The sequence below is a fragment of the Fukomys damarensis genome, unplaced genomic scaffold (assembly GCF_012274545.1).
Source record: "Fukomys damarensis isolate Sample0158 unplaced genomic scaffold, DMR_v1.0_HiC HiC_scaffold_25, whole genome shotgun sequence".
Taxonomy (NCBI): Eukaryota; Metazoa; Chordata; class Mammalia; order Rodentia; family Bathyergidae; genus Fukomys; species Fukomys damarensis.
The window spans coordinates 4,904,333-4,960,796 of NW_022900937.1; the positions used below are offsets into that span (position 1 = coordinate 4,904,333).

A 56,464-nucleotide genomic window follows, 5' to 3' on the forward strand; every position below is an offset into this window, starting at 1 on the left:
TTTTTTTTTTTTGGTACCGGGGATCGAACTCGGGTCCTAGGAACCACTGAGCTAAATCCCCGGCCCACTCAGCATTATTTTTGTATCTTTTCTATAAAATGTAAAATTGTTTCAAAATTAAAAAATTAAGGATATTTAAAAAAAATGAAATCTTTAATGAATTGTACAGTCAGTCCAGAGCTAGAATACTTGTATTTGAACACCAAATGTGCTATAAAACTCTAGCTATAAAACTTTGGACACGTTATTTTACCTTTCTCTCCCTCAATTTTCTCATATTTAAAATAGGGATAATAATAATACTTGCCTCATAGAATCATTTTAGGGATTAAATTACTAAGTATGAGTAAATGCTTAGAAGACTACCTGTAATACAGCATGTACTACCCAAGTGGGACTTGTTAGCATTTTCATTATTCAACTTAGAAGGACATCTTCAAATAATTCTATATATTGCCATTCTCAAATATAAAGCCAATCTTATATGTAGATTATTATACAGAGACAAGAACTATGTTTTATAAGCAGTCCTCTACTTTTATCAGCAATTCCTACTCACAAATATTGGCAGTTAAAAATGAGAATGTTGAATACTACTTATATGTTTTATGGAATTAATTTACCAATTTATAATTCAAAACCCAAATTAATTTTAGAATGATGTTTTGAGAATGCCAATGAATAATATCAGAAAGTATAGGTTTTTCAAGTATAGGAAAGTCTGACCTGCACACAATTTTATGCCCCCACCCACAATGCCTATTAGATAATAAGCATCAAAAAAAAATCTTTATAACATGTGAGAAAAAAATCAATACATGGTTTAGTAGTAAGCATTGTCTTACCACTAACAAATCTGTATAGAACCAAGATCAGATGACTGCTCAAGATCTTACTAGACTAGAACAAAAATTACTGTTGCATTTGTAATCAAGAAGTGATTTATGTTTTATTTAATTCTGTTACATTAGAAGAGACAGGCTGCATCTTGTTTTTCAGAAAAAATTTACTGCTTGTGATTCTAATTTGTATGGGAGATGGTTAAAAAGACAATAATACATGCATAATAATTACATGTTAAATCCCAAGAACCGAAGAATGTGCCAAAATTAAAACGTGCCCAACATAGCTACAATACCATTTAACCATTTCAATGACTGGAGGATGTAGAATTCTCTTCCTATATGACCCTTTGTTTATATGCTCACATTCCTTTCAAAGTTTAATTCTTGCTTTAAATTGATGAAATATCAATAACAATGCTTTTTGGATACTTTCCCCTTTCTCTATAATGTTAAACAAATATAACTTAATCACCTCTCGGCCTTTTGGCTAAGTTCAAGTGTACACATATAACTTATAAAGTTATAATCCTAAAGAGATTTTTGAAAGAAATACCTTTGTGTGTGCTAACTGTGAAAAACAACTGATAATTGAGATTAATGCACTGATATTCATATAACTTGGACAAATTAGGCAAGAGTACATTACACACTTTCCTTAATAGAAAATGTGATTCCAGGAAATTTTATGGAATATAATGAGTCAAAAGCATCAAGAATCTACTCCCCCCACAAAAAAAAGAATCTACTTCCCCACCTAGTGGGGAATTGTGCCAGCAGAATCTACGTGATGTAACTGATTCTGAATTATGGAGTCTTTTGAAAGCTTGTGTCTTCCAAAGGAAGGTTAAACAGTAAATTATGATGATGGTCAACTTTAGCTTTTAGCTCAGCAGCAGCTACATCCCCCACCTCCAACCTGTGGCAAGCAACTTTGGATGTGCAATGGCAAAAGCCTCCATGAAGCTTGTGGGTACAGATAGAGTTCTCTACCAGACAAAATGGCCCCAATGGTCCTACATTCTAAAATGGCTCCCATCCATAAAATTGTTCCTGCCCACCAGAAATGAGCCACTTTGGGAAAGTAAAACCTAACACCTCTGGAGAAGCAAAACCTAACTTGTTGCTCCACCCTGCTACCTGCATGATCCACCCCCTCCAATCACCTGCCATCCCGTGGCTAGCTCCTAAGTACAACTGTAAGGACCAAGTTTTCAGGTCAAGGTGGGCTCTCTCTGTGCCCCTTGCCCAGAAAAGAGCTGCAAAAATTCCATTCTGTATAATTCCATTCTGTATATGTCTCCCTGTGTTTCTGTTCCTCTTTTTTAGGGCAGCTCTCTGTCTTAGGCCACCTCCACCCTGTGTTTCTGTTCCTCTTTTTATGATCTAAAAGTCTAAAAATGAATCTCTCCTGCTTATCCCTGCTTAGGATAATCAATAGGAACTGATCTTGGCATTAGTCAGCTTAAGATAATCACGTTTTGTTAAGAATAAAAACTGATTAATCAAATGTTCTTTAGAAAGAGGAACTGATTCTGTAAACGTAGGTACTAGTAATTTTCCGCAAGTGCTCTTCCATACCCCTCAAATATCCAAGAATAAGCAAAAGACAAAAATAGTACCTATAAAAGGGAGAGCCTTCCCAACCCTATATAATCCTGCTTCAAAGATGGGTCTGGACTCTCAGTCTGAGCCGCTGTAACAGTGACACCCGAGGGTCCAGGCTCGAGCTTGCAATAAACTCCTCTTGTAATTGCATCAGACCTGACTCCTTGGTGGTCTCTGGGGATTTTGCGACTTGGGCACAGCACAATCAATCCCCAACCCTCAAGATGCTCTCCTGCCACACAGCCCTGTATAAACCCGTCCAGTTGGTCTCTCTCCTTCTATCAGCCCAGCAGCTCCTTCCCCAAATAAAGCCCTTCCTTAGGTGCTCCTGATTGGGCTGGTTTTCTGTCAGACACCAGGCTGAGCAATAAGACCCTGATATCCAAATGTAGGACTCTATTTAGATTGCTGCTTCTGCTCATTGAAAGGCAGATACAGAGGCCAACGCCTGCAGCACCAGTCCCCTCTCCCTTTGTTGCAGGACAGCCCCGCACTTGGAAGTGACTTCCAGGACTCTGAGAACCAGCGCCCTTCCCCGTCTACTTCATTTTTTCTTTTTCTTTTTCTTTTTCACGGAGCCAAACACTGAAGACTAGGATATTCTAAAAGAAATACATATATGAAACTTGAAAATCATTAGTTATGCACAGGAAAAAATGAAGACTGAGAAAAAACTTAACCCCCCGCCACAAAAAGACTCAATCTAAAAATGAGGAGTCGAACACATCTCAGAAGAAGTACAGTTGACCAATAAATACATGGGAAAAAAGAAGGTTCAATACTCTGGCCTATAGAGAGCAGCAAATTAAAACAACACTGAGATTTCATTTTACTCGAGAAAAAAAAAATGGCTGTTATTAAGAACTCAAAAAACAACAAATGCTGGAGAGGTTGTGGGAGAAAAGGAAGCTTTCTACATTGCTGGTAGGAATGTAAACTACTGCAGCCACTATTGAAATCATATGGAGATTCCTCAAAACACTAAAAGTGGAAATTTAACTCAACCCAGCAATACCTTTTCTCGTTATCTTCCCAAAAGAGTTAGGCGTGTAACTCATAATAGTTAAATCTCAAATACATTCTAAGTGGCCATAAATAGATGAATGAAAAAGAATATATATGAATAACATATATGTAGGAAAATAGATGCATTTTGGGACCATACTTCTAAGTGAAATAAGCCAGACCAAAAAGGTTAACTATTGCATAGCTCTTATATGAGAAACTGTTGAGGCTTGTATGTAGATTTCCCCCGAAAGCCTCAAGTACTCACAATTGGGACTTTTCTGGAGTGGCTGGATCTAGGGTGTGTGATACCAGGATTAAGAGTTTGTGGGCCAGGGATTTGACTCATTGGTTCTGCCACCTTCCTTGCAAGCACAAGGACCTGATTTCAATCCCCGGTACCAAAGGGGAAAAAAAAAATGGATAACCAAATTGGTTTAGCATAGTTCCAGGTGTAGATAACAGAATCCATACCCATATCCTGGGTATGGATGACACCACCCAAAATTCTTATAGCCTGAATATGATAAAGGGGAAAGAGAGACTTATTGCTGCTGACTCACTGTCTGCTACTTCTTGAGTGCTCTGCCATGGACTGTTTCTCCTCTGCTAGGCCCCTCTGCCATGCCATCCTGCCTTGGAGCCAACCACAGACTGAAACCTCTAAAAACTGTGAGCTGAAATCAACATTTCCTCCTTTAACTTGCGGGTATCAAGTGTTCTGTTGCAACAGTGAAAACGTAACCAAGAGAGAAACCCAAATTATAAATAATTTAAATAGAAAAATTTTTAAAAGATAGGAAATGGGGAGGTAGACATTGTGGAAACAGAAAGGGGTGTGTAGGTAGGGAAATGAAAGGATGAAGAGTTTGAGAAGGGGAAGAATAAATGATTAAGATAAATACAGCAACTCTCAAAGATTAATATAATTATTATGTACTGCGAACACATACCAGTAAAAAAGAAACTAAATAAATATAAAATCCCTATAAAGCAAAGCAAAAATTTTAAAAAAGAATGAAAAAGAAAAGGTTTTGTGATGGTCTTAAGTTTTACACACCAGGCTAATCCTTGATACAGAGAGCTTACAATAATCAAAAATAAACAAAAAAAAAAAAAGACAATGCCAATTTCTGGAGAAGAAGAAAATCTTATCTCCAGAGATGTTGTTAGATACAAATGTTTTCAAAAAAGTGCAGAGTACACAAAGAGAAATATGATTCATTCCAACAGAAAAAAAACAAGCCAATGGATGATCCTTGGAAAAGAACATAACAAATGTAAGGCTACAAGATCCATCCCAATGACGAATATAATTGTACTGTATATCTAAAAAGTACCAATAAACTCAATGATAAAAAAGAACAAATGACAGATAAAACTTTAAAACAGCTATCTAAAAAGTGCTCATTGAACTAAAGGAAGACATAAAGAAAATAAAGTAAATGATATATGAGCAAAGCAAAATATCTATAAAAGACACAAATTCCAAAACGAACAATCCCCCCCCAAAAAATTATAGAGCTGAAAAGTAAAATAACTAAAATGAAAATTTTGCTAAAGTTGTTCAAGGGCAAATTTGAGTATGCATAAGAGAAAAATCGTAAGCTTGACATTAGGACAATAGAAATTATCAAGTCTAAGAAACTGAAAGAAAAAAGATTTACTGAAAGTTTTTTAAAAAGTCTAATAGACCTCATGCACCAACACACTCATCAGGGAGTTTCAGAATGAAAACAGAGGAAGAGAGGTGCACAGGCATTTGCTGAAGAGATAATGGCCCAAAACTAAAATTTGATGAAAGATGTAGATACAAAGAAGAGCAGTGAATTCCAGGTAGGATTAATGAAAAGAAACCTACAGTGAGACATATTATGATCAGACTCACAAGACAGAAAAAGACAAAGACAAAAGAATTTTGGAATCAGCCCAAAGAGAAATGACTAATCACATATAGGAGATCCTCACTAATATTAGCAACAGATTTCCCATCAGAAATTTTGGACATCAAAGATAATAGGCTGATATATTCAAAGTGTTAAAAGAAAGAAAACTTTCACCCAATAACCCTAAGTCAAGTAAAACTGTCCTTCAAAAGTGAAATAGGAATTGAGTCATTTCCAGATAAACAAAAGCTGAGCGGCCCCTGACCTGCACATCTGCCCTTCGACAAGCCCTAAAGGCAGGCCTGCAAGTTGATTTAAAGGACAGTAGACAGGAATTGGAAACTGTGAAAAGCGAGGACCTCAGTAAAGGTAAACTCAAGGAAACTGCAAAATCTAGCTTTGTGTAACAAAAGTCTATAACTGTATTTTGGTGTTCTATATGACTAAGAAACTAATAATTTTTAAATCGTTAGCCTAAAGCTCAATAATATTATAACTTTGGTTTATAACTCCAAATTTTGTTTTCTACATAGTGTAAGAGACTAAAGCATAAAAGTGTTTTATTTATGATTTGGTATGTGTAATGTCCTCTGTTATAATTTGGGGACACCCAAAACTGAAAGTTGTAAATAAGCAGAGTGCTTGCATGCCATTGAAGGTAAGCTGGTATAAATTCAAGTTAGTCTATTACAGCATCAGGACGTTGAGGGAAATACCCAAGGTAACCACAAAGAAGTTAGTTACATACATAAAAGGAACGGAAAAGAAATTAAACATTTGACTACCAAAAAAAAAAGATCATCTAAATATAAAAGAAGACCATAAAGCAGGGTCCTAAAGAGATATTTGTATCCCTACCAGTGTATGTCATGGTTTAGATCTAAAATCATCCCCAAAGTGTGTTTAGGAGGTGGTTGGGTCGTGGGAGTGTTGCAGCTGCCTGGGAGGTGTTGGGAGGTGGGGTCTGATTGGCAGAAGCTTCCTGGTTCTTCCTTCTACACTCTGCCTCCTGGCAGCCTTGAACTGAGCAGCTTTCCTTCACTGAGGGTTTCTATTGTATGTTTCATCCTGTGGAATATGGGCTAAAACTTCTAAAATGTGAGCCAAAATAAACATCTCCTCCTATAAGTTGCAGGTGTCCCAGAAACAAGGAAAATGACTAAGACACCATGTTAATTATAACATTATTCAAAATAACTTAAAAAAGCAAGCAACACAAGTTTCTGTCAACAGATGAATGAATGCACATAGCACCATCTGTAGACGCGGTGAAATATTATACAGCTTTAAAAAAGGAAATTTGTCATTTCCTATAGCATGGATGATCCTTGCTAAGGGTATTATGCTAAGGGAAGTAAGCCAATCACAAAAAGAAAAATACTGCATGGTTCTACTGATATAGTGAACCTAAAGTATTCAGAATCATAGAACAAGAAAGTAAGACGGTGGTTGCCAAGGCATGGAGGGGGTGGGGAATGGGGTGGTAGTAATTAGTATAAAGTTTCAGTTTTGTTAGAAGTTTCTGAGATGGATGGAATATTGGCTGCACAATGAGAATACACATTCACTAAATTTTACACCTAAAAATGGTTAAGATGGTAAACTTTTTATAATATAATGATTTATTATTTTTAGAACAAACATAAATGCAAATTTTACCACAATAAAAAAACTAATGGAAAAAACCCTCAAGGCTTGTGAGCATCAATAATCCTTCTGTGAGGCTTTCTATGATTAATTAGCCTTTGCCTTTAAGCATAAATAAAACTCAAACCACAATAAAGCAGGCATCATGTTAGTTTTCATTTGAGGGTGTGGTAAAATGGAATCTAAACAGTGATCTAAAATAACAGAATTAGATTACATTTGAGGTTAAAAGTCACTTTTATACTATGCACAATATAAATTAGCAATGTCATTATTTTTATTCCCTTCAGACAAAGCACAAGAAAAAAATAAGCAAGCACATACAAGTGATTTGGGTGTATGTGTGTTGTTTGAGAAAGTACAGTTTGTTTTAAATCTGAGCCCAATCAAAGAAAAAGAAAATAAGAACACCCTCTGAACCATAGCAAAGCCTAAAACTATACATCTATTTTTTCCTCCCCATTCCCCCATCTGGTTCCATAGACTCACTGTGCAAAAGTAAGAAACTAAAAGTGAAGACACCAACAGAAAAATGCTTTTATACTGCATCAGCATATGTATTGCTTTTGAATATCACTCAACTAAGTAATTTCTAACAAAATCAAAATAGGATTATGGCTAAAAATAAAACTCTTTGGGGGACGGTGATTGAAATAGAGGCTAGAGCAAGTCTCCATCTTCCATGCATAGGTCCCATTCCATTTCCAGACACTGGACAGAAATGAGCGTCACCAAGAGCCCTTTTCTTTGGCACGGAGAACTTAGCAACCACACAGAAATCTAACACATTCTCTCTGTGTGACATCATGGTATTATGAAATTCTTAGGTTTTGGCTTCTTAAATTTCTGACTAGAATTTTTTCATGTCAACTGTCAGTTTATCAGAGCTGCATTGAGGACAGAAGGTATGACAGCTCCCAAAGAAGACAAGAGTAATATCAAAAATCGAATATGGATGTGAAGTAATCAAGCCCATGGCAGTGCATTTCCAGGGAAAATTTCATTACTCAAGTCAAAATGTTATCTAATGGGCTAGCATGGGTTTAGCACATAACAGAATTTAGGTGCATTCTGGGGTGCATCTGGCACTGAACTCCAACTCTTTAACTCACGTAGATACGATCATTTTGTTCACTCATCAAGATCCATTCATTGAGTGCCTGCCTTCAAGTTCAGGGTTGAGAGAAAGCTGGACAGGAAAACCAGCCGTGATGGCAGAGAGTAGCATGTGCTTTCAGAGGCCTTTGCATACTTGTCTTAGCTACAGTAAGGTCACAAGGGTCAAGGAAGCTATTCCCAGCCAGAGCTACTGGGTGGACAATTGGGATTTAGGGAAGAGAAAAGAGGAAGGAAGGTCTTCAGGTGGTGGCGGAAGCATGGACAGATCTAAGGGCTACTAGGAGATAAAATAGTACTTATGGGTCAGATGTCAGAGATTAGAGAAAGGATGAGTAGACAAAGAGAAAAAACAGTCTCAGCGGCGCAGCTGGAGGTCCCACAGATCTGTCTCTTGCTTCAACAGGGTTTGGACGGAACAGATCCAGGGACTCCCTTTTTTTCATCCTCCATCCACCTTCCAGTTACAGATTTCACGATCATCACCTCGCTGGTCTCCCGCTTCCTGAACCGGCCAACACCGTTCTTTTGTGGGTAGCTCCTTATTGCTGACCAGCCACGACTTCTCAGATTCATCAGGATTATTCCTCCAATGTGGAGGCGGCCATCCACTGCCTGGTGAACGTTCACCTGCGGGCCTTCTACACCGACCTCCCTCTGGGCCACTATTCTGACCCTGATGATGTGGCTCTGGCGGGTGTGGGCCATTTCTTCCGAGAGCTGGCCAAAGAGAAACGCGAGGGCGCTGAGCATCTCCAGAAGATGCAGAACCAGCGGGGAGGCCGAGTGCTCTTCAAGACGTGCAGAAACTTCCGAAGATGAATGGGGTGAAGCCCTGGACGCCGTGGAAGCTGCCCTGGCCCCGGGGAAGGACTTGAGCCAAGCTCTTCTGGATCTTCAGGCCCTGGGCTCTGCCAGAACAGACCCCATCTCTGTGATTTCCTGGAGAACCACTTTCTAGATGAGCAGGTGAAGCTCAGGGAGAAGACAGGCAACCACCTCGCTCAGCTCCGCAGGCTGCGGGCCCCAGGCTGGGCTGGGCGAGCACCTCTTGGAAAGACTCACCCAGAGACCCATGGCCTCTGAGGGGCTCCTGCTCACCCCGCATCAGGGCTTCGGCCTGACCCTCTCGCTCCAGCCCCGAGGCGGCTCTTTCACCTCTGGAGCCCCCTCCCAAGTCTTGGACCAAAAGAAAATAAAGCCTTTGCAGGAAAAAAAAAAAAAGTCTCATTGTTCACACATGTGTATCTCTGTTAGCATTTATTGGCCAAATATTAGGTTGGCCTCAGGGAGAATAGAAATATGAAAAATATATGTTCCCTGCTCATAAACTCTTCAAGTTTAGACTGAGTGTGGACACTGAGGAGGGAGTGCAGCAGGCTCTCTCAAAGCAAGCACAATGGGACCCTGCGTGGCAAAATTCTTAGGATAAGTAGTTGGGGTACAAAGGCGCTGGAGCCAGTTCCATCTGGATGTAAAGTTAGGATTAAGAAAAGTGTGTGTTCAAGGTGCCAGCCACTCCCTCCCCACGCCTTTGAGGGAGTACAGCACACTTCCCTGCTAAGCCAGGTCCTTTTCTCAAACAAGTCTCCAGGCACGCACGTCCAGCAGCTGGTCTATAACTCCGTGTACCCTCTAGCTGAAAAGCTTGGCCTTTGAAGGTAAAGGAAGAGAAAGTGATAAAGGTCAGATAACACTAGGGAGAACCCCTGAGAGCGGCTAAAACTGGATCTCCCCACACACATGCACTCCTCCCCTCCCTCCTGCCCGCACCTCTCTCCTTAACCCTAACTCCAGGAAGAAGCAGAGATAGAAAAGGCCTTCAATGGGCAGTGACAGCCTTGGCCAATGCCAACTTCTTGTACAATTTGTTCTCCAGAGGAGAACTAGTGTTGGCTCCATGGCCCACATATATTTTCCATCCTACAGTAAAGACAGAGAGAGAGAGAGAGAGAGAGAGAGAGAGAGAGAGAGAGAGAGATTGACTTAATAAACTAGAGAAAGAGGCCCCAGGAAAAGCTCCTAAGCAGGGATAAAGGCAAAAGTAAATTGCAGTTCTTGTTATGAATGGCAGTGGGACCGGTGGGACCCTATGAGGAAGGAAGCCAGCCTCCCTTGTTCCTCAGTATAAAACAGTCTCAGTATTGCACTGGAAAGAGAATGGAATGCTCATCAATTATATTAAAAGTAGACTGAATTATTAAAATGCAGCAATGTTTGCCAAAAGCAGATGAAAAACAGAAATTCAAAACAAGGTGAGGTCATTTGCGAAAGCCCTGCCTTGCCACAAACTCCCCGCAGCTGACAGTTCTCCTGCGTGAGCGCGGTGCTGATGGGACGTGGGCGGGAAAGAGGAGCAGGGGAAGGGGCACAACCCCCAAGAAATGGCTCGTAGGTCTCCTCCTTTTCAACTTTTTCCAAGACAGAGAGCAGAGCGACATCTCCCTTCCCCCTTCTGTTTAACAGGCATCTGCATCAGCGGAGACTCAGGGAAACGCCAGTCGCATCCTTGTGGGAAGCACGGTTTCGATCATGCACCTATTTTATATTCATGCTCATTAATCTTGGACTCTGAGATTTATTACAGCTCAAACCAGCCAAACTCTGGTAATTTCTGAGCCTGAACTTGGATGAATCGCTCTTCCTATACTATTGGAATTTTAATTGTGAACCTTGAAATAACCTTAGAAATATCTGGTCATTGGCTTTTAATTTCCCAGTGGGGGAAAGTCAAATCCAGAAAAGTCAGGTGCTTTTCTGTAGTGTGGGGAACATGTTAGTAGCAACTCCAGGACCAGAATCTAATATTTCTGGCATCTGTTACAGCATAAAAATGAAGAAAGAAGCATTCTGATCTGGAATAAGTAATTCAAGAACAAAATTTAGAATGCTGGTTCTTGGGTATTCTAACAGCACTTCGTCATTGTACTGTCTTAATAAGATCTAGTAAATGGTGATGTCATAAAAATAGCGAGAATGGCAAGAATGCCCAAACTTTTATTGCGATTTGAATGATTTTATAAAGTTTTTTTGAAAACTCCTCTTAAAACTATTGCCACAGTACAAATTTACTTTACTCAAAATACATACTGGGAGGTGAGGGGGAAATCAAAATCCCACCTATTCTGGGGAAATAAAGAAAAACTTGAAGAGACTGGCAAAACTTGCAAAGGAGAGATTAAATTAAAAGAAAATTGGCTCTTGTTGCTTTAATCATCGATAGGATGGAAATTTTTTTGACAATCACTGTCAATTGGCATGTAAGCCACTATTCAATCATCCAAATTTGAAGCAGAAAGCACCGTTTTCTTCTTCAGTGGGCTCAGATATTAAGATCTTACAAATTATGGGGATGTTGACTATAATTAGTTACTCTTACAATTTCTTTTCTTCTTTTCTCCATAATGAGTTCTTACAATCAGGGCACACACAATACGGTTTCCAAAAGATATGCGGGGGTGGGGGTGGGCCCAGAAAGAGATGGAATGAGGCTTTTGCTCAAGAGAAAGAAGTACTGTACTTTTTAAGAGAGAAGACAACTAAATGATTTCCAATACTAGAAGTTTCACTGTTTTGAGAGAAAGGTTATGGATATAAATGATTTTTCTAGACATGTGTAGAATTTAATATGGGGGCTCTGGGTGACCCAGCATTCAAGATTATTTTTAAGAAGTTCAGTTCTTCTGGAAGTGCTGTGATTTCTATTCTACATTTCCAAACTCAGTGCCGCTCAATATCTCAGCTTCTCCTGTGGAAATGGAAATTTCTCAAGTTCCATTTTCAGTTTTTGATTTTTTGTTTGTTTGTCTTTGTTTTTGTTTTTGTACTGGGGATCAAACTTGGGTCCTTGTGCTTGCAAGGCGGACAGAGGAACCACTGAGCTAAATCCCCAGCCCCATTTTCAGACGTTTTTTGAGAACGAATGAACGGTTTTTAAAAGAATTCTGTGAAAAGTTTATGAGATATTTATATCACTTTTTGTCACTTTCCATAGTTTTCAGAATCTTGAGATCAAGACGACCAAAGAGAATAATTGCACAGACAGATAGGGCCATCTAATAAGTATCAATAGGAGTCTTGAGTGTGTATGGAACATAAGTCTCCCATCATTTCTTTGATATTTTTTAACACTGTCACTGAAAGAGCTCAGGTCCCTGGATCACACTGTACCCACTCACTACTGTGGTCAGAAGTAGGCTTCTGAGCCCTATGGTATAGAACCAGAGTTCCAGCTTCTTCAGTTACTGTTCAGGTCACTCATGGGAAGTCGCGTCCCATCCCTGAGACCGTTGTATTTGTGAGACAAGTGAGGCAGAATGATGAGTAGGGTTTTTTCTAATATGTTTAAGTCTCTGTGGCCCCAGGATGAGACCCCACTGGCCTATTTCAAAAGAGACTACCAATGTAGGAGTCGACCAGGAAACACCAGGAATCGAGGTGAGACACCTCCCCGAAAAACTTCCCTTGTGAGTCAGAGGTATTGGCCACCAACTACTGCCTCAGCCTCCTCATCAGAAAGTTATGGAACTTGCACAACCATAAAAGTGAACATACCATGGTAGGTAGAAATGCAAGATTCAGTGTAACACAACTGAGGAAAATGTCTGAGCTCTCAGAACTCTGGTTACATGTGGATAACACTTACTTATCCCAATCCTCAAATTAAACAGATCTTTCCAGACTTCTGCTCTAACCCTGAAGTAGAGAGCTCTGTTGGGCTTGGATTCCCAGTACAGACTTCCTTCTTCTGCCTATGACACGCTCACTGCCCACTTCTCCAACCCCATCATGTTTCCTGGACTCCCTCACAGAGTGTGAGCCTTTGTGGCTGTTTCGAGTGTGTCAAGCTTTTCTCTGTTTTAGGGACTCACGTAGCCCATCCCTTTGTATGGATAAAGCCGTCTGTTTCAAGACGAGTCACCTTTCTCCTGTAGAATCTCTCAGATTAAATTTCACCCCTCGGAAAGGCTTTCTCTGAAGATCACATCTAGACTATGTCCTGCACCCTCCATTTATTCTCTGACCGACACTTAACTCATTTCTTCTCTGGTGCTAGTTGCAATTTGTAGCGGTTTTGCTTTTATTTTTAGCTTTTCTGCGTGTCTTTCCAAGAGGGAAAAGATCATGTCTACATTGTTTAATGTTGTATTCCAGGTGTCTGTATTGTGCCAGACACAGAATAGGTAACAAATGTAATGATATTTTGGCTTCACGTTTATGAATATAGATTCCAAATTATATCTGCAAAAGTTCTTTCCCCCGTGTAAACTGTCTATGTCTCTAGCCACTTAATACTTACATTTGGCTATCTTACATTCAGTTAAAGATGGGACACAAAACTACATTGATAGTGTAAATGCTTTCAGAGGTACTGCTGTAAAAAAAAGCTTTATTATCTGTGTGTGTGTGTGTGTGTGCACTAAATGTTGTTATGGTACAGAAGAAATATGATATAATATATTATATATACAATATACAATATTATATATTTGTTAGGTGCTACCTAACAAAACCCACAAAACTTCAGTAGCATATAATAATAAAGATAATTTATTTCTCATGCTTCTGGTGTGGGGAGCTAGGAAGCTGATCCTTACTTGGATTATCTGTCATTTGGCTGATGTGGGCCATCTTGCCTTGTAATGATGGAGCCCAAAGTGATGAGTTTGGGCAGCTGGAGCAGGGCCCTGAAAAATTATGTGTGGCAGAGAATGTTACAGGGCTAGGTAAAGAATAGGAGATACTAATGTATCAAAATAGCAACGGAGGGAACTCATCCCCACAAAGGACTCAAATTTTGCCCTCCAGGAAGGTGTGTTCTAATTGCAAGACAAAAAAAGTTTCTTTTTCTTGGGTACCAGGCAACCTTACGCTTGCCAGGCAGGCGCCGCACCCTGAGCTACATCCCTATACCATTAAAGAAAAGTTTCTTACACTGTAGTTTGCTGCTGTGATAGAGATGACTATGGAGAGCCAGGAAAAGGTAACTGCCTGAGGGAGAGGGAAATCTTCACAACAGACTCAAGATACCAATATGGCAGCTCCTGGGATTTCTACATGTTCAACAAAAAGAAAATGAAATAATTTTAAAGGAATACAGAAGTCCATAATGTACCAGTCCTGCCTTCAAAGAAGTTAATGTCAGAGAAATTCTGGTGGATAAACATCTGCTACCTGATCCCTTCTGCAGAAGAAATTATTAAGTCTGCTGGGTATAGGGAGGGCACACAAGAGGGATTGTCATTACACTGAAGTAAATAGAAAAAAAAAGATTTACCCTAACATTTACCTTCTTATTAATAACAGACTTATTGAGACATAGTTCACACATCATGAAAATGATACTTTCTAGATGTACAGTCCCATGGTTATTAGTCCCACAGTATTCTGCAAACATCACTATCTAATTTTAGAGAGCTTTCATCACTTCCCAGGACACACACACACACACACACACACACACACACACACACGGTCACATGCACACACCCTTCTGGAAATTACTAATCTACTTCCTCTGTGTGGATTTACTTATACTGGATGTTTCACATAAGTGAAATCATACAGTAGGTGTTCCTTTGTGACTAGCTCCTTTCGCACAGCATAATGTTTTTCAGCCTCATCTATGTCACATCCTGAATCAAAATTTCACGTTTTTCTTGTCAAAAATACATGCAGTTATGCTATTACATCACACTGTTTATACATTCATTAGTTTAGTACATGTAGGTTCCTTCCACTTTTTCGCTACTATGAAGAATGTTGGTATAAGTACTCATGTGGGGTTATTTTGTGGGGATTGCATTGAATCTGTAGATTGCCTTTGGTAAAATCATCATTTTAATAACTTTAATTCTATCAACTCATGAACATGGGAGGTATTTCCATCTTATAATGTCTTCAATGTCTTTCTTCAGTGTTCTACAATTTTTATTGTAGAGCGCTTTGACCTCCTTGGTTAGGTAGATTTCCTTGTATTTTTAAGCTATTGTAAATGGAATTGTTTCCTGATTTCTTTTTCAGCTAGTTCATTATTGGTATATAGATGAGCTATTTATTTTTAAATTTTGACTTTTTATCTTGGACTTTCTTGTATTTTAAAACACATTTCCTTCTACTTGATTTGATTTCTGAATATTATGAACTCATATTATAGATACCTATCCATTATTTATTTGAGTGATATAACTCTAATTATAGAAGATAATAACGGAAAGGAGCAAGGCACCTAAGTCATTGGATTTTATAACAATGATCTTGAGCCTAAGTATATATGAATTCTGAAAGGGTTCATATTATGGTTTGGGTCTGGATGTCCCCCCAAAGCCTCATGCGGTCACAGGCTTGACCTAGAGTGTGAGAAGCTGGACCTGATGCAACACTAGGCTCAAGGACACTAGGATTAAGGGTGTGAGTGCTGCCCACCCTAAGTAGCCTGAACGAGATTATACGGGCAGGGAGACAAGTTAAGGTTGCCTTGTTACCTTTGCTGCCTTGTGTGTGCCACGTTGTTTCTGCTCTGGCTGATTATGGACTGAATCTTCTAAGAAATGTAAGCTAAATAAACCCCTTCCCCTCTAACTTTGGGTGTCTGGTATTTCATCTCAGAAAGCAGAGAAGAGTAACTGACACAGTTCATTTTTTATTTTTCGGCACTTCCTGCATTGTGAAACACATGTGGGATATAAGAAATAGATCAATAAATCCTATATAATTTAAATTGTCTTACAATTATTTTACCAAACTTATTTCTAGAAAGCAAATGGAGCACCCCATGCCTACTAGGCATTTTATAATATGTTTTTGATTTACTAATTAATTAGCTATCTTTATGCTTAACTCAAATAAACTTTGGATCTTCCTTGGTATCTGCAGGGCTGGTATAAACCTTCATAAATGTACTTCCATAATGTTTTGCTTTTTTCCAATAAATTTCCTTCAAAACATAAGTATACGCCTCTTAAATAATAGTGACATTTTACTTTATTTATCTTTAATGCACATAAGAAATAAGCAGAGGAAACATGCATACTTTCAAAATGTGCCAATCAAATGCCCTTCATGGTACTAATTCTCCCACCAGGTTGCAAACAATCTATGCATTTGCTTGGCACAGCACCTGTGCCTGTTATTATTTATTCTATGATAACAGTGTAAACATGTGTAATGCAGAAGTTGGAAAAAACATTTAAAAATAGCCTTATCCCTTAGAGAGAAGGGGAGATATCAAAAGCACCAATATGTGTTACATGAATGTACCAACTCCCTATGATGAATGCAATTACCAGGTACTGCAAATAGGTACTCATACATTTTTTAAAATTTAAAACACAAAGTATTATAACTGAGGTCTGAAAATAAAATTAACATCATACAAAGGGCCACCTTGGACCATAAGGCTGTTTGCCCCTTATATATGCAATCTATTTCTCACTATCTCTTTTGCCAAGTAAAGCTTACGATTGGGCTATGTAAACATGATCTTTATTCCATGTTGTAATATCCTGTATACCTTTCCACACTGGCCAGAAGATCAAATTCAACACTCCCCCCATTTCTGAGCTCAAAACAATATGTTTCAGATGATTGTCTCCATATACTGGGAGACTACATTTTGTTTCTTAGCCCAGCAATTTTATAGCGCTATTGTAAAGCATTGACTTCAGTTTCATATAATCAGGCTTGGCACAGATAGTGGCTCTTATCCAGACCTATTTAATTTCACCTTTTAGGAATTATGTAAATATCATATGTCTCTTTTCGAAATTAACCACCACCGTGTTGCATTACTGACGTCACCTCTTACGGACCACACAATGCATCAACCTTACCGTTTGTCTTTCTTATGTTTAGCTCATGTGTTGAGCACCTGAAAACCATTCTTAAAACTTACCACCCACCCTCTCGCCCGATCTGCCTCTAACTTTTAAATCATGTGTGTTAATTTCTGGGGACTTGGCCCGGCTGACAAGCAGGACGTGAGGGTCTGTGCTGGCCATGGATTGCAGGGGTGCAGTACAAGGTCACTTTAATGACGTAGTTATACATAATAGTTTGGGGCTATGACCTGAATGGAGCAGAAAATAAGCAAAAGAGTTCTGCAAATATTTCGCTCTTGTGCAGATATCCATATGGTAGGGAAAGGGATAAACAGGAGATCCCTGGGTCCAGGTTAGAGTTTGCACCGCAGCTTCTAAACTGCATGACCTGGGGAGAATTCTTTTCCTAATCCTCAGTTTCTTCATATGGAAAATAATCATCATTTTTACCTACAAGATGGACTTGTTATAAAGATCACATGAAAAATTCACATAAAGAAAAATATGAGAAAATGAAGAAATGGAAATGAAGTGTTTGCAAAGGGGGAGGGAGGAAGGGTGAAGGGAGGGCAGGGACAAGGGGAAAAAATGAGAACCAAGACCTGTCATGTAGAGGTACAAGATCCCAGTGATGAATGTAACTCTACTGTATACCTAAAATGTACCAATAAACTCAATGAGGGGAAAAAATTCACATAAAGCACTTAGCACATGGCTGCTGCATACTAACTGCCCCCAAAATTGTAGTGGTTACTATTATCTCTGTTTTGTGGCTGGTAGTATTTGAGATTTGAGGCGGACTGTCTGATTATAATAGCCCAGATCAACATGACTGGGCCCCAAACAGAAGCAAGGCATGTTTTGTCCAAACCTTAAATACCTTTACACAACTTTAATCCTTCCATTACAAAGATATATCATTTGTCGATTTTATGTTTTACAGATTTTTTTCCCAAAACATTTTTGAGAAAAGAGGCATAAAGGTAAGGAACCCTTCTACATGTACTGATGAACTGTGCTCACCCTGCCCTGTTCCAGGTGTGTTCCTGCCCTCTCCGCACTCAGGCACACAACCCTGCCCAAGTGCTGTAGGTGACAGGAGAGCAGATGTGTGTCAACGTCCACGCTCTAGGGCAAAGCTTTAACCCTGGCTCTGCCACCTACAAACCGAGTGACTGAGGGCATGTTACTTAACCTTCCTTCCTGAATAGCCAAAAAGTGAGGTTAATAACAGCACCCACCCCAGGGACCTGAAGGGACAACTACACTGAACCATCTCCATCAACACTGGTCCAAAGTCACCGTCCTCACCATGGGATGCTGGCCTCAGAAATAGCATTGTGTGTGCACCGTAAACATAAGGCACACCCATAGAATGCCAGCATGGCCCCTTTCTGTGCATGCTGACTATTTTTCCTTCTGTGGTCTGTCCTTCAGTGCTCTGCAATGACCAGTCTACAAAGAATGACACTTGTTTTATCCTCTGTTTGGAAGCTCAGTCATCCATCAGTGCTTCTAGAAATCTGGAAACCTTCAATTCTCATTTTAGGCCACCACAGTACACTTTGTGCGTTGCTGTTACCATTTTGTCTTTCAAGGCAAAACAAAATAAAACAAACAAACAAACAAACAAACAAAACAGCTGCTACATAGTACAGCTTTGCTACCTAATATTTCAATCCCCTGGGAAGAGTCAAGGCCTGAATTTTATATTAGTGACTATACCAGCTCTAACTGATGCTCTTTGATAAGTGCCCAATAATGCTATGTGGTCACGACAGACATTTTTTCCATGGCTTTGTTTGTTCAGCACCAGGAGAGCAATTTGCACATATACACATCCTGTACGAGTCAGTGCTTTCTGGAAAAACAGATTTAATGAATGATATACAAATATATAAGAACTCACAAGGTTGCCTTACAATGGCTGCCCTCAGAGTCAGGTATGGAAGGGTGCACAAGGTCAGTTTGCACTCCAGGGATCCGAAGGATCCAGCAGAAGGTCTGGAACTCACTGTGGTGTCCCGTGTGAGTCCATATCAAGAGGCCACTGGGTCTGCACGCTTAAGCCACAAGAAGGTGAAGGTGAAGACCGAAGCTCCTTGGAAGAAACAGAAGTGAGCCTTCCTTCTTTGTCTCCCTTTTATACCATTCTGGCAACAGTCCTCCCTAGGGTGGGTTTTCCACATCCAGAACTATGCTGAAACAGTCTAGTTGGACATTTCTTACTCCATGTGACACAATCAGTTATCTACCACAGTCCTCTATCATTAATTCTGTGAATGGTTTTTTATGTCACTTGTACTTTCTCCTGCTTTCTCATGGACTCCTCTCAGTGTTATGTTGTTCTTCTTTGTGTCATCTAGGAGCTGTCAGATTGATTTCTCATGTTCCCTTACTTTTTTTTTAGGAGATCCCTCTTTTCATGGTCACTGACTGCCATTCTGTCTTCAATATCTGACATCCTGTCTTCAGATTGGCTCAGTCTGTTATGTATATTTTTGGTAGAGGTTTTAGTCTCCTGTATATCTGTTTGAATCTGTTTCATGGATTCCATTTCTTTCCTATGTTGGGCATTCATGACTTCTTTCATGGTCCTGAGCTCATGTATGTTTTTATCTGTTTCTGTTCTAGAGACTCTAATCATATCTTTCATTCTACTCACCATCTCTGATCTTGGGAATTATTTGTTTTGAATTTTTGTAGAGCCTCGTTCATCTGTTTTGTTACTTCCTGTGCTATCAGTTCAGTGTGCCCAGATGGTTGATTATCAGACTTTTCTACCTTGCTTCCTCCAGAATTTGCCTTTGATGAACAGGCAGCCTTTGTTTGTGCTTGTGCCTTGCTCGAATGTATTCTCATTTCTATTTTTGTTGTTGGTATTGCCCTTGGTTTAATTCCTGGGTTAATACTTTGATCTTCCTGTTACTGCTTGTCTTTAGGTTTTGAGGCTCTGATGACTCTGAGGCAATCTTATTTTCATTATACCAGGAAGGACAACTGATTAAATCAACCACAACACCTTAGCCCAACTAATATAATCAGCAACACAATAGCATCAAGCATAGCTTAGAAAAATGACTATTTGTAGTAGTTGTTAATCTATCACCTTTAACTGTGTGAATTAAATCAAAATCGAGGCTAGAACTCAGAACAATGCCTTTACGACCCCCCTGTGCATCTGTGATATGAATCCAGGTACCAGCCCAGCCAGGAGGCCAGAGGTGGGGGATGGGGGAAGATGGTTGCAGGTGTCTCAGGGATGTGCCTCTCACTATTTGTCTGCCCAGGCCTGGAGGGTGGGACTGTGGTCCCAGGCCTCTTACAATAATTTGAATTTATGAATCCAGTACCATTATGAAGCCCATATCCAATGATTATGTATGTTTGCTGATTTTTTTTATGAAGAACTGTTAGCATGTTTATCCCTTAGCATGGAAAGAACCGTAACTACTGTTATAGAATATTTAATATTTATCCATCTTAACATTTCTTTATGCTGTAGGTAAATTACCGTGTACTATAAATACACTAAATCAAAGAATTTAGTCCTGGAAATAGAAGTTTCAGGAAGTATCTGTTAAAACTACAAGTCTGCCAGGTGACATAAGTCAGTGCTGATTAGAGGAAGACAGCTAATCACTTACAAAAAGGATGTCTGGTAACAGATTAACTAAGTGAAGTAATAGTGTCAGTCCTCCGCGGGTACAGCAGCACTGTCAGGGTGTTAAAGTTCATACCAAAGAGCAACTGCACAGCTCCCAGAAAGTCTCTGTGAAGAAAGCTCTTACACGATTGAAAAGGTAAGTGATGCATAGACTGGGTTGGATTACTGAGTCCGCTTTATTAAAATAGTATGCATGTGACTCAGGAGTAAAAAGAAATCAGCTGTAGCTTAGTGCTGTCGACACAACAAAATGAGCCACGTTCGACCAGTGACATTTTTACAGGGACTTGAGACTCCTTCCGGGTGTTTGCATTAGAATCTTGAAATACTGGGCCGAGGGGCTGAGAAGACAGGAAAAGCCTGGGGTTCTCAAAAAGGTGTGACCGAGTCATACACAAACACAAGCCTACTACATTAAGGCGTCGATTTGTGAGGCGGCAGAGTGAGCACGTGCGGCGATTGGACAGTAACAGCTTATCAATCAGTGACAGTGATTGGTGACTTCGATGCTGTAGGACTTGTGCTCCATAGAAAAGACGGACTGCACTTGCCAAGTCCCCTGAGTGGAGAAGCTGGACCCAGATTCTTCTCTCTCTTCCTGTGCATGCGGTGGGCTCTGCAATTGTTTCTTAACAGAAATTACAAGTAATTCTCATTTTCATCAGAATGTTGTCGGGTTGTTTGAAAGGTTATATTTGGTAACCAGAAACGGGAATCTTCTTTGACTTCATTCATATTTCACAGGATAGAAGCTTCAGGAAGTCGGAAGAGAGGAATTTTTGTGGATGACACAGTGTACTCAAAGATTAGGAAGATGGGAATGTGGAAGACATTGTCAAAGTACTGTTTCTTGCACCGTCTTGTTCCTATTTCTTTAATAATGAGTAATTTTCAGATGCTCTTGCTTATTCTGTTCCTGAGCTCAGAAACTTCAAAGCTCATTGCTAAAGCAACTCACACTGATGTATTAACGCGCTGTAGTAACAAGTTCATGTCAGGAACTTGAATCTGCTTCATTATACCTGCATGTAATGTTTGTTTCTCTCATGTTCCTACAATTATTTCTTCTTATTTTCTTTATCCATTAACTCTTTCTTACCCATTTTTAAATGTTCTCTGTCCTTCTACTATAAACTAATATTATTTCCTTTTTCTTTCTCTTCTCTCTCTGTGGCAGGCTATGGATTCAACCAAGCATTGAGTAAAATTATTTGGGGAGGAAAAAACTGTAACTTTTGATCAGATATAGATGTTTTTGCTTATCATTATTCCCTAAACAATATAGTATAATGACTATTTTCACAGTATTTGCATGCTATTGGGCATTATAAGTAACCAGAGATCACTGAAAGTATCATAGGGGAAGATAGGAGTAGGTCACATGCAAATATATGGCATTTTATACAAGGGACTCGGGCACCCACTGGTTTGGTGTCTGCAGGGAGTCCTGGGACAAATCCCTCCTTGGAGACTGAGGGACAGCTGTGCACAGAGCACTCCAGACCAGGTAAGAAGCTTATCTCGGGTGAATGTAGCCCCATAACTCCGTATGCTGTGCCTCTGTTTACCCACAGCCATGATGGACACCAACAAGATGGTCATCAACTTGGCGCTCTGGCGGGACTCAGAGTGGAAAGAGTTCCACTGGGAATGTGCTGCTGGGAAGCACTGAGTTCCATAGCAGCTTTTCCCCCTGTTCTGTCACCAAGGACTGCAGCCTGGGCCACAGCTGTCATCTCCACTGCTTTATGCACGGAGCGGGGCAAGAGGTCACCCTGCAGGTGCAGGTGCTGGATGCTCCTGGTTACCCACATAGAGAGCTGAGCACGAAGCAGGTGAAGCAGTAGCTTAAGAGGGCACTGGAACATCACTTTGGGCCAGAAGGCCTCCATCTAGCACTGCTGGACCAGAGAGCAGACACACCTTTCTGTGGACAGGAAGCTTCCTACCCCATCAAGCTCCTCCAGGTAACACAACCAACTATGCTGTCACTGCGGTTCCCCTGAGGGACACTGTTATCTTCAAAGGCAAAAACCATGAAACACTGGTTAAAAGAGTAGTTCAAGCCATAAGCTGTTAATCACAGAAGGGTAGTCAGAAAAAAATAGTTGATTTTTCCAGCAAGAGTCATTTTGGCCATTTCCTTGAGAGGAATTCAGCCATGCACTTTGCAACTGGGTCATAGAAAAAGTAATTGAGATACACATCTTCACATATAACTATGAGCTGCAGTCATCCCTAAGGACTGCAAACCTTAATAAATTTATACAGTGTGGTTCCTGGTTGGTAACAGAATCAACTAAGAACCATGGAAAGAGTAACTCAAGAGTGGTCACTATATAGCTATATTTTCAGAACTTTTTCTCTATATTTCTTCAAAAGAGTAAGAACTAAAATACTGGCTGGTACCCATCTGGCAGAGGAACAGTGTGCTGGGTGAATGTGACCAGGTGATTGAACCTTGCATTGAGCACCTGCACAGAGCTAATGCTTGTGCAGACCTGAGCCCTGCCTTTAAAACCTTACAGTTTAGAAGAAACCAATAACCAACTCAAAATAAGATAATGCTTGGAGTGCCAAAACAGTGTACTGTACGAGAGAGGGCTTCTTCCTAAGGCTGAACAAAATGGTAAGCATTCAGGGAATGACAATGCACTATTAATGGGAAAGAAACCAGGAATATTAGATGTTTTGCCTACCTCTGCATCTGCAGCATAGGAAGCTTTTCCATTCTAGCCACAAGGAGTCCACAGGTGCAGCATAAATGCCCTGTACCACCTGTGCCTAGTGGTGCATCCTTATATGCATATTTTTTCACTCATCCAGTTGTGTCCTGAGTTGGAGTTTAATCAGACCACGTAGAATAGAAGCTGAGCATTGTACTTACTTCTCCTGTACACACTGTGTAAGGGGCAGGTTCATGAACATGATTACTCACGATTTCTGGATACCGTTCATTGAGCTGGCCCATTTTATTCATGCTCTCCACTCTCTAGTCTGTGACCTTGCAGACTGAATTGCTGGACTTCACTAGTCTCTCAGTCGCTTTCCCTGTAGCTAGGACACAATACCAGACACAAGCAACTTAAAGGAGGGGAGGTTTATTCAGGTTCACAATTTGTAGAAGTTTCCATCCATAGCTGGATCTTACGTAGGACAGCGTGGCAGAGAGCAGTGGCAGGGAAGAAGTCAGCTACGATCTCCCCTAATCCAGTCACCTTCCACGTCTATCCCAGGAAGCTTCATGGGGTGTCTAGATTTGAACCACAACAACCAGTCTTACTCAGGAGCCTTCCTGGGCCACTGAGCTCAGAGAAGCCAGGTCTGCTAGAAACTCCACGGTAAACCACACGGAGAACGGACAGCAGATACGTTCCTTGCAAGATGCGTTGGTGTCAATGCCCTCACCTTTGCTCCAGGCTCAGGCCACGTGGATGTAGACCCTGCTACACCCACAAAGACAGCATAGTTTTCTTTAAGGAACATTTTTTCCTTTAACTGGCAAAGACAAAAAGATTGTTCCAGATGACACTAGTGTTTTTCAGTGATTGTGCATGTTTTTAAAAAATGAAAAAGCGGCGGGGCATATGTGTAATCACAAGGAACTAGCAGAAAAAATTAGGGTGACAAGAGCATGGGAACAATCTCACCACCCAACTCCTGAAAAACCAAGGGCAGACTGCACAAAGGCAGAGAAGGAAAGATGACTGCAGTTAGGACTTTCTGAGGAATCTCAGGAAGACTCTAACCCTCCCCAAGTTGTTAAAGCTTGCATTTCAAACAGTTTCTGGTAGAAATCAAGTGATGGGAAGCCTACATTCAGTATAGCAGTGTAATTTTTAAACACTCTTTAAAATTCCTTTTACGCTGTTATTAAGTAAACATTGAGTTTAAGCTATAAATGGATGTGATTCAGTAACTTCAGTAAATGCACGACGATTTCTCAAAAGTTGCTGTCTCTCTCCATATATCTCGTTATTTTTCCTGATGATGAACTTATGCTTTTTTTTTTTTGGTACCAAGGTTTGAACTCAGAAGGAACCTTGTGCTTGCGAGGCAGAACCACCGAGCTAAATCCCGGGCCCTATGAACTTAAGCTGAGCCCAGAAGGGTAGTTTCAATGATGTGTGTTTTGTTAATAGATTTTTGTAGCTTTAGAATATGGAAGAATACAGCAATTTAATTCTTTACAAAAACTAATTGGTACTTGTCTCTGTCTTTTAGAATAGCATCTGCCACATAACCCTGTCTTCTGACAACTGCTTTCCTAAGTAAGTTTCCAAGTCAGGAGTTGAAGATAGAAAAGAGGCTAGGGCAAAGCTCAGGTCTGGAATGGTTTTTGGTTTTTTTTTTTTGTTTGTTTGTTTGTTTTCCTAGTGTAAATGACTACTTCCTCCTATGAAAACTCGGCAGGCAAGACAGTCCTCAGCAAGGCCCTGTGGACCCATTCTGGTCCCCCTCACCCCCCGGCAGCGGGTTGCTGGTCCCCAGTGCACAGGCTGGCCCTTGATGGCTTTCTTCCTGAGGGTGAGAAGATAACCCAGCAGCCTCTGTCTGAGCCCCCAGGTTGATCAGGGGCAGCTGCAGATGTCTGAATTCTCCACAGGACCAGCAGCTGTTAGGAAGGACACAGGAGTCTGAGGTCCTCAGGTTCCAGGCATACCCTGGATTTATTTTTCTCCTTGCCTGATAGAAATGAGAATAGAACACCTGGTTCTCCCTTTTGCTTTACCCTTTAGGGGCGGTGTTGATTCCTGCCGTGGAAGGGGTTTGTAAGGCCAGCGCCAAAGCATTGGCCTCTTCTTCCCTCAGCCTTCCCATTGTTTCTTCATCTCTCCAAACTAGGGCTGTACTATTTTACAGAGAGGTCAGAAGCGGCCAGCTGTCATGAGGAGACATTTCCCCAAAGGATCTATTTGTCTTTATTAATTACAGCACAATGACGAGATGTCAGCGAGTCATCTCCCACAGTTGGGAAATCAAGGGAAAAATGATTCATCCGAATGTTATCTGGAATGCTATTTAAATGCTGATGGCTCAGAGAGGATATAATAAAGTCACCTCAAGGAAAGGGCTAGCAAGTGCTCAGGTTGTTCCTGGAGTTGAACCTTGGAAGCGGCAAAAGCCCACATTGTCCCCACTCTCCGGTACTGTGTATCACTACTGCGTCCGAGCCAGCTTCAGGAAGGCATTTCTGTCTCAGTCAACAACTCAGCTGTGGACACTGCACACAAGTGTGCACGCAGAAGGCTCGGAGAGACCAGTGCAGGGCCTGGACTTAATTGTAGGACAGAATTTTAGTTAAGAACAAAGCTGATGTTAGTAAGGCTTTCCTGGTTTCAGTTCCTCACCTGCAAAGTGAGGAGATAATTTTACCTACATTTTTAAAGAGTTCTGAGCATCAGGTGCAATAACTATGACATGCTTAGCACGGTGTCTGGGTCACAGTGGACCACAGGAAGGGGTAACACCCTGCTAGGGCTGCATTTCCCAGACTGTGATGAGTGTGCGTCCGCAGGCACCAGAGCTATAAAGGACACACAACGGAGGTTTCGGGCTGGGGTTCAAGTGCCCACTTAGCTGCTTATTTGCTTAGCAACCTGGGGCAAGTGACTTCTCTAACCTTCACTGGTAAAATTGGAAATGGTCGCAGTATCTGTTTCATTGAATTACTTTTGGCATCATTGGCATAGCAGGCACTTACTTTACTGAGATACCAGTGCCTGGCTGGTACAGAGTAGAGGCTAGCTGTGGTCATTATTATTGTTAGGATTTGTTATTGTAAAATTTGTCTATATTATTTGTAAAACTAAACTTCTTTTAAGTTTACTTATTTTCAGAAGAAAATAAGAATAAAATCTTGCCTACGTAGGTCTGATTTATAAATATAAAAAGTAACTTCCTTATTAATTTAGAAAAAATCTGGGGGGAAAACCTTGCTTGCTTTAATATGGTTAAATTGAGAAGCTCCGATTTACTGGGGAGAACGTGGGCCTAACGGGACTTTTGTCATGAGCCCAGGCTCCCCAGTATTCAGCCTTGTCGCCCTGGCGAGCTGTTTAACATCGATGGCCTCACTTCTCTCATCTGTACAGTGAAACCGCTTGGACAGATGCTCTCTAAGGTTGAACACTCTCAGCCTGATCCAATGAGGTCTTATCATTCCACCCTAGTCTGGTCTCCGAGGAGTACTTTAAAGTGGAGAAAGAGTAAGAGAACAGCATTAAAAAAAAATATATATATAAATGGTCCTTACTGTCCTCCTGTCCCATGATAATCTTTTTCTAAGTTGATGTAATAGTTGGCTTTTTAAAAAAATTTCCCCCTAAAAGGTCCAGATGCTATGATTTCATCAACCACAAACAAATGGGGCAGGACTGGTGAGGTCCTGGGAAAGTGAACACAATTCCTGGAAGACAAAGTTTATATCCTAACTAGTTGTCCCAGAAGGACTCAACAGAATCATACCCATTAGCAGTCTAAAACCAAATAACTCACGATTATAAAATTTCCATCGATCATGGTACTATATTTAAGTTGTTAACACCAGATAACTTACGTTAACATATCTTGCCCTCACAGTTTTTTGGTGAGCTATCAATCAACTGTGCTTTTTCTTTCTCTGGGTCTGCAGAGAACATATTTGTCCCCTGACATAGTGACCCCACACCAAGTGACATGACTTTCAACTACTTTCTGGCCAAAAATCTATCTAAAGATTAAATGCTAAAGCTGCCATGCTCTTCTGTTTGGGAAACTAAGTCAAAAGTGCAGTTTCTCTACAGTTTAGGACATCAGCATGCTTTCCTAGATAATTATCAATTTTCCAGTAACTGAACACATGGAGCTTGCAAGCTTAGAATCTATTATCCTTGGGTTCTTCTCCTCCTTTCCCCTGAATGACATAATGATTTAAAGTATAGGAAATGTCCTGTCTGGCAGAAACAAAGAGGAAATGTGTTGTTGAAACACAAAAAAAGAGGGGACAGGGATTTAGCTCAGTGGCACTGTTCCTAGCTTTTAAATGCGAGGTTGTGAGTTCAATCCTCAGTACCAAAAATAGAAAACCAGGAACTACAGGAATATGATGAATATCATACCATTTAACTCAATAAATACTAACCTAGCAAGATAAGAATTCTATGTTGTGATACATATCTCAAGAAAGAACTGTCCTACAGTTTATTTAGAAAAATAAATATTTGGTGATTGTCTTACTTTCCTCATTGCTGAGACAAAACACCCAACACCTAAAGGTAAAAGAAGAAATTATTTCAGCTTACAGTTTGTTAAGGTTTCGGTTCGTAGTCAGCTGGCTTCAAGGCAGAGTGGCAAGGCAGAAGGGGCATTGCAGAGGAGAAACTGTTTATGGCAGGCAGAAGGCAGCAAAGGCATCGACCATCAAGAGCAAGCAGCAGCAGCAGCAGCCAGCCTTTTCCGTTTGTCCCTGCTAAGCCACCATCCTTTTGTGTGGTGCCACCCACATCCAGGGTGGGCCTTCCTTAATCCCAGCGTCACACACTCTACATCCAGCCATCTGTGAAAAGCCCCACCTGGGAGCACATGAGACTTTGAGGGGACATCTATATACAAGCCATAACAGTGATATTTCAAAAATAATGACAAGTGTGGGCCAGGTATCGGTCAATAAATATCCATGAGGTAGGTTCGGGTCATGCTCAAGGGTGAAGAGCAGCAGCTTTTCACTAACTTGCACATAAATATTTCTTTTCTTTTCTTTTCTTTTCTTTTTTTTATAGGGGATCAAACTCAGGTCCTTGTGCTTGCAAGGCAGGCGGCAGAACCACTGACCTAAACCCCTGACCCCTCAACATTTCTTTCTTATGACCATATGGCCACATCAGAGATGTACTGAGTATCAGATCTGGCTATAAATTTGAGAGGCTTTCAGAGATAAGTGATTAAGGTCAATAGTTGCAGGGAAATAAAATGCCAGTATCACACAATCCCCAGCCATGTTCGTTATGTTAATCTCCTAATGATTCTTCAAGGAATCATTCCACAGAGGAAATTTCTTGATCTCTGCCATTTATCTCACTTCTCACATCTACCCAACACTGGACTATATGTTTATCTCTATAACTTAACTTCATTTCTATCACAACACTCACAAATACAGCAACTTTAAAGTGTGTCATTCCTGGCTGTTCCCCCTTTTCAGCTTTTCTGTAGTACACAAGAACGTCCACTAGATATACGTAGAATTTATATCTGCCTTTTTTTTCCAGTTGTTCTACCCTGTAGAACAAGCCTAGAACAAAGGAGCCCATCGATACATTTATGTTGAAGGATGAAACCATCTAGAGAGCTTTCTAAATGTCAAGTGCCCAGGCTCCAGCCCAAAGGGATCTGATGCATTTTTATCAACTCCCCAGGTGATGTGATAAAGGCTAAAGGTGTAGGGAAAGTGGGAAGGGTAAGGGAAAGGGAATAAGGGAAAAGAAAAAAATACGAGAAAATGAAAAAATGGAAATAAAGTGTTTGTAAGTGGGGAGGAGGGGGTGAAGGGAGGGCAGGGACAAGCGGGAAAAGTGAGAACCAAGACCTGTCATGTAAAGGTACAAGATCCCAGTAATGAATGTAACTGTATTGTATACCTAGAATGTACCAATAAACTCGATAAAAATAAAAAAGTCCCAGAATATTTGTATTGAATGAACTTACCTCTGATATGTGTGGCACTTCGTTTTTAACCTCTTTTATTAGTATCCTAGCGTTGCAGTGACAACATGCATGCCACACATGGGGTGGCTTGAACAATAGATATTTTTGTGTGTAGAGGGTTTTTTTGTTGTTTTTTGGTTTTGTTTTTGTTTTTTTGGTACCAGGGATTGAACTCGGGTCCTTGCGCTTGCAGGGCAGGCCACCGAACCGCTGAGCTAAAACCCCGGCCCCGAATAGATATTGTCTCTCAGTTCTGCAGGCTGGAAACCTGACGTCAAGGAGCTGGCAGAGCTGGTTTCTTCTCAGGGCTGGGTAAAGGGTCTGTCTCAGGCCCTCTCCTCGGCCCTTTTCATGATCATGCCAAGTTCTCCCTATATTCATGTTTTTATTCAGGTTGTCCCATTTTGTAAGAACATCTAGTATGCACTAGATTAGGAACCCACGTTTCTGACAGTTAACATAACTAATTATATCTGCAGTGACCCTTCTCCCAAATAAAGTCATCTTCTGATGAACTAGGGCTTCAGGCTTTGACATATAAATTTGGGGGAGGACATAATACAAACTGTAACATCACAGTTCATTTACTTTGCAACTCTGTGGTTCACCTCCACCAGAGATCTGTTACAGTACTCTGAATACGTGAAAATTCTTAAGATTTCTACTAATTTCACTATACCACTATTAGCTAAAGTGGCAAGCTGGCATCACATACTTAGAATTACACAGTGTTATAGATTGGATTGATTAAAAATTTCAGATGAATTTTATGTTCACGACACATAAGAATATGCCAATTAAACTGTTTCCCTGAACAATCATTATGCAGTTTAGATTTTTTTTTATAAAATAATATTCTGTTATATTGATCTTTAAAATTGAATTCGTATTTTCTTGAAACTGTATGTGTTTAGGAAAAATAAAAATACACAATTGTTTCATGGTATAGAGTGACAAGTTTGAAAAAGATTTAAGAAAGATGTTGAATTTCTTCCCTGAGAAAGTCACTGAGAGCATGAAACAGAAAGTGCAGACTACAACAGAATCCATCCCAAACTGCAGAACAGAAGAGGAGCTTTACAGGAAAATATTGTGTCTCAAAGATCGATTAAACTTCAAAACCGCACCCTCAAACAAACAAAACCCTAAGCCTTCTATTTGCAGTGGTGATACAGATCTGTATTCCAAATTTATTCAACAGATATTTACTGGGAGTTTACAACATGCTAAAATCTCTGATTAAAGAAGAAAGCAGTGGACCTCGCCTTCAAAGAGCTCGCTGTCAAGTTTTAGAGATGGATATGTAACTAAGTGGCTCTGATCAAAACCAGAGAGCCACACTGCATCAGGACCTGGAGTGCGTAGCCACGGGCCTGAGATGTTTTCAGTTTTAGCCATTCGGGCCCATCGTATTCAGGAGTAATTTCGTAGTAGGCTTATGCCCTAATTCCTTTCATTCTTCCTTCCTTTGCCCCTTCTCTTCGTTCCTTTTTCTTCTGTTATTCAGTATCAAAAATAATAATCCCATGTTTGTAATAATATACAAGGAATGATCACAAAAAGCAAATGCTTAAAATTTAAAAAAAGGAATTACAGCAACTAGTAATTATTTACCCATCTCATAATACCCCTCCTTGCTTCAAACATCCCATCATTCTTGCCCCTTTTTGAAGCAGTTCTTTCACCTCTTACGGGGTGATCAAAAATACAGCGAATGCTGCTGTTGAGGGCCATCCAACAGAGGCAGCTCATGCAAGTGTCACGGTGCGTCCTCATCCGCCTGTTCACCAGATCCGGCACAGTGTGACTTCTGACTCTTCCCCAAGCCAAAATGACCATGAGAGGTGAACGTTTTGAACTGATTCAGGACATCAAGGCAGCCGCAACAAGGCAACTAAAGACACGCAGGCAAGAGGACTCCAGAGCTGCTGCAAAGGACGGCGAGAGGGACGGGGAAAGGGGGTTGACAGTGGGGTTGAGTATCCTGAAGGGAATTCACGGCAAGGTATGCTTTATTGTAATGGTTCTTATTTAAACACACCACAATTTTCAATCACACCTTGTACACTGAAAGTTTACCACTTTCATGTTTTTCCACAGATTTTTAAACCAGAGTTTTTACTAATATATGTAACTCAACCTATGTGTCAGTTTTTCTGTATCATACTGGAGATTGCAACAATATCTTCCATAGAGCATCATGCAGGGCTTCAAAAGAGACAGCATATATTAAATACAGAGCACAATATCTGGCGACGAATATTAATTGTTTTCCTTCTGTTCTTCTGATTACTAGAAGTTCTGAAGATTTCCTACTATGCTTATTCCTATACATTTTATATTCTTCATGCTATTACAAACTGGTAGCACCTTTGGAAATACTGTAGTAATAAGAATGTTTGGAATGGACAGTTATTTTACTGTCACATTGTCATTACTCCATATAACTTTGGAAGTATTCAAAAAAGTCAAATGGTTATTCCTGCATGCCTTTCATATTGCGTGAATAATTTGCCACATGCTGTTACTTCTGTTTTATATCAGCTTATTTTCATTAATCAAACAAGAATTTATTACATGACTAACTTCCACATATAATTAAACAAACGAACACCAGTCTTCACCGTTTCCCAACCACATGAGAAGAATTCATCCAAGATGCTGTGTTTGATTTTAGGCATGTGGAGTGAGAAGGGTGGGGATTACAGGAGGATTTTCTAGCTGTTCCAAGTCACCAAATGTATTCCGATCTTCATCTTTCCGTGGCATATCATCCGATTAGTCAATAGATTGTGATGTGACAATGTAATTTTAAGCCCTTAACAATGTTTGTGGTGATGATAACATCTCTATAAATAAATAACTAAAAATCTTAATTCCCTTGGTCAAGGTCCCTTGGCTTTAAGGAATGTAGTGATTCCAACAGTCAGGTTGTTAAGCAAGTACAAATGATTACTGAATATTATACTTCTATCACACTCAACGTAATCAGACACAGAGCTGGAGTTGTATACACCAAGTATCAGAATGAATTAAAGAAATGAAGTTTTGTTTTCTCAGAAAGCTCATCCATCACCCTCTATTTGCTTATCATAGTTGACCTCATATCCTCTTCCCATTGCATAGACCAGCTTTCGGAAGTATTATGGCACATAAATCCATTGTCTAACAACACTGGACCTTTGGAATTCCTTTGCTGATTTTTGAGGTGTGGCATCCAAGGCAAATAGCTATTTTGCTTCTTCTCTTTCAGGAACTTCTGAGACATGCTTGGAAGAATCACACTGCTGTTCTTTTCACTCATGCAGAAAGAATAGAAGAGGCTGGGTCCAGTGAAAGCGAATATGTACACCAGGCCCCCACTCCCTCCTGACTCCCCTAAATTCTATACAGCAGAGATATGTTTTCCAATAAGAAAAGCAAGCTCCTTTAATGAACAAAGAATGAAAATCTTAGAAAGAATTGTGGAATTTATAAAAGAAAATCACTACCAAGTTCTAACCTTTAAATAAAATTTAAGTGGAAGAAGCACTGGGTGTTGGGAGACAGAAACCTGATTTAAAAACCTGGCTATGGAGCTGGGTGTGGTGGCACACGCCTGTAATCCCAGCACTCGGGAGGCTGAGGCAGGAGGATCACTGTGAGTTCGAGACGAGCCTGGCTACATAGCGAGTTACAGGTCAGTCTCAACTACACAGTGAGACCATTGTCTCAAAATAAAAAATAAAAAATAAAACCCAAAAAACAAAAACAGGAACAACAAAAAAACCTGGCTGTAGGCCAGTGAGAGCACAGGTTTGTATAGCCACCCTGGAAAGAACATCAAGGACACAAGATTTCTAATGCAAATCCATGATATAAAAATTATTCCCCTAAGTATATATCCCACAGAAATATGTATATCTGTGCAGTAAAAGAAATGCATGTATGAAAATGCTTACAGTCCTGCTACTCCTCAAAGCCCAAAGCCCAGAACTATCCAAAGGTACACTAACAGTAGAGCGCATATGTAAATTGTAGTCTATTAGCACAATGAGACATTATACAGGAATGAGGGTAAGCGAAGTCAGCCATACATAATAATATGAATTGCCCAAACATAATGTTGAGAGAAACAGCCCAGATGTAAAACAGCACAGAGTCAATAATTCCACCTGTATAAAGCTCAAAAACAGTCAAAACGAATGGGATCTAGGTCACTGCTCTGAGGCTCAGGGGAACGGTTACCCTTGGAGAGGAGGCAGCGAATGGAGGCGGATCCTGAGGGTGATGCTGTGATTCCCGGTGTGGAAGCTGTACATGCAGGATTCATTTTCAAACGCTAGTGATTTCTGAGCTACTTAGCATATGTTGTATTTATTTTTGGTACCGGGGAATGAACTCGGGTCCTTGCACTTGCCAGGCAGGCCAATGAACCGCTGAGCTAAATCCCTGGCCAAGTATGTTGTATTTAAATAATCATCGCACATGAATAATGATCAATACTTCCTAAACTAGCCACATCCCTTACTTGATGCTTGAGAGAAGGGAAACTGCTTAGCCTGATCCTACTCTGTTTCCTCCCTTGGGAAACCTACCTCACAGTGACTGTAATGACAAAATGACCGCACCCTTGACAGATGCTTGGTACGTGTCACCTGTCTTTTGCACTTTCTTAAAATCTGTTGTTCCTATTTAGGTTTAGAAATATTAGGCAAAAACTCAGAATAAGCCTTTCCATGAGAACAGAGTAAGAACTGGAAAACCTGACTCCAAAAACCTCGACTAAAGGAGCCTCCTCTGCCTCGGAGCGGTGGTCACTGAGGTATGGCAGAGATCTTCAAGGTGGTCTCCAGGGCAGTAGTGGGAACGGAAGGAAAAGTGACTCTGCTTGATCATAAGAGCCAAGCCCATCCATTAACAAGTCCAAATCAAGCCACTTTCCCTGTGCTTTTCAAAGATGGCCACCAATTTACAGCTTGTTTTCATAAATTCAAGTTTTTATTGTTCATAGCATACAGGATACCGTATTTTCCGCTAGAAATGAGATTATATCTAGTGGTTATTTTCCCAGACCAGTCCTCAAAACACTACTGCAATGTTCAGTATTACTTTAGCACAGATGGGATCGATTAAAGTGTATCATTTCCCTATATACATGGTAGGGAGAGAACTACATACAGGGATGGAGATAGAGACGGATCTCTTGGGCCTGTTTCTGAATCTATTCTATAGCCTTCTTTCTCATTACTCATTTTACTTATATTGCTGTCAATCCAGGATGATTTGATTATAGTGGGCTTATAAAACTGAAACATAATAGTCGGACACTTCTGTGGTTTATTATGGTAATGTAACGTATAGAAATGTGCAATAAAGCATTTCCACTTCTTCAGACATGAATGTTTTTTACCTGTTGCTGTTGCGTCTGAGGTGTGGGGTGGGAAACTCTGCACCAGTAATGAATTAATGGGACAAAGTTTAACAGGGAAAACACTGTATTTGAAAAGAGAAAAGAAGCTAGAAAGACGTCCCAGTGAAGACTATCAGGGCAGGGGACACTGGAAAAGGCAGGCAGGTGCAGGCCTTTGTCCCTGCTTCCTTTTATCATGCTGCCAGGAGCTTGTCACTACCTGATTTGCTGCCCCAGACCCCAAGGCGCCAGGCAAGGCACTGTCTCCCATTGCCCTTTTTGCACTTTCCTGGGTGGGCTTGTCTGTCCTTGTCTCTGGAATTTTTAGTTTGATTAGGAGAAGTCTTACAGATAAAGAACTTAAAATTAGTGATTAAGGGGGTGAGTATTAACCAGTGCAGCAACACAGTGACCCTAGCGAGGAGATACACATATTATATAAGAGTTTTCTTTCAAGCATCCGTTCCTTGTCTCCTTCACATTTTATTGAAGGTGGGGAGGGGCAGCTAAACTAACTTGGTTAGGGCGCCTTCCTGCCTGCCTGGCTTCCTCCCTCTACCTATCAGCTCTCTCGTTTCATTAATTTCTCCCTCAGTAAAGTTTTAACATTTTCTGGTCAGGATTAGCCACAAAGCCCAACGAGGCCCTCGTTTTATAACTAACTTTTTCCTGTCTATAGACCGCTTCCCCCTACATTGGGAATTCCACACTTGTGTAATAATTTTGAAATAAATCGTAGATTGTTTTAACCAATACTTACCCCACTGTGCTAAAGAAAGAGAAGTAATTCCTCTGCTCTTTTTCTGTGCCCACTGATGCCTAGAAGTTCAAGTTTTCCTTATTTTCTTTTTACAAAAGATTTCTGACCATTCGTAAGCATTCATTGAAATACATTCTCTGGCCGATTCTTTCTGATTTTCAAAGAGAAAAAAATATATACATACATGATGACTGGAAAATACAGTGAAAGTTTAAATTTAAAAAAGTATTACAGTAAAAGCGCACTGACATTAATCCCCGATTGATAACACTCTCCCTTGTTTTCAACAGCTTTTTCATTGTTCTTTTGCCACTTTCTGAAGCAGTTCTGGAAATCCTTTCCCATGAGTGTCTCGTTGCTTTGCCATGGCGGCTTCAATGTTCTTGGTTGAAACAAGGATTTACGTTTCATGCTCATTTTGATTTGGAGGAAGAACTAGATGTCATGCAGTCCCAGATTCACTGAATAAGGCAAATGAGGACACACCATGATGTGTTTTAGAGTTTTCCTTTCTTTTGGATGACACACAACAGCCGATTTACCATACTTGTAAAATCACAACTTTCAAAGCAACTCACAAAAGAGACTTCTAAAGCTGCATCAGAAGGTGGCAGAACAATGGAGTCAATGTGTTTGAGGTGGGGAGGAGTAACTTGATGGACATTAATGATAATTTGTTTTTTACTGTGTACTTTTTTTTGGGGGGTGCCGGGGATCGAACTCAGGACCTTGCACCTGTGAGGCAGTCAGTGGCACCACTGAGCTAAATCCCAGCCCCGTATAAGTTATATTTAATTGAAATATTCACCCTGTATTTCAATCATACTTTGTGTTTTAATGATGCATGACATTCTGTGACATTAAAATCCTCTCGTGGGCATATGAGACGTTTCTCCATCTTTATGTGTATTACTATATTTGAAATTTTTTCTTTTGCCTAGTTTTATTGATTTGATAGTTGCTAGTAATCCAACTTTTCTCTTTGATAATCTAGAAGTTCTTCTTTAATGTACATCCATTACAGATTACTAGAATAGATACTAAGTTTTCTACTGTTGTTTGACAACAAAGTAACTACTATTTCCCCAATCAAGAATTTTCCCTTCCATCATCAGTTCAGCTACTGAAACAAGACCTTTACAATACATTCCTGTCTTCCTTATCTTCTGGTACTTCATCACTGTTTCTTTTTAAAAATTGGATTGTTTTTATTTTTTTTAATACACATTTGTGGTACATAATGAATTTATTTTGGGCAGTTGGTACATGCTCACAATGCATCTTAATGCTTTTTACACCCCATTCCCTCCTCCTTCCCAACGTGCTTTAATATATACATATCCTCATCATGATTTTGCCTCCTCTTCCTCTTTTCCCATCTTTCTAGTTTGTGTTTGCCCAGCAGATCCTGAGTTCTAGCGGAGGATCTTACGGGACACTGAGTTTCACACATCCTCCTGTTATCATGCAGCAATAATCCCAGCTCAGTATGATAATCTTCATTGTGGATGCAGGGACATTGTGCCAACTCGTAACTGGGTGCTTGGATCCTATGAATGAGGCACTGAAGTGATCATCTGGTAGCTATGTCCCACCTGAGGCTAAGTTGCCCAGCTGTTTCTGGATGAAGGCACACATGTACCCACCAAATAAGCTAGCCATACAGTTTGTAACAGCTACAACTTGGAAACAGCCCAATGGCCCATCAACTGGAGACCAGATAGGGATGCTTTTTGTTTGTTTGTTTTAAATAAAATGGAGTACTACTCAGCCATAAACAGCGAGAAACCAGAGACATTTAAAGCTGAGTGGAGGCACACTGAGGCCATACTCTTAAGTGAAATTAATAAGACACACATCTGTAAATACTGAATAGTTTTTCTGGTGTGAAAAACTAAAAATGTAAATAAGGATCAAAATGTATAATTCGTATTGTGTAATAGCAAATAAAGGTCTAAAAGAATAGGGGAAGAGGGAGGAGTATGGGGAAAGGGTAAACAAAATATGAGAAAAGAAAAATCATGGAAACAATGTCTTTGTAAACAGGGAAGGGTGGAGAGGGTGAAGGGAGGGCTGGGAATGGGAAAAAATAAGAACCAAAATAAGTCAGGTAAAGGTACAAGATCCCAATTATGAATGTAAGTGTATTGTATATTTAAAATGTACCAATAAACTTAATAAAAAAAATAAGCCAGCCATTTCTGGAGATGATTACAACTCACAACAAAGAACCATGTGAACAGGACTAGCTCCAGGCAACAGAAATGATGCCCAGCCACTTTGTCTTTGGTGTCCTGCCACCTTTCCTAGTAGTCTATTTGTGATCTGGCCTTATGCCTTTCCAGATGCCAGATCTGTGTGTGATTCTCATTTGGAAGCCAAAACTTTTTACCGAATTTTATATTTGAAAGTACTCTGAACAGTTTAGGGATTGTAAGATAGTATACTTCATTTTTGTACAGCTGTGGTCAGTCTTAGGGGATACCATCCTGGGGCATTAGTGATTACCTTTAAACCTACCAGTGCTGGCTCTTGTTGGGTTTATTCTTCTAGAGGTAGTATCTTAATTAGCAATTCAATTTTCTTTCTTTTTCAAAGGGTCTATTTATCTATACTCTACCTTTTTCTTAAATAATTTGTTTAGTTTTTCCCTTCTGTTTCCAGACCTAACTGGGTTATTTTTTCCATAAAATGCTATTTTCAAGTGGTATCATTTCCTAGATTCTCAAACTTTAATTTAAAAATAAGTATCTTTTTGCAGGTGTCATAAGTTCTTTTTAGTGTAGCTTTGAGAAAATATCTTTTCATATGAAAACTGAAGGTTATACAAAGAAGTTACTTCAACTAAAATTATTCTTTTGCTGAACGTATTGAAAGTGACTTTTAGTTTGCATTTTTCATTAAAGTTTTTCAAAAGAAATTTAGCCGTGGTGTTGCTTTTGGATGCATATGCACTGTTCTTTCCAAATTCCCCAGGTATGAAAATTTGAGTGGGTATTAAATGAACCAATTTCAGCCAAATATGTAATCTTAGTGCTGAAAATTCAAGTAGAGGCATATATTGAAGCCTTGCTCTGTGGGATGTATGATATTCTAATGAGGTAATTTTCAAAAAAAAAAAGTAAAACTTCATCAGAGTGGCCTTGACATAAAGGCTCACCATGCAAATGCTGTAAGTAAATGAAGAGGCACTAAGGACCACTAGTTTGACAATTCTATGGGTATTATGCAGCAGTGGGAAAGAAAACAGTTAGGCCTCCATTAAAAAGAATTATTCTTTCTCCTTGCAAGTACTGAGCCCCAGGCTTGTTTCTATGCCTGTTGCTAAGGACAGTAGCCTGCCAGATAGGAAATGATGTTGATGAAGACATAAAGTAATACACAGATTCTTTTACTTAAAAACTAGAGAACTGGTAATACAGTATGGTAGGAGGGGAGTGAAGGTTAGGAACGAAAAAACAAACAAGGGAGTACATAAGGGTGAAAAGATACAATATACAATAATTTACACTGAAATTCTAGACGACTCACTTTTAAATCACCAATTATTTTATTGCTCTAGGTCCTTTCTCCACATTTTTTTTGGTGTTATAGTCCTATGAATTATCTCTGCCAAGACTTATATAAAGGAAAAAGTAACTATAAAATGTGCAACAAACAAGTATGTGTAATTCATATTTTCTCATTCCAGTTAGTTGGTTACGAAGGAAGATTCCCATTTTATACACAGGCATATTAGCCACCAACAACTATGACACTGTTATCACACGACAAATTTAGCAAGTATAATCCAGGCTCTTAGGTACAAAGATCCATGAATTGCCAAGAGCACACTCCACAGCCAATAGAAAGCAGCTACATTTATTGAAGGTCACAGGAAGTTGTGCTCAGGGCAAGTCCATGCTGACAAAAGATACAGCACACAGAAAAGCGGTGCTGGGGTAACAGGAAAGCAAAAGCACTGCGCACGCACCACCCCCCAGATGACTCAGGCTTTCAGAATTTAAAGGACATGCTCGTCAGCCCAGGGGCCTTCTGAATCTCTAGGAATGATGACAGGAACGGCTGACAGGTTGCTGAATCATCTCAGGGGCTCTCAAAATACATTCCAGTCCCGGAATTCACTGTTTTAATTGCATGTATGAGATATAGTGTTTATTTAAGAAGATTGGCCTAGGGTAAAGATGACTGGAGGTCAGGCCCAGGGATCCACCATTCATGTGCTCTCTCATAGAACCACGGTCTTTTCTATGTGATTCTCTACCTCTCTTAGGTCAACTGAAGGAGGTTTTAAAATTAAATGGGTACAAGGGCGTGACCTTGAGGCTCATAAATCCTCACTGTTCCTACAGTATTTGTAAGATCAGAGAGAATAGGTGTTTGGCATCTTAATATATAGTTTTATGATAATTTTGAGGCTATGATTTCTTTTAATTAATATCAATTGTGTCATGGTACATAAAAAAATAAATATACCAGCCATAAGTATTCTGGTCAAGATTAGTATTACAAATTATTTTGTATGTGGAAAGAAAATGTTTAATACCTAGTTGGAAATTTCAGTTTTGTTAACAAGTCACTTTATAGGTTATAAATCAGGGTTACTTCAGCAACAAACAACAAATGTTCAAATACCATCGCCCCTAGATTTTGAGCTGTTTGACTTTTAGAATCAACATTTGGTCATTTTCAGTATTAATAAGTATGATAAAAATTCTAATTTGTCATTTATAAGAGGCCATTTATAATACAGATATACAATATACTGAAATTCTAACAGCCTAAAGTTTTATTCACCATGTGCTCCCAAATAAACTAAATACTAATCTAGTTTAAGTTATCTAAATATAAAGAGAAAAAAACAACTTGCTAACCAAAATATATCCTAAAAAAAAAACTATCACAAAACATGGGTAACTTCCTTCTTCCTTTATAGATGATCAAAAACCACATGTAGAAATACAATATTTCCCTAATTGACTGAAAACAAAATATACCAGAAAAAAGAAAGATAACGCAAAGATGAGCCAGGCACATTTTAGGTAGAAGAAGGGACAAACACCTTTTATTGCTCCCGGGTTTCCTCCAACGTGTCCCGCAACGGTGGCGTCTGATCTTACTTGATTCCACTCTTGGCCATGGTCTGAGCCCTGCACACTCCCTTGCCCTTCACCTCAAAGGGGACGCCTTTGTACGTGGCCACACACTCGTCATTGGTGTACAGGTCAGGCTGGATCTGCTCCCAAATCTTCTTCTTAGGGTTCAGTTCCTTGTCAGGCTCTCCTGTGAGCGGAGGAAAATCAACCGATCCATGAAGAAAAAATCAACCAATTAAGCAACAAATATACAGAAATATAAAAGCACCTGGCCCCAAGGACTCCTAGTCAATTGTCTTGGTAGCACTTCCCAATCTTTAGACCTCATCAAGATTTTAATGTTCATTTTATATTTATAAACAGTTTATATCCTTAATTGGTAAAACAGATATAATCATTTCCTCAGGAAGATTAAATACTTTTTACTGTTATGACAGTATTTTTTCAAGTAATACAGCTCAATGAATTTGCTCCCCAAAGTTTTAAAAATGTAAGATACTCATTTTATTTTTACATATAAAGAAAAACTCTGAAGATGAGGACAAATTTTGATGTATTTACATTTTTATAATTGGTGGAAGCAGCTTTGCTCTGCTCTGTATTTTAGCACATAACAACAGCTTTGCTCAGATTACCCAGCTGAACGTGCAAACTGCTTTGGGTTTCATTTGCTATCCTTGGTAAGAAGGAACGACACGGAGTAGCAAGGACATGAGGATTGGCATTTTCTGCACACTAAGAACGTGTGTTGTTACTTGACATCTATACAACGGCCTCAATTTTCATTTTAAACATAAGGAAACTGAAGGAGAGAGAAGATAAGTTGTTAGAAGTCACAGAATCATGTGGGCCAGGATTTGACATCAAAATTCATGTTCTGCTACTGCAGCACCTGGCCTGATAATTCTGATTTCGAAAAGAAGAAAAAGCCTTCATACTTGTGGATAATCGCCCTAATCTTTCTTTAGTAACTCATACTATAAACTTTACAACCAATAGACAACAAATAAATAGAATATAACTGGTCTGGTCTTAAAGACAGAAGTCTACATAATGGAAGGAAAATTGAGAGTTAAGTTCAATACAGAGACTTCAATAACACTTGGAATGAAGAAGCAGTTCAGCAAACAATGAAGAGAAGGGAGTCATCTTTTTTATGAGGCCTCAATCAAGCACTTGATTTTTAAGGAGGAAGGAGATGTGTAGCCTTGGGATCTTTTTTTCCAGTGACTCTTAAGTACCAGAACTACCTATCTCTCACATTTTGATTACATCTTATTAGCTAAAGTAGTATTTATTCTCTCTTATTAGCTCTTCAGAGACTGTGACACAGGCGAGGACATACAAGACTGCCCTCTTTTTAAAGACTTTGAGATCACAGCACTGCTAACTGCATGATGCCTGTAGCAGGAGAACATGCAATGGAATATAAGGGAAAGACGAGTGCAGATGACTTCTCTTCCGCCTCTAGGACCATCTGACCAGACAACAGAGAAACTCTAACAAAGAGAATGGAAAAAATAATGATGTGCAAGTGTACATCCCCTTAGATTCACAAGAATTTACTTATTTCTTTTTCTTTATTTTTTGGTACTGGGGATTGAACTTGGGCTCTTGCGCTTGCAAGGCTGGTGGTAAAACCACTGAGCTAAATCCCCAGCCTAGAATTTATTTATTTTAATTTATTCTTGAGTCTAAAAGCTTCATCTGGTGAACAGGTCATGTGGAGAAATGTGCACTCCAATGCTGGTGAGCTCAATGCAGAGATGGTGGTCAGAGGCCTGAGCTCGCATTCAGGTCTGTGCCCTTGCTCCAAAAGATGTTGCCAAAACAAGAAGTTCAAGAAACAGGGTGTCTTGGATTCACGTGTAAGCTTCTTACTAACTTGTGTGAAGACAAAAGCCCCAAGAACAAAAAGCTGTGGTACAGCACAAAGCTCAGCTTCTTTTGTGTGTGCGACACTGATGTGCACATGAGATAAATGTATATGCTGCTGCTGTGAGCCGGTACCGCACTAGGTGCCTGACATATTCCATCAACTCAGTGCATATTTAAATATATAATGGTTGCCATCTTAGAGGAAGAAATTGAGGCACAAAGGTTACAGCTAAGAATTGGAAAACATCAGGCAGTGGCCAGTTTCAAAAGCTAAAGCTCAGAAAACCCTGAGGAGAGAGGGACTACTGAAAACTCCTCCCAGACGAAACACAGAGAGGCTCAGGAAGGTTCCCAGTTCACCACTAGCAGAGCTAAAACCTGAAAAGGCTGAACTTCACATGACTGTGATGCTTCTCAAGGAGCAAAGATGTGAACTAAAAATAAACTAGATCAAATAAGAGAAACTGCCAAAGCTGACTGCCACTGTTAAAAAAAGAGACGCAGCCAGGGATTTCACCCAGTGGTGCTGCCTCCTGCCTCACAAGTGCAAGGACCCGAGTTCGATCCCCGGTACCAAAAAGAAAAAAGACTCAATTTTTTAACATTATGTATGTAGTTGTGAGACTTTAAGGAATCATTTAATGAAACGAGATTACACAAGGGCTTAAGAAAGAAGTTAGACAAATGTGTTATTAACATGAGTGCCAGAAAGCCATCACTTTCTTTTTAAAGTTACTTTAAACAGAAGATATTCTACATTCTGTAGTTTACAATCTCGTTTGTCTGTTAACTACATGAAGGAAAAAATTTCTTTAAAGATTCAAATTATCTTGAAAACGAGGAGCTTGTTACAGGCGCACGTTGCGCCAGGGCACTTTGCCATGCTGAGCTTAGGTCTTCTGCATTTACAAAGTGAGGGTCTGTGGCAACCGCGTCTGAGGCAAGTCCAGCAGCGCCATCTCTGAGCTGGCACTCACGTTAGTCTGTGCCATGTTTTGTTAGCTCCCTCAAGATCTCAAACTTTATTATTCATATTTCTTATGGGGATGGGTAATCGGCGATCTGTGCTATTATGACTGCAATTGTTTTGGGACCCTACAAACCACGTCCAACTGGTACAGCAACCTTGAACTGATAACGCCGTGTGTGTGACAGGTCCACTGACTCAGACCTCCCCACTCCATCCCGTCTCTACCCTCACTACCCTCACCTCTGGCCTGTGACACATCTGCACCTGAACAAGGCCAACTGCTAACCCTACCACAGCCCTTAAGTGTCCACTGGACGCGAAGAGTCACGACGCCACTTTGAATCAAAGCTGAAAGTGACGAAGCTGAATGTTCGAAGCTTAATGATGAAGCTATGCAGGCACCTGAAACAGATCCAAGGCTGGCATTCTTGTGGCACACAGACGAATGCAAAGGACGGGCTCTTGGAGAAAATTCCAAGTGTTACTCCAGTGAACACATGGGTGATAAGAAAGTGAAATGTACCTACTGCTCATGTGGAGGAAGTCTGTGTGGTCTGGACAGAAGATCAAACACGGTCTAATGCAAAGTAAGGCCCTAACTCTCCAAATCTGTGAAGGCTGAGAGAGGTGAGAAAGCTGCAGAGGCTGGTTTGTGGGACTGAAGGAAAGAAGTTATAGTACCTTGAGCTGAGGCGAGTTACCCAAAGACCCAACTAAGTGACAAAGGTGGCTATACCAGGCAAGATTTCCAGTGCAGACACACAGCTGTGGACTGGAAAAAGATGCCAGTAAGCACTTTCCTGGCCAGAGAGAAATCAACAGACGGCTTCAAAGGACAGGCTGGCTCTCTGCTTGTCAGGGGCCAATGCACCTGTGCCTCTAAGGTGAATCCAGTGCTCGTTTACCATTCCAAAAATCCTAGAGCCTACATTATACTACATGTATTCTGTCTGTGCCCCATAAATGGAACAGCACATCTGTTTACAACATGGTTCAAAGATGAAGCCCACTATTGAGACTACTGCTCAAAAAAATATATATGTATATTTTCAAAATATTCTTTCTGGTCAGTTAAGAGCTCCGATGAAGACACAAAATGAGATTCCCATTGTTTTCAGGTCTGCGAACAATGTCCATTCTGTAGCCCACGGATCAAGGAGGAATTTGGACTTCAAATTTTATTATTTAAAAAGTGCATTTTATGTCTATTGCTGTCATAGCGATCCCTCTGATAGATCCAGACAAAATAAACTGAAAACCTTCTGCCAACGGTTCACCATTCTACACAGCATTAAATCCACCCATGATTCACAAGAGGAGGCCAAAATATCAACATAAACAGGGCTTTAGATTCCAAACCAACATAAACAGGACTTTGAGAGGCTCAAGGCTGCAGTGGGGAAGGAACTACACTGTGGTGGCAACAGCAAGGGAACTAGGGCTGGAAGTGGATCCTGAAGATCCATGATAAAACTTTAATGGGTGAGGAGGCCTTCTTAGGGAGGGGCAAAGAAGGTGGTTTCTGAGATGCAATGAATGCTAGACATGACATCAGAGGACCTGGAATATTATACAGACTTAGGTGAGGAAGTAGAGGCAGGCAGCACCTGAGAGGATTCGGTCCAGTTTTGCAAGGAGATGCACCGTAAATGCTGCCAGACAGCATCACGTGCTAGAGAAACCTGTCATGAGTGGAAGATTAGTCAGTGTGGGAAACTTCACTGCTCTCTTACTGTAAAGAAAGCACCACAGCCATTCACCCTTGGCAAACCCCGTAGGATCAGGGAGCAGCATACCACTGAGGTGAGATCCTTCATCAGCAAGACCGACTCGCCAAAGACTCAAAGGGTGATTGGCACATTTGAGCAAATAAGCATTTTTTAATAAGGCACATTCACTGTTTTTAGTCATAATGTCATTGCACACTCAGTATTCTATAACACTATGTAAAGTAACTTTTATATGCATCAGGAAGCCAGGACATGTCTGGGGCTTACATTCACAGTAAGAGAGTTACCCTATTCACTTATTGTGGTGGTCTAGAACTAAACCTGCAGTACCTCCACAGACCACTACAAATTGACATTTGTAATAAAAAACTCTCACATTGTGAGCACAGAATATAAGTCTGTGGTGAAAAAGTTGGATGCCATGTTAACTATCTGGCTTACTCAAAATACTTCTCAACCATTTACTACTTGGGAGGATACAGTGAAAGTTTAAAATAAGAGGTTGAGTTACTGCCACTGAAAAAATAAACATCAGGTTTTAAATAATCTCTGCTTTTAATAAGCTATACTTTCTAGAGAAATCTGCTATCTTCTCCTTATGCTAAGTCCTTCTAGTACTTATTTTCTTGGGTTTTTTTTCCTAGCATGGCTATTAAAAGATAAGTGGTGATATTAACACAAGTTCTTAAAGCTAAAAGATGCACAGTTCCTGACATTGCCAAACATATGCCAATAACTGCCATTTGGAAATGGTTATATATATTATAAAAGAACTAACTATTCAGAGATTATTTTAGGCCAATTCATTCTAAATAAAACACAGGAAATGGGAACTTGTTTAGAAAGGAGAGAGTCCGAAAAGTTTGTACAGATGTACAAAGCTCTATCTTCTTAGCATGTCAAACCTCTAAAAGCAAGAGTGCAAATCTAGCGTGCTAGGAATTCTGAGGTTTGGAATAAGAACTAGAAATTTCATTTTAATTAGGCCATTCCTTTGCAAAGAATGCTCACTGACCAACATCAACTTCCTTTAAGCATCTGGAATGGACATAGTAATTTTAGTGCTAATTTAGTTATTTCATGAAATTTCAAAACTGAGTTTCTGAATTATAACGATGATTACCAATTGTGTATAGAGTTTTGTAAAGAATGGGTTAGTTAATTTATGAAGCTAATCTATACAGAGAAATAGTTTGTGGTTTTGTAGGAACAATCTTCAGAATATCAGAAGGAAGATATTCAGCTGTGTTCTCCAAAGAGTAGAGTTTTAAAATATTTTACATAAAGGTTTTTAAAATTTATTCACTAACCAAAGTAATGAGTTCCTAGCTTATGTCAGACATTGTTCCATATGCTAAGGGCACAGTAGTAAGTTAAAAAAAAAAAAAAAAGAATCTTGACTTTGTAATGCTTAAATTTCCATAAATAATATGCACAATATCAGGAGGTAAGGAGGGTTTTGAAGGACAAGAAAGCAAAGACAGAAATACCTGAAAGCTCTGGGATGAGGGCGCAATCTCAGGGCAAATCAGAGAGCAGTGCCCAGCATCTTGAGTGCAATGAAGTAACAGAGACTATCCTAGGACTGTGCCTGTAGTGGGTCGGAGGGAAACTTCTGAAGACTTACCCACAATAATACAATCTGATTTACATCCTTCTGGCTGAAATAATTGAAAAGATGGAAGAAGGGTGAGGGCAACAGCACAGAGACCAGTGAGCAGGCTCCTGAGTTGTCCAGATAAGATAGGTCAGCGCTGGGACCAGCGTGGTTGTGGTGGGAGGGGCAAGCATGATTTTGGATAGGCTCAGAAGACCTATGGTGGAACTGGTCTTCCACAGTGTCCTTCCATGGCGGGATTTTCTGAAGAAAATGAGATGAAAGATACTATGGAAAGGGGAACAACCAGATATTTTTCACTCCCTGGAACATGCCAATGAAGAAGTCTACAAGGCCGCTAGATAACTGGATAAAATGGCCATGGGAATAGCACAGGCAGAAAAAGAAAAGTCTGAGGCCCGTCCAACGGCAAGAGGTGTGAGAAGGGATAAAAAGCAATGTGCAAAGGAGATGAGAAGGGCAGTCAGAGAGCCAGGAGGACACTGAGTTGGGGTGTCATGAAGCTAATTAAGAGATGACTGAGAACCAGCTGCTGAGCGGAAGAAGCGTGGATGAGAAATCTGACCAAAATGGTCTTTAGAGAGCAGGGAATCATGTGTAGGCAACCTTGGTTTTCAAAATAAATGAATCCAAAAAAGACTGTGCTTTGTGATTAACTATTAGTTTAGAACCAAACTCAGTATCAATGAAAATAAGAACGATCTTAGAAGCTAAGAGTCTGAGTGGAAATTCCTGATTCTTATTAGAGTAAGAGTGGCCCATTGTTAAAAGGCTGTCGTTGCTTTTGCCTCCTGGATGTGAGAGTAATTCAAGTTACTCTGCTTGGTGATACAGGAACCAATTATCCCAAGTAAACACTAAAGTGTAAGGTAAGATTGTAAGAGTTGGGAGGGTGGGTAAGGCTTTAAGTGTTGTTATTAACACATTATTCAGTTTCGTCTAAATTCTATAGGTGTTTTTAGCTGTGTAACTGGGAAAAATGGGGGTGGAAATTTTTGTTTGAAGGCCAAACAATAATGCAAGGGTTTGAGCACCAACTGTAATTTCTAACCAAACTTAACACACAATCAAATGTTGATCTCTAGAAAGTGAGCACATCACATGAATATCGAAGTGTACCAGCAGACAACTTAGGCTTTACAATGTCAGATGCTTAAAATTAAAGCACTGATAAATCATGGTATTCTCTAAGAAAAAAAAAAATCTGTAAGAATCAAGGTCTTGCACTGTTACTTCTTCAGATTTACTGTACAGAAGATGCAGAGAACCAATAGAATTCACAGCCCAAATTTTATCAGATATTTGATGCTTGGTTAAGTATAAACGTTAGAAAACAATTCAAACAACCCATCAACTATTTTAAAGGTAGGTTTATAAATATTACAAACTTTATAAACATTAACTTCTCCATGATGGGAGAACGTAGCAGAAACACCAGACTGTGGAACAATATGAGTGCATGTGTACAAACATCCAAAACGACCTACAGATCCAAGAACACTGGCTCGTTATCACCTCTAATGCTAAGTCCGTGGGTAAGAACTTCTTTTCAATTTATTCCAAAGTAAATTGGATTTGAACTATTCACCTGCTGAAGCTGAGATAGCAGAATGAGAAGTGTCATAGTAATGAAAGAACTATAAGCCTTCATTAATAAACAAGCATCAAGGAACAAGCATTAAATGCTACAGTATTAGAGCCTTCTAGATTATTAAATAATTGGATTTAACACAAGGGTTTTCTCTATATCCTAAAGTAAAAGCACATGCAAATACATTAATGGGTGTATTTTGAGAATTAGGCATCTTTTCCCCATCTTTGGATTCTGTGTTGTAATTTGAGACAATTCTATAGCTTAAATACTTTTATTGGACATTAATTTGTTCTCCATTTATGTCACACTCTCCTGCTAAGCAGGTAGGAATTCTAGTATTTCTTAGGGGGAGTCTCTGTCTAATGTTATGTATGTTCGTGCAGTAGGATGGTTACACGCCCTGCACAACATGTTATCTCCTAACATACATCATGACCACTGAACGGAAAGCCTTGTGCTTTTGAATCACAGCTGATTTAAACCATGACTCTGAAAACTGACTCCTAAACTATTTAAATAATTGCTGAATACTTACCAGGGAAAGATTCAAAAGTAACTCTGTCTCCAGGAACAGAGCTGTCAGGAGGAGCCAGGAGTTCGACCTTCTCCGGTGAGCTAGCGCACATCACCATTGCCTGAGACAGGACCCCCCTCATCTTCGCAGGTTTCAGGTTGCAAAGCAAAACCACCATCCGATTTTGCATCTGTGTAAAACACAATAAAACTGGTGGCTGAAGCTGCACAGCTGATTAGAATAATCACCTGGAGGATATTTAGAAGTCAGCTATTATTCTAAAGAGCAAACATTACGCTTCTGTGGATGATTATTTGTCTCTGCAGGTCCCAAATCATCTTGTTAGGATGATTTTACACATGAAAGGAAAATTCTCCTAACAACTCATCAAAGCTAAAGAGCAGAGGCCTTCTGGATAAATATTTAAGGAATAAATGAATAAAGTGAGTGAAACACATTTAAATTTTGGCTGCCACTGTCTAGCAGTGGCAATGTATTAAGTTGATTTACCTATTTCCTTAATAAACAAGAGAAGCCTCCCGACTGTCCTGGTTAACAGGAAGTGACACTACAGGGTGCTCAGCCTCGTGGTCAGATCAGAGTACGCCAGTGAACAAGTCACTACTTTCTTCAGCAGAAAAAATGCTAATGATAACATTAGATACAAGAAAGTGTGTTAGTCATGTCCATTAAATGTCTCGCAAACAACAGCCTTCATCACCATCGTTTCTGTCACTGCACCAGCATGGAATGTTATCATTCCTTGATTAAAAAAACAATCAGCTGCTCCCCCAGCTCCAGCACCCCAGGCCTTCATCAGAGCAGACCCGTGAGGACCGCCCAGCTATGCCGGGAGCTCGCTGCTCCCTCACCTCCAGCACCCCAGGCCCTCATCAGAGCAGACTGCTGAGGACCGCCCAGCTGCCCAGTTGCCCCTGCAGCATCCCTCCCACCCCCAGTTCCACTCTGGGGTCTCCAGGTTGTGCTGGTACCTGGATCCACACTGCAGAGGCAGAGGTGGTCATAAAGGCCATTTTACTGAGCTCCAGAAAATAGAACGGAAGGTAACAACTGCCACAAAGGCACATCTGACTTCCGTAGTTGCTAAGTTGGAGGGATCACCCACCACCTCCCATCAGAACGTGGACTATCGTCAGGGGAAGGGCAGCAGGAACCTGCAGTAGAACCTTGAAGAGTTCAACCCCGCAGGAGGTCAGAGAGCTCAACTTGGGCCTTGCAGCCAGAAATCCGCCTGAATCTCAGGGGTCTGCCATTGGCTAACTGAGACTAACTGACTTAGTTCTGCACATTGCTGCCCACATTGTCTGTTGTGACAGCAGATGTACCCTGAAAGAGGCTCTTCAAATTTTCTTTCTTTTCCTTTTATTAATTTTTATTTTTAAAATTTTATTTTTTCCCATTCTGCAAATTCTTCCTTTGCTCTTGTTCCCACTCAGTATCTTGCTCACCCATGTTATTCTTCATCTCCCTTTTTGTTCCTGTTCCTGCCCTAATTCCAATTTTTCTTTTATTCTCTCTTTTTCCTTCACTCAATTGTCACTAGTTTCAAAGGAAAGTGAGTAGAATTTATAGCTTCCCTATTACTGTTAAGTTGTTCCATTCTTGTCTTTGTTCTTGCACTCTGTCTTTCCCTCTTGTCTTCAACAGTTTCCTAGAGTTTGCGTGATAATCCTGTGTCCTCTGGCTTCACTTGAAACCTTCTCCTATTCTTTTACCTATCTATTCCTCTCCTTTGAACTCCTTCTAAGTCCCATCCTGAAGGGTAAAGTTATTATATTGAAGAGTTTATTCACTTATAAACATTTTAGCTGGTTGTCAATTTTGATTTAATTCACATGGTTAAAGGTGATAGATTAATTACCACAAATGGTCAATTTCTAAGCTGTGCTTGATGCTACTGTGTTGCTGATTGTATCAACTGGGCTAAAGGGTGTGCTTGTTTTAATGATATTATGAAAATGAGAGTGTCTCTGAGTCATTAGAGACTCAAAACCTAAAGAGCAGCTATATCAGGAAGATCAAAGTAACAACCCAGAAATTAAACCCAGGACAGCCCAACAACAAAAACAAAAATGAGAAAACACTTAAGCAAGGCACAAATATAGACTCCCAGTTCACCAATGTCAAATTCTAGGGGAAACGAGATGGAAAAGTTTGACAATCAAGCACCAGGACACTCTGAACTCATTGCATAGGAAGTAACAAAACAGATCAATCAGGCTCTAGAAAAATTCAAAACAGAAATAATTTCCCAGATAACTACACAGATGGTAAGCACAATGAATGACATTATTAGAGACTTTAGAAAAGAAACAGACAAAAAAAATGATAAGCTTAGGAACATGACAGAAGCCATGACTGCCCAACACAAGAAAGAAATGGAAACCATGAATGTCCAACATAGGAAAGAAAAGGAATCCATGAAACAGATTCAAACAGATATCCAGATTAAAAACTCTACTGAAAGCACTCACAGCAGGATGAACAAATGCAAAGATAAAATTTCAGATACAGAAGATAGGACTGCAGTCAGTGACCAAGAAGAGAGATCTCTTAAAAACAATAAGGGATCATGAGAAATTGATCCAACAACTCCTACATGATGCAAAGAAAAATAATGTAAGACTGACAGGAATTCATGAAGTAGAAGGAGAAAGTACAAAAGACTTTAAAAAACTGTTAAGAGAATTAATGACCAAAAACTTCCCAAACAGAGCAAAAGAATTTGACATACAGATAAGCAAGGCAATTAGCCATGATAAAAAAAAAAAAAAAAAAATCTACACCTAGATGTATAATAGTTAAGATCCAGGAAACCCAACAGAAGAAAAAAATACTGAAAGCAGTTAGAGAAAAGAAACAAATCACATGCAAAGGAAAGCCTATGAGAATCACAGCAGACTTTTGAACACAAACCCTCAAGTCAAGGAGAGGCTGGAGTAAGGTATTTCAAGCCCTACAAGAAAACAACCTCCAACCTAGACTGAGATGTCCTGCAAAACTCTCTTTTAAAATGGATGGGGAAATAAGATACTTTCATGACAAAGAACGCCTGAGAAACCAGCACTACAAATAATTCTAAACAATACCCTAGAAAAACACAATGAAGTTCACAACACCATGAGGCCCTACAGAGCAAATCAATTAGGCAAGGCAAGAAACTAAAGGGAGAGGGGGAAAAATTAAAAAGAGCTCCAAACAGGACAATAACATGATAATGATAAGTCAATACATAGAGTTATAACCATCAATGTCAATGGCCTCAATTTATCAATCAAAAGAAATAGACTGACAGAATGGATTAAGAAGCAAAATCCAACAATATGCTGTATAAAAGAAACACACCTAGTTCAAAAAGAAACTCATAGACTGAAAGTGAAAGAAATGCAAAGCAATTCTTCATGTGACAGGAGCCCAGAAAATGCAGGAATAGCTATCTTATTCACAGACAAAGTTAAATTTCAAACCAAACTGATCAAGAGAGAGACAAAGAAGGCCACTACATCCTTTTAACAGGAATACAAAAGGAAGAGATGACAATCGTGAATATGTATGCACCAAATATGAATGCACCCAACTATATAAAATAAATATTAAGGGACATGAAAAACCAAATAAGCACTAATAATATTGTAGTGGGAGAACTAAATACCCCACTATCACAGAGACAGATCATCTAGACAAAAAATCAACAATGAAATACCAGAAATGAACCAAGCTTTTCAACAAATGGGCTTAACAGACATTTACAGTGTTCCACCCACAAAATCAGAATATACATTCTTTTCAAATACACATGGGTCATACTCCAAAACAGACCACATAGTAGCTCATAGAACATATTTAAATAAATGCAAAGGAATCGAAGTTATACCATGTATATTATCAGACAATCAGTGCAATTAAGCTTACTGTTATTAAGTGCAATAGCATAAGAAACCATAAGAACTTCAGAAACACATGGAAATTGAACAACACTCTCCTGAACAATGGTTCACAGAGGAAACTAAAGAAGTAGTTAGTTTTTACAAATAAATGATAATGCCAATACAACATACAAGAATCTACGTGACACAATGAAAGAAATTCTACAAGGAAAATTTATAGTAGTGAATTCCCAAACTAGGAAAACAGAGCAAGCTCAAATAAACAACCTAATGCTGAATCTTAAGCTTCTAGAAAAAGAAGAGCAAGACAAACCCAAAGCTCGTACAAGGGAGGAAATTATAAAGATCAGAGCAGAAATCACTGCAATGGAAACTAAGAGAACGATACCAAAAAAAAAAAAAAAGTCAATGAATTAAAGAGTTGGTTTTTCAAAAGAATAATAAAATCGATAAACCCTTAGCCAACTTTGTCAAATAAAGCAAAGGCTCAGATCCATGCAATTAGGAACGAAACGGTGAAGTCACAACAAGATCCAGAAGAAATTCAGAAGATCATCAATACCTATGTTGAGAACCTGTACTTCAATAAGATGGAAAACAGAAGAAATCAACAGATTTCTTGATACTTATGAATTACAAAAGTTGAACAAAGATAAAATAATTCTAAGCACCCCAATTACAATCAGTAAAATTGAAAACATTTAAAAATTTACCAACTAAGAAAAGTCCAGGTCTGATACCTTCACTGCTGAATTCTACAAGACATTTAGAGAACTACTGCCACTACTCTAAATTTTTCAGTGAAATTGAAAGGGAAGTAAGTAATACTTCCAAATTCATTCCTGGAAGAAAGTGTTTCTTTGATTCCAAACCCAGGGAAAGACCCAACCAAAAAAGAAAACTACAGGCCAATCTCCTTAATGAACTTAGATGTGAAAATTCTCAATAAGATACTGGCAAACAGAATACAGAGAGTCATCACGAAGATCATATACTCTGACCAAGTTGGATTTATTCCAGGGATGCAAGGATGGTTCAACATACGTAAACCAATAAATGCAATACACTATATCAACAGAGTCAATGACAAAAACTATATGATCATCTCCATAGATGCAGAAAAAGTATTTGACAAAATTCAGCACCATTCATGATAAAAACCCTGCAGGCCATTGGAATAGTCTTTATCCCAACTTGATAAAGGTTACCTATGAAAAATGAATAGCCATCATCATATTAAATGGCCAGAAACTGAAAACCTTCACGTTAAAATCAGAAACAAGACAAGGATGTCCACTGTCACCACTCCTGTTCAATATAGTTCTGGAAACATTAGCCACAGCAATTAGATATGAGAAAGAAATTAAAGCAATAAAGATAGGAAAGGAAGAAGTTAAACTGTCATTATTTGCTGACGATGATACTCTACACAGAGGACCCAAAAAACTCTGCCAAAAGACTTCTAGACTTAATTGACACTTTCAGCAGAGTAGCTGGACACAAGGTCAACACTCAAAACTCAATAGCCTTCTTGTACACAAATAACAGACTCACCGAGAAATGAGTGAAACAATTTCTTTCAAAATATCATCCAAAAAAAATGAAGTATCTAGGAATCAATCTAACTTTGAAGCAAGCAAAAGACCTCTATAATGAAAACTACAGCACTCTGAAAAAAAGAGGTAAAGAATGTAAGACAATGGAAAGATATCCCCTGCTCCTGGGTAGGAAAACCAACATAGCGAAAATGGCCATACTACCAAAACTGTTAAACAGATTCAGTGCAATCCCAATTGAAATTCCAAAAGTATATTTCACAGAACTACAGAAAATAATAAAAAAATTCACTTGGAACCAGAAGAGACCTAGAATAGCAAAAGCAATTCTAGGCAACAGAGATATGAGAGGGGGTATCGCAATCCCCAAATTGAAACTGTACTACAAAGCCACTGTGATAAAAACAGCATGGCAGTGGCAAAGAAACAGACCCAAGGATCAGTGAAATAGATTGGAAGATACAGAAATAACTCCAGATGTACTCAGCTACTTCATCTTTGACAAAAGAGCCAACATCGTCACTGGAGGAAGATAGCCTCTTTAATAAATTGTGCTAGAAAAACTGGATTTCAACCTGCCAAAGATTAAACTAGACACTTATCTTTCACCAATGCACTAAACTAAAATTCAAGTGGATTAAAGGTCTATATTAAAACAGAAACACTAAACTTGCTGGAAGATAAGTTAAGTAGAACTCTTGAAGACATTGGCATAGGAAAAGACTTTGTGAACAAAGTCTCAGTAGCACAGGAACTGGCATGAAAAATCAACAACTGTGATCTCATCGCATTAAAAAGCTTCTGCACTGCAGAAGAAACCATCAACAGAGATAAGAGACAACCTACAATGTGGGAAAAAATTTTTACCAGCTGCTCCTCAGACAAAGGACTCTTATCTAGAATATATAAAGAACTCAAAACAATCAGCAACCGCAAATATAAAGACCCAATTCAAAAGTGGGCATCTGAAATGAACAGACATTTATCAGACAAAGAAGTAAAAGCAGCAAGTAAATATATGAAAAAGTGTTCAGCATCACTGGTTATTCGAGAGATGCAGATGAAAACAACACTGAGATTCCACTTTACCCTAGAAAGAATGGCTATTATCAAGAAATCAACCAATAACAAATGTTGGTGGGGTAGTGGAGAGAAAAGAATCCTTCTCCATCATTGGTGGGAGTGCAGACTAGTGCAACCACTATGGAAATCAATATGGAGATACCTCAAAGAACTGGGATTAGAGCTTCCATTTGACCCAGCCATCTCTCTACTGGGTATCTTCCCAAAAGAACTAAAAGAATCATACCAGAGTGATATATTCACACCCATGTTTATAGCAGCACAGTTTGTAATAGCTAAAACTTGGAAACAGCCCATTTGCCCATCAGTTGGAGACTGGATAAAGACAACGTGGTTTTTCTATAAAATAGAATACTACTCAGCCATAAAGAGTAAGAAACTAGAGTCATTCATAGGAAAATGGATGCATATTGAGGCCATACACTTAAGTGAAATAAATATGATACACATGTAAATACTGAATAGTTTCTCTGGTGTGAAAAACTTAAGTGTAAATAAGATCCAAACTACATAACTGATTATATGAAATAGGAAGAAAGGGGCAAAAGGTAGAGGGGAAGTGGGAAGGGTAGGGGAAAGGAAATAAGGGAAAAGCAAGAAATGAGAAAAGGAAAAAATGGAACAAAGTCTTTCTAAATAGGGGACGGTGGAGGGGGTGAGGGAGGGCAGGAGTACGGGAAAAAATGAGAACCAAGATCTGTCATGTAAAGTTACAAGATTCCAATGGTGAGTATAACTTGTACTGTATACTTAAAAAGTACCAATAAACTCAATGAAAAAAAAAAATCACAGTTACATAAACTCAGAAAGTACCAATCTGAAATTAGGAGAATAAAATTTTATTTTCTTTAAAACCCAGGAACATTTTTTTGTATTTGAGGAACAAATGGCTGAGGGATCATGGGACAATAATTTGACCTTTTTGATGGACTCCTTTATTTATTAAAAAGTAGATACTTTGGGACCAGAGATTTAGCTCAGTGGTGCCTCCATCTGCCTCACAAGTACAACATCCCGAGTTCAATCCCCAGTACCAAAAGAAAAAGCATGTTTTGTATTTTGTTTTCATTTATTTTAAATATATATATAT

At 39.6% G+C, this 56,464-nt stretch overlaps 2 protein-coding genes across 3 annotated transcripts in view; one reads left to right on the plus strand and one right to left on the minus strand.

Annotated features, from left to right (window-relative positions):
- The first annotated feature begins 22,166 nt into the window (after positions 1–22,166).
- On the plus strand, positions 22,167–32,787 carry Gimd1 (GIMAP family P-loop NTPase domain containing 1). Its single transcript, XM_010641545.3, is given in 5 exon segments — positions 22,167–22,204; positions 22,206–22,557; positions 32,529–32,631; positions 32,634–32,684; positions 32,687–32,787. Coding segments are annotated over 5 exon segments (645 nt in total).
- A 7,702-nt stretch (positions 32,788–40,489) lies between these two features.
- Aimp1 (aminoacyl tRNA synthetase complex interacting multifunctional protein 1) overlaps positions 40,490–56,464 on the minus strand; it is a 31,632-nt gene continuing 15,657 nt past the window's right edge. For both annotated transcript variants that reach the window (XM_010641553.3, XM_010641554.3), the window contains exons 6-7: positions 48,849–49,017; positions 40,490–40,710 (exon numbers count right to left, since the gene is read on the minus strand). In XM_010641553.3, coding sequence (XP_010639855.1) covers positions 40,544–40,710; positions 48,849–49,017 — 336 coding nt within the window. In that variant the 3' untranslated portion in view covers positions 40,490–40,543. The remainder of the gene's footprint in view (positions 40,711–48,848; positions 49,018–56,464) is intronic.